General features: G+C 35.9%; 3 protein-coding genes and 2 non-coding genes across 8 annotated transcripts; 2 read left to right on the top strand and 3 right to left on the bottom strand.

Annotated features, from left to right (window-relative positions):
* Positions 1 to 6,298: 6,298 nt before the first annotated feature.
* LOC112786852 (uncharacterized) lies at positions 6,299 to 10,373 on the top strand. 3 transcript variants are annotated; one of them, XR_011878891.1, is made up of 3 exons: positions 6,299 to 6,490; positions 6,574 to 6,636; positions 8,865 to 9,137. XR_011878891.1 is itself a non-coding variant. In XM_072230155.1 (3 exons), the coding sequence occupies exon 3, from the start codon at positions 9,607 to 9,609 to the stop codon at positions 10,306 to 10,308; it is 702 nt and encodes a 233-aa protein (XP_072086256.1). In that variant the 5' UTR covers positions 6,299 to 6,490; positions 6,574 to 6,636; positions 9,600 to 9,606; the 3' UTR covers positions 10,309 to 10,373. The 3 variants fall into 3 exon arrangements, 1 of the variants encoding a protein (XP_072086256.1); XR_003194352.3 differs by lacking the exon at positions 8,865 to 9,137 and adding an exon at positions 6,713 to 7,148; XM_072230155.1 differs by lacking the exon at positions 8,865 to 9,137 and adding an exon at positions 9,600 to 10,373.
* A 7,219-nt stretch (positions 10,374 to 17,592) lies between these two features.
* Positions 17,593 to 17,700, bottom strand: LOC112787738 (small nucleolar RNA R71). The gene has a single exon (XR_003195133.1). It is a non-coding gene; the product is annotated as a small nucleolar RNA R71 (small nucleolar RNA).
* Positions 17,701 to 37,661: 19,961 nt separating this feature from the next.
* On the bottom strand, positions 37,662 to 37,765 carry LOC112787532 (small nucleolar RNA R71). The gene has a single exon (XR_003194940.1). It is a non-coding gene; the product is annotated as a small nucleolar RNA R71 (small nucleolar RNA).
* Positions 37,766 to 53,606: 15,841 nt separating this feature from the next.
* LOC112785435 (protein FAR1-RELATED SEQUENCE 5-like) lies at positions 53,607 to 54,500 on the bottom strand. Its single transcript, XM_025828902.1, has one exon. It carries the CDS (start codon positions 54,498 to 54,500, stop codon positions 53,607 to 53,609), a length of 894 nt encoding a protein of 297 aa, XP_025684687.1.
* A 4,770-nt stretch (positions 54,501 to 59,270) lies between these two features.
* On the top strand, positions 59,271 to 65,969 carry LOC112784407 (3-hydroxyisobutyryl-CoA hydrolase-like protein 5). 2 transcript variants are annotated; one of them, XM_025827591.3, is made up of 16 exons: positions 59,271 to 59,529; positions 59,644 to 59,706; positions 60,218 to 60,301; positions 60,398 to 60,466; positions 61,586 to 61,649; positions 61,899 to 61,972; positions 62,071 to 62,154; positions 62,347 to 62,431; positions 62,568 to 62,653; positions 63,299 to 63,420; positions 63,511 to 63,571; positions 63,666 to 63,764; positions 64,101 to 64,202; positions 64,330 to 64,371; positions 65,003 to 65,109; positions 65,709 to 65,969. In XM_025827591.3, exons 2-16 carry the CDS (start codon positions 59,674 to 59,676, stop codon positions 65,752 to 65,754), a joined length of 1,158 nt encoding a protein of 385 aa, XP_025683376.1. In that variant the 5' UTR covers positions 59,271 to 59,529; positions 59,644 to 59,673; the 3' UTR covers positions 65,755 to 65,969. The 2 variants fall into 2 exon arrangements, with proteins under 2 accessions (XP_025683376.1, XP_025683374.1); XM_025827589.3 differs by having other exon boundaries at positions 59,343 to 59,529; positions 59,631 to 59,706.
* Positions 65,970 to 72,089: the final 6,120 nt, after the last annotated feature.

Here is a 72,089-nt window from a genome sequence, read left to right as displayed (position 1 = left end):
CTTGTAGTCACATTGTCTGTCTTGACGATGAAGTGTGAACCAAGCAAGTAGTGACGCCAAGTTCTCAGACAATGCACCACCGCGGTCATCTCCTTCTCTTGGACAGTGTATCGCCTCTCTGTATCATTCAACTTGCGACTCTCAAAGGCAATAGGATGTCCTTCTTGCATCAGAACTCCTCTAATAGCGTAGTCAGAAGCATCAGTGTGGACTTCAAACACCTTTAAGTAGTCGGGTAGTGCTAGTACTGGTCCTTCTGTGATAGCAGCCTTTAACTCATCAAAAGCCTTTTGACACTCCTTTGACCATTCCCAAGAGTGGTTCTTCTTGAGAAGATCAGTTAATGGTGCAGCCTTGGCGGATTATCCCTTGATAAACCTCCAATAGTAATTAGCCAACCCAAGGAATGACCTCAATTCAGATACCTTGTTTGGAGGTTCCCACTCTTTGATAGCCTTCACTTTTCCTTGATCCATGCAGAGAGTTCCATCTTTAATGATGTGTCCCAAGAAGTGGACTTCTCCCTTGCAAAGGAACACTTTTCCTTCTTCACATATAGGTTATTCTCTCGCAAGATCTTGAACACGGTTCGTAAGTGTTCTACATGTTCCTCCAAAGTATTGCTATAGACAACAATGTCATCCAAGTAGACCACTACAAACCGATCAAGGTAAGGTCGAAAAATCTCGTTCATCAAGGTACAGAAGGTCGCAGGAGCATTGGTCAAGCCAAAAGGCATCACCAACCACTCATACGATCCATACCTTGTGACACACGTGGTCTTAGGTTCATCACCATCGGCAATTCTCACTTGGTGATATCCTGACCTCAAATCTAGCTTTGAGAACCACTTATATCTACCAAGTTGATCAAACAAATCGGCTATCAAAGGAATGGGGTATTTGTTCTTGATGGTTACCTTGTTAAGTGCTCGATAGTCGATGCATAGTCTCAATGAACCATCATGCTTCTCTTGGAACAAGACTGGTGCGCCATAAGGTGCCTTCGATGGACGGATGAACCCAGCATCTAGCAAATCCTTGAGTTGCTTCTTCAACTCATCGAGTTCTGGCGGTGCCATCCTATAAGGTGTTGAGGCGGGCAGCTTTGCTCCTAACTCCAATTCAATCTTGTGGTCCACCTTCCTCCTAGGTGGTAGTTGTTTTGGCAACTCGGGAGGCATCACATCCTTATTTTCTTCAAGGAATTCCTTAATTTTGGGAGGAACGTCTTCTCTTTCGGAAGTTGACTCCTCTTGTAATAGAGCCAAATATGTAGTCTATCCCTTCTTGAACCCTTTCTTGAGTTGCATGGCAGACAGTATCGGTGGTCCGCCAACTTTAGAGACTGTAGGGACCATGCATGGAGACCCTTTCTCCATGACGCATACTACGTCGTAGTATGGCATAGGTATTATATTTGCTTTCCTTTGCAAATCGAGTCCGATGACTATTTTAAAATCGTCCATGGGTGCTACTGAGAAATCCACAAGGCCCTTCCAAGAACCAAGAGTCATCTCAACCCCTTTTGCTACTCCCTTAAGGGGTTCACCCTTGGTATTCACGGGTTTGAACCAGCCATTCTTTTTGGTAATCTTCAACCCAAGCCTCTTTGCTTCATCAGGCGTGATGAAGTTGTGTGTAGCACCAGTGTCGATCATAGCCATGACGGTTTTTTCATTGATAAAGGCTTTGACATACATCAAGCCTTTCTTTTCTGTAGTGCTTGCCTCTTTGCCCTTCATAGCATTCATGTGTTGGATAGATCCAACACACTTAGTTACTTGAGTTTGAGCTTCTTGTTCCTCGGCGATAGATGCCAAAGTCCCTAGCTTGGGACAATCCTTCATTTGGTATGGTCCCTTGCACACGAAGCATCCTCCTTTGGGCACGAAAGCCTTTTTCTTTTCTTCGTACTCTTTCTTTGAAGAGTATTTTCCTTCCTTCTTGGTTGAGAAACTCTTTCTCTTGTCTCCCCCACCTTTAGTAGAACTAGGCTTGGAGAATGACTTGAGTTTAGAGTCTCCCCTATGATACTCACTGAGTGATTTGGCCACCACGATGGCCTCATCGACATCCTTAACATTCCTTCTTTGTAGTTCTTGCTTTGCCCAAGGTTGGAGTCCATCAATGAAGAAGAACAATGCATCCTCTGATGCTAAGTTGGGGATTTGAAGCGTGAGAGTAGTGAACTCCTTTACGTAGTCGCTAATCGTACTCTTGTGCTTCAACTCCCTCAACTTCTTCCTTGCTTCATAAACCACATTCTCAGGGAAGAATTGTCTTTTCAACTCCCTTTTGAAATCTTCCCATGTGGCTATGTTGCAAGTACCCTTTTCCATATCTACGCACTTTCTCCTCCACCACAAAGTAGCATTATCAGAAAGGTAGAGAGCTGTAGTGCATACCTTTATTGCTTCTTTGACCACCCCTTGACCTTCGAAGTACCTCTCCATTTGCCATAGGAAGTTCTCCACCTCGCGAGCGTCCCTTACGCCCTTGAACTCCTTTGGCTTGGGGAGATCAATCTTTGTCATCTCCCTTATAATAGTTGGTCGAGATTTTGCCTCCTCAAACTTCCTCAAATAGCTTTAAGGAATTCTCAAGCTTCTCTTCGATTTGGAGCATGCTTTCTTTGAAAGCATCTAGTTCTCCTAACACGTGAGCCTCGAGGGTCTCCTTATCATGTTCTATCCTTTGGAAACGCTCATCCATAGAGGACAGAACATTCTCCAACACAGAAACTCTCTCTTCTAGGAATTTAGAATCCTTACCTCTAGGTTCACTTGAAGAACGGACCTTCTTGTCTCCCCATTGAGAAGGAATAGCATTCCTTCCCCTTTGAGACTCAATATGCTCCATAGTGATACTAGAAGCCATACCCACAAATCACTTGTGCTCCCTCTCGAACCTTGCTCGGATACCAAATTGTCACGGCCTTGGACACACTCCAACGCTACCGTTCCGGCACTCGGACTTACTCAACCTCTTGAGCTAAGACCAAGTCAGCCTAACCCTCAATACTTAGCAAGAAAGCTAAGAATACAAGAGAACACAAGAGAAAGGAAGCTTTGGTGGAAGAACACTTTATTGCTCAAGTGTGGTTACAAATGATTCACACACACCCAAACTCTAACTCTCACCCCTATTTATAGCCATCCACCTCCTCAATGGATGGTTAGGATTAAATCTAATCAACGGTCCAGATTAATCATTCAGAACCTTTTTTACAAATATCTATCCTACCACAACTCTCTAAATGTTTCTAGATTATTCCATATCACTCTTTATACTTCTATATACATCTACACTCTTCTAGAATACTCTATGATCTTCCAGAGTCTTCTAGAACCTTCTAGGGTATTCCGGGATCTTCTAGGACATTCTAGAACGTTCCGAAACCATATAGAGTATTCTCAAATACTTCAGAAAACTATACAAACATTGTTAAATCTAACCTTCTAAAATTTACCGTGACAGGGAGCAATACGTCCCTATTAAATAAATGGATAGAGAATTTAGGTGTTAAAAAACACACTTTTTGTTAACAAGGCAAGGAACAATCTATACCTATCAAATTATTATCTGACATGAGGGCAACTAACAACCATATGAGATTGTTTCGTTAAGAGATAATAAATATATTCATAAGAGTCTGGATGTACAATGAAATGAATTGTTATGGGTCGAAATATCATTTTGCATCATTAGGAGGTGGGGTTTTGTTCAAATAACTATTGAAAACAGGATATGCTAAATATTAAAATGTAAACAAAGTTATTCTGATTTAAGTAAATATGTTTAATTAATGATTTTATAATAGGTTAAATTACATTATCAGTTTTTATAAGTTATGGATTCTGTAATAGATAATTCTGTCTCTATGGAGGTTGACGGTAAAAATTTAACACAAATCCAAAAAATGAAAAGAGATATGAAGCTATAGAAGATATTATTTTGGAATGTAAAAAAAAAAAAAGCGGGCAGTCTCGGCCCATTTTATAGCGAGTTTTGGCGAGACGGGCCTGGCCGAGCCGCTTTGTCACCCCTAGAGATATATAATAAGATTATATTTGTTTTCTCTTAGAATTAAGGGGATTATAACCTTGTTTACAATCTTACATGCCAAATCCATTTAAGGTCTTATGGTATAACTCTTTTTTGATAATCCAAAAGTACTTTGAAAATTATCTCAATATATTCGAATTCCTAATACAAAAGAGAAATGTTACTAATACACAATACTAACAAAATATATTTACTCCCACTCAACTGGTATGTAGTCATCAACCACGTTTATCTCAAAAGACTATATGAGATAATAATTTAATAAAATATAAATTACTGATAGAATTTTTTTAGTCTAAAGATAAAATTATTTAATTATCTCAAATTTTTTTGGATATCAATAGTCTCATCAACGTTGCTATTGAAAAACAATTTCTTATATCCATCTACTATAACTCAAGATCTAATATATTATTAATATCGTTATATTCCTAAATGAATCTTTTCATAAAACTGAAAGAAAAGTCTCCTTTCAATTCTACATTTTTTAGTAGAACGCTTTACAATAAAACATACTTTATATTTCCATATTACTTGTTTAGTTTATTTGGTTTTAAATACCAATTGCTTAATACATTCACATAATTAATGAAAAAAGTCCCAAATGTTATTATTTTTGATGAACTTAAACTTTTCACTCATACCATCAATACATATATCTCACCTAAAATGAGATAATTTTCTTTAGTAAAATACTAAATGACATTTGTTCTTGAGGTATTAAATTTATCTTTAAGATAATATATTGATTATCTTTCCCTCACAAATTCAATATCCTCAAATAACTATCAACTTTTTTTCGCTAAAAAATATTTTAATAGTGGAATAAAAAAATAAGTACTCTCCATGGTGCAAGATTAAGCAAAAAATTTAAAACTTTATCAAAAATTTAAATTGTAATTCTCAATGTTCTTTTTTAGAGTGATTTTGTAACAAATTAAAGTATAAGTAGTCATACTTCACTTAAATGAAATAGAACTAAGATATTATTAAAATAATTAGTAGTTAAAGTAAATTCTATGGTGTAAAAAAAAAAATTTGTACACCTATAGATTTGTGTTGTTTCAATAAATAATTGACAAGTGTCCGTGAAAGAAGAAGAGTAAGATACAATTTTACAGGACCTTCTCTTTATTACACGTGAAAATTTTAATAGTTAGGCTGATTAATTATATTTAAGATGATTAATTATTTTAATATGATAGTGGGCTTTGTATACTGATTTTTTTCGTATTTGGATTATTTTACAAAGAAAAATACAAAATAAAGATTTGAGTTTATGAGTTTATAAGTTTATAATACTATGCATACTATTTATTCATTTAATACGTAATATTCATTATTATTGCAGTGAAAAATAAAAGTGAATCTTTATTTTTTTATTGATATTGTTAATTGTTAAGTGTATTTTTTATTACATAATATATATTTTTATATTTTTTTGTTTATTTAAAATTGCATAATAAAAAATTACACTTTATCATATTTATTAAAAAAATGACAAATTTATTTCCTAAGTACAATTATTATTCTTACTAGTGATCTTTCTATGATAATTAACTCCCATATTTTTTAATTTTCATAAAAATTATTTAGAGTGGGTTGATTTTATTAATTATTCTCTTAAAAAGAGTAATTTTTATTATCTTGGATTTTATAAATTTGGAAAGAAAAAGATGAAAACTAATTTTGATTAACTACAATTCGTTTAACTTTATTGTAAAATAAATTTAAAGAATCAATTTCCCTCTCAAACAAATTATAGAAAAAAAATGATTGTACTACTATTATATTCAAAAAACATAAAATTTATCTTTATTATTAAAAAAATAAAATTATTCTTTTATAAAATACTTGTATATATATATATTTTTAAGATATTATTTTGTTCTTATATATTTTTTAGTTAAGAATAAAATTAAAATTAACTCATATAAATATGTACTAATGGATATATGTTTCATTAAATTAAAATTTTGATAAAAAAATTGAAAAAATGTGCTTTATGTAAACCCCGCTAAAATCGGTAAATAATTAGTCAATTATTTGAACTTTAATTAGGAAAATTAAAAATGAAAAACTAATATCAAAATAGGATAGAGCTCGGCAAAACAAAAATTTTGACACCAATTTTAAAGAATTTGGCCCAAAATTAGGCCGAACCGGTCGAACAGGACCCGTATTGGGCCCAAACCCAACTTAATTCCCCTTAATCAAATGAATACAGCTCATTCTTCTCCTCCATTTGGCCTGAAAAACACGCTGGGAAGCAGCATGAAGGGTGAGAGCATGTAGCACTTCCAAAACCCTCACTCAAATTTGATTTCTCAATAACTTTTGATCCGGAGCTCCGATTGACGAACCGTTTACGACCACGCGTTCACCACGACGAGCTCTACGAAAGCCATGGAACAACTTAGTAGGTATCTCATTAATTTCTTCTCAACCAGCTTCCCCCAATTTCGAAAATTCATGAACAATTATGTTGAAAATTGTTCAATTTTAGTGTTATAGGTTCGATTTAGCTTGCGAAGCTTATCGGGCTTGAGTTGCTACGCGTATGGGTATGGTAAGGACATCCTAACCCTAGCTCAATCTTGTATTTATAATGGAAAAACTGAAATTGGAACATATATATGTATTAGGTGTAGATTAAGTGGGTATATATGCATTGGAATTGAATTGGAAGTACTTGGAGGCTTATTGGTGGTCAAGACTTGTTTTGGGCTGTTTTGATTGAGCTTGGAGGGGCTGTGTTTTGCTTGTGAGGCTGCCTTGGGTGGAATAACGTGATCGGCCAATGTATGGTTTAGGTTTCGTGCGTTTAACATGTAAGGTTTTGTGAAAACTTAGGCTAGAGTACTATAGGATAAGTTGAAATGGATAAATGAGTTAAATGTTTAGTATTTGTGATGTTGATGAATAAATTGATATGGTGCATGTGTTGAGTAATTGATATTGGGAGTTAAATGTATGTATGTATACATGCTAGTATGATGGTGTTGAATGAAGGGTTTATGATTGTGGTAAAGTAATGGTATGGTTAAGATAGTGAATGATGTTTATTTGGATTGGTTGGTATTATTATGATGAATAATGTTGTGCTAATGGTTGAGGATTTCCATAATGATGATAAAATGTGGAATTGGATTAATGGGTTGGTTGTGAACAAAATGTGTAAAGTTAGGGAAATATAATAGGATTGAGCTAAGAATGCAAAATGGTTGTATAATGGTGAAGGGTAAATTATGTTGATGATTTTGAGATATTGAGCATGAATGTGACTGGTCTTTAAAAGGGGAATGTGAGTTTTGGTAAAAATGGGGTTTGGTATATTTTTGCAAAAAGTGAATTTTTATGAACTTTGGTCGTCCATAACTTGCTCCACAAATTTTGGATGAAGAGGAGATTTGTTCTAAATTGAAGAAGGTTTTAAAAGCTTGAAAACGATATAAAGTTTGCGGAAAACTGAGTTTTGTAGAGGAAATTATGGACGCCAGAAAATTGGTGCGAAAAACTGAATTTTTGTAAGTTGCAACAGAACCAGGTTTTCTGGTGTGCCTACGCAAAAAGCCGTGCGCACGCACCCAATAGAAGTGAAAATCCACCTGTGCGCACACACGCACGTACACATGGTGTTTTCTATAAAGTGTGCATACGCACGCCCCCGTGTGCACGCACACACCAAAATGGGCCTTCTGTTGGTGGTGCTAGCACAGGCGAGGCGCTTGCACACCCAGTGATGTGTGCGCACGCACGTACTCGTGTGCACGCACACGTTCTGCTTTCTTGTTGAGCTGTGCGCATGTACAGGTGTGTGCGTACGCACACGCCCTGTTTTCCAGCACCTTTGTTTTTCTATTTTAAACATGATTTTAAACTCTAAAACCCCTAATTTTGCCCTGTTAATCCTAGAATCTACTAGTAAGCTTAGTAAATAGCAGAAATTAGGATTTTAAGGTAACTTAGGAATGAAGAAAGAGGTAAATGTGATGAGTTATGTGAAAAGGAAGTGGTTATTGAATGAAGTAATGATGCCATGGCTTGATAAATGACTAAACAATGATTATGAACATTAAATGGTTTATGAATGATGATATCTGAGATACGAGTTTTCCTGGGTAACAGAACCGTGGCTCATCACCACGTGTTCCAGGTTGAATCTCGATACTCTGTTGACCCTACGTCGTAAGGGTGACCGGGCACGTATAAATTTCCGGGTATGGATAGCCCCCATTGAGTGATTTATGAATGAATGTTTGAATGATGAATGATTATGTAATCTATGCATAGACTCATGGGGATGCGCGACGGGAGACAGTCTAAGGTTTTTGGACTTGTCGGGTTGGCTAGATAACTGACAGATGGGCCCCACCAACCATAGGACAGGCATGCATCATGTGCATTTGTTTGTTTTGATTGCTATGCATTACCTGGGTTAGCCTAACTGTATGTATACAACTTGCTACCTGCTATACTTACTACTTGCACTATCTGCCTATTACTTGTGCGTGAATTTGTCTGGTTGCTTGTCTTTGCTAAAGTATGGATGATAGGGGAACGGAGGAAGGGTGAGATGATTTGATGTTAGGTTAGGTTTAAGATTGAAAGAGTTTAGGCAGGTTTAGTATAACTACCCCTATTTATGCCTTCTGTTTAGAAACTAAGTTTTACAATTGTATGACGGAGTTCTAGGATTGCCTCTAGCATTGCCAAGACCTTACTTATTATACGCATGGCACCTTTACCATGCTGAGAACCTCCAGTTCTCATTCCATACTGTGTTGTTGTTTTCAGATGCAAGTCGAGAGGCTCCTCGCTAGGCATCTGGATTTCCTGAAGCCGAGTAATCTGGGATATTTTGGGTTTTCTGTTTACTTATATATATGTATATATGTACTTAGCTTGCTCTTCAAGATACTTGATTTTTTTGTTCCACCTAGAGGTTGCAGGAGAGTTATGGATTTGTTTCTGTATTTTGGGATATTCGGGATACTTATGTATATATATATGTAAATATTTTTCGGCCAGTCTTGGCTTCGCAGGTTGGGTCAGGAGCTAGTTTCACTGTATTTTTGGCACTCTTGTTACTCTTTTACTTTTCCTACCCTCAACTCTTAAGTTTCTTAGCACTTAAGTAATTCCATTTTCTCGAGCATTGCGCTTTTTATCTTGCGATTTTGTTTTACCCACTTTTCAAGGCTCCTAGTTTATTATCTTCTTTCTACTATTATAAGTATGTATTTTATTTTAGAGGTCGTAGCGCCTCGCCAACTCTGTTTTACATCCTAGATGTAAAGCTCTGCGTGGTAGGGTATTACATTATGGTATCAGAGCAGTTCGTTCCTATAGAGCCTGAGGGATGGACTAGCTATGCTTCTGGGCATACTCTAAGTGTCTATACATACTATTTAAGGTATCTAACTGATATAAGTGGCATGAATGCTAATGAGCATGCATTTAGAATTGTGAAACACTAGACTCGCGATATTGAGACTGATCACCTTGATATCACTTATTTGGTGCGAACAGGAACCAAATGGCGTCTCGTGAGCACGGTCGTGGGAGTAATCGAGGTCGAGGATGGAGAGCTAATGAGGTGACCATACCGGTAGGTAGTTTGACCGAGATCGTAACCACAATGATGAGTGTTGTTGCTGCCATTGGTGTTGTTGCTGCTGCGACCATCCGAGTGATGGATGGGGTGGAACCACAAGCTGGAACCGGCAACGAAGGTGATAATGAATATGAAGGTGGACATAATATTCCGAATATTGGGGTACCAGTGGGTTATCCGGAGCAAGTTAACACAGATCAGGCAACAGGAGAAAGTTCAAGGAGGAATGAGGTAGCAAGGAGTAATCGCCGGGAACCCTTCACAAAGAAAAAGGGAAATATTACACTTAGGAGCCAAAATTTCAAAAAGAATCGTTTTGTCGCTTCACATTCTCAACACCGGAACAATGACCAAAGGAACGACAACCGTTCGGACCCAAATTCAGAAGGGCAAACTAGTGCTCAACCGGGTGACTTAAGGTGCTCAAGATGCAAGAGGTACCATCTGAACAGAACATGCATGGCCGGATTAGGTGTATGTTACAAGTGCGGGAGGCCAGGGCATATGTCTTGGAATTGTTCATACAGAGAAAGCCGGGATGCAACCAAACCCGATTTTCAAACCCGATGTAATTATGAACCAACAGTTAAATTTTTAACTTCCTTGCTTACCATTGATATGTAATATTCCTTCATGACGCATGACGAGTTTCAGTAATCATGAGGTCCAAGTCGATGATTAGTCGAAAACTATTGGTTGTTGAGACGGAGTGATACTTAGCTAACTTAGAGGAGTGGTTAGGCTTTGGAAGGTTAAGGATTAAGTGACGTAGTGGAAGCAAGTTGGACCATATAGTGGAAGCAGGTTAGACCATATCTAAGGAATCAGGAGTGTTAAAGGCTACGCAGAGTTATTGTTCGGAATCCTGTGACGGTGAAACTTTGAGGAAGAGGAATAGAGCGAATTCAATGTTTAGCTATTAATTGTTAAAAGGTAAGTGAAGATGAAACCAGATCCCTATACAAGAGAGTTTCTAAGACAATTCTTGAAGGTGTGTCAGAACTTCCATTTTAGAGAGAAAGCGAGTTTGCGATGGGCTCAGTACCGGAAGCCGGATTAACTTCAATCGCACCACAAGCAAAGATATGGTTATAATCGGTAGAATTTAGGGTTTGGGTGGAAGGGAGTACTAGAAGAAGGAATCATCTGACCAACTATTTCTCGGTGAGAAGCACCGGACATGCTAGTGAAGAAAGAAGAGAACGACAGGAGGCTGTATGCAAGAGGGAAGGTGCTAACGAATCCTCGCGACTCGATCTAATCCTTCTTTGAAACTTACATTGAAATTCTATCTGGAGCTCTTCCTAATTGGCTTGATTACCTTTCTAACTTTACTCCTTATGCACATGAATTTTGTTTCGTCCAGGATGAGTATGAGCGTGTCTTGGTATAAATGCGTAATCCTTGAATCTTGTATGCTCGCTATGACTAAAATTGCCCTTATTCGCAAACCATGTTCTTCAAAATCAGCTGATACTTCTTTGACTCTGTACGCTCTGTTCTTTCTACCAAAGGTCTTTAATTTGAACTCTTTTCTTGAGATACACCTAGGTTCTTTTCCTTGTGCATTCCATCATTTCGGTATAATCTTGATTAACCGTATACAAGATTTTCTTTCTGACTTATTACGAATACCGTTTGTAGTGCTCATTCATTTTTCGAGCTTAATGTCCTTTTGAAAATTAACTCGAGCCCATATTAGTATCACGTATGAATTATAGCTGCAACTGTTGAGATGTTGATTCCTTAAGAGCAAGACTTTTGGACATGGAAGATGAAGTATGTAAGCGTGCGTCATCAAGAAGAGTTTTGGAGCTTTAAATTCTTGCCGACCACAAAGCCTATGATTAGTTTACCGCACTACAAATACACCGGTTACATGGAAACTCGAATATGAAGAGAGCTTTCGAACTCCAAGAGAAGGATTAACCCCAAATCCAATAATCAGGATACCCGAACTTATTTAACAACTCGGTATTAGTGCGATACATTACCAGAGAGGTCTAGGATACGTGTAAATACAAAATCGTGAAGTGGTAACTGACGCCCTGAGTAAGAAGTTTCTGGGGAAAAAGCTTGGATATAAATTTCGGAGGAAGGAAGGCTAGGTAAGTTGAAACTTTAAATTGGATACCAAGGGTATAGCTAAAGGAGTCAAACTAAATCTATTGCAATTTTAAAACATGGCAAAGACGAAATGCAAGAAGCGTAAGGAGACGATAAAGACCTACCGAGGATGTCGAAGTTTGGTAAACAAAAGGGAACTAAGAAAAGATTTATATGCCTAATGCCGAAATAGAGATCGTAGAGTCAAGGGCTTAAGGAGTGCAATAACGGTCATAAGAAGCTACCAAGAGAACCGAAGCCGGTTGAATTAAGAAGACACCATGAGCGGGTTATGTATCGAGATCAGAAGTTAGCGTGAGAAACTGTTGTCCGAAGCTACAAGAGAGGATTTTTGAAGTTACCTTAAGGTTTCTAAGACGTATCGCGAATCCAAGAAGATATTTTGAGCCACCAGAAGTGAAGGACGAAGTGACGATCTATGTGATTACATGTTCGACGCATGAGAAAGAAAAGAGAGACCACCAGAAGCCATGCGAAATGCTACAACCATCGAAAGTTTTGCATTAAAGGTAAAAGAGAATAACCATCGATTTCATAATGGATTGCCGACGACTAGGACAAAAGGTGATACTGTTAGGGAATCGTGGATCAAATGATCAAGTCCGTTTTGCCCATCAGAGCAAATTTCTTATTGGAGATATCAACGAGACTATACATCAGGGAGACGGTGAGACTCCACAGTATGTTAAACACCTTTGAATTAATCAAAAATTAGAATATGGAACATCTCAGTTCCTAAATTTGACAGCCAAGACAACGGCGAAAAAGTTACATAAATTTGAGTTAGGATTTTCACCAAGTAAGCCGACAAAAGAATTAGGCAGATTTAGGAAGAGGACTTCTCAAGTTAGAAGGAAGAAGATACCTATTTCTGAATATTACTTCAACGAACTAGAATTGGATGAGCAATCAAAAACTAAAAAGTAAAACCCCCGTTACATTGGGCTGTTGGAAATCCTTAAGGAAATGGAACCAGTGGTGTATAGGATCGCTTTACCACCACATCTATCAAACTTGCGTGACGTATTTCACATATCACAACTTCGTAAATACACTTTGATCCTAGTCATGACCTAGAGCTGGAATTAGTTCAAGTGAGAGAAGATCTAACGCTTCCAATAACTCCGGTTAGAATTGATGATACCAGCATTAAGCGTTTATGCGAGAAGAGGTTTCTTTGGTAAAAGTAACTTGGAGTCGGGTTGGTATTGAAGAACATACCTGGGAGCTTAAGTCAGAAATGCGGAAGAACACAGCTTAATTCCCCTTGATCAAATGAACACAGCTCATTATTCTCCCCCATTTGGCATGAAAAACACGCTGGGAAGCAGCATGAAGGGTGAGAGCATGTAGCACTTCCAAAACCCTCACTCAAATTTGATTTCTCAATAACTTTTGATCCGGAGCTCTGATTGACGAACCGTTTATGACCACGCGTTCACCACGACGAGCTCTACGAAACCCATTGAACAACTTAGTAGGTAACTGATGAGCGGATAATTTATACGCTTTTTGGCATTATTTTTAGTATGTTTTTAGTAGGATCTAGTCACTTTTAGGGATGTTTTCATTAATTTTTATGTTAAATTCACATTTTTGGACTTTACTATGAGTTTGTGTGTTTTTCTGTGATTTCAGGTATTTTCTGGCTGAAATTGAGGGACTTGAGCAAAAATCTGATTCAGAGGTTGAAGAAGGACTGCTGATGCTGTTGGATTCTGACCTCCTTGCACTCAAAGTGGATTTTCTGGAGCTACAGAACTCAAAATGGCGCGCTTCCAATTGAGTTGGAAAGTAGACATCCAGGGCTTTCCAGAAATATATAATAGTCCATACTTTGGCCAAGAATTGATGACGTAAACTGGCGTTCAACGCCAGCTCTCTACCCAAATCTGGCGTCCAGCGCCAGAAAAGGAGCCAAAACCAGAGTTGAACGCCCAAACTGGCACAAAAGCTGGTGTTCAACTCCAAGAGGGACCTCTACACGTGCAACACTCAGGCTCAGCCCAAGCACACACCAAGTGGGCCCAGGAAGTGGATTTATGCATCAATTACTTACCCATGTAAACCCTAGTAGCTAGTTTATTATAAATAGGACCTTTTACTATTGTATTAGGCATCTTTGATCAGTTGTATGCTATCTTAGATCACAATAGGGGGCTGGCCATCTCGGCCATGCCTGGACCTCTCACTTATGTATTTTCAACGGTAGAGTTTCTACACTCCATAGATTAAGGTGTGAAGCTCTGCTGTTCCTCAAAGATTAATGCAAAGTACTTCTGTTTTCTATTCAATTCATCTTATTTCGCTTCTAAGATATCCATTCGCACCCAAGAACGTGATGAAGGTGATGATTATGTGTGACGCTCATCATCCTTCTCCCTTATGAACGCGTGCCTGACAAACACTTCTGTTCTACATGAATTAAGCTAGAATGAGTATCTCTTAGATCTCCTAACCAGAATCTTCGTGGCATAAGCTAGAATGATGGCGGCATTCAAGAGAATCCGGAAAGTCTAAACCTTGTCTGTGGTATTCCGAGTAGGATTCAATGATTGAATGACTGTGACGAGCTCCTAACTCGCGATTGCAGGGCGTTAGTGACAGACGCAAAAGGATAGTAAATCCTATTCCAGCATGATCGAGAACCGACAGATGAATAGCCGTGCCGTGACAGGGTGCGTGAGCATATTATTCACTGAGAGGATAAGATGAAGCCATTGACAAGGGTGATGCCTCCAGACGATTAGCCGTGCCGTGACAGGGCATTGGATCATTTTCCCGAGAGATGACCGAAAGTAGCCATTGACAGTGGTGATGTATCACATAAAGCCAGCCATGGAAAGGAGTGAGACTGATTGGATGAAGATAGCAGGAAAGCAGAGGTTCAGAGGAATGAAAAGCATCTCCATTCGCTTATCTGAAATTCCTACCAATGATTTACATAAGTATCTCTATCCCTATTTTACTATATAATATTCGAAAACACCATTATCACTTTATATCTACCTGACTGAGATTTACAAGGTGACCATAGCTTGCTTCATACCAACAATCTCCGTGGGATTCGACCCTTACTCACGTAAGGTATTACTTGGACGACCCAGTGCACTTGCTGGTTAGCTGTATCGAAGTTGTGACGATTATGAATTAAGATCAGAGCACCAAGCTTTGAAGCCATTACCAGGATTTGTTCGAGCCTGGAGATCACAATTTCGTGCACCAAGTTTTTGGCGCCGTTGCCGGGGATTGTTTGAGTTTTCGGCAAGCTTTTGGTCCGGTAACATCAGTGCCAAGTTTGATCCGGCAACAACACCAAGTTTTTGGCGCCGTTGCCGGGGATTGTTTGAGTTTGGACAACTGACGGCTCATCTTGTTGCTCAGATTAGGTAATTTTCTTTTCGTTTTGTTTCAAAAAAAAACTTTCAAAAATATTTTCAAAAATCTCTCATCTGTTTTCGAAAAAAATAAAAATGTTTTCAAAAATTTTATTCAAGATTTTTAAGAATGAATTCTAGTGTTTCATGAAGCATGTGAAGCCTGGCTGGCTGTAAAGCCATGTCTAAATTCTTTTGGACTGAGGCTTCCAAACCATCAGAGGTAAGTTACATACTTGATAAATGATGAGCAGCAATTTGTTATCAAGAGCAATATACTCTGGTGTTACATGCTAAAGCTTGGCTGGCCATTGGTCATGTCTAGTGTTTTGGACCGGAGCTTTCATTGAAAGCTTGGCTGGCTAGTGAGCCATGTCTAATTCCTGGACTGAAGCTTTAGACTAAGAATGCAAGATTCCTGGAATTCATATTAAAAATTTTGGAATCCTTATTTTTCTTTTTCATATAATTTTCGAAAAAATCCAAAAAAAAATTAGAAAATCATAAAAATCAAAAATATTTTTGTGTTTCTTGTTTGAGTCTTGAGTCATATCATAAGTTTGGTGTCATTTGCATGTGCATCTTGCATTTTTCGAAAATTTCATGCATTCATAGTGTTCTTCATGATCTTCAAGTTGTTCTTGGTAAGTCTTCTTGTTTGATCTTGATGAATTTTTGTTTTGTGTCTTTTCATGTTTTTCATGTGCATTCTTGAATTCTTAGTGCGTAAGCATTAAAGAATTCTAAGTTTGGTGTCTTGCATGTTTTCTTTGCATTAAAAATTTTTTAAAATTGTGTCTTTGATGTTCATCTTGACATTCATAATGTTCTTGGTGTTCATCTTGATATTCATAGCATTCTTGCATTCATCACATGTTTTGATATAAAAATTTCATGCATTGCATCATTTTAGTGTTTTTCATAAAAATTCAAAAAATCAAAAAAATATCTTTCCCTTTTTCTCTCATCAAATTCGAAAATTTGAGTTGATTTTTTCAAAAATTTTTAAAATCAAGTTGTTTCTTATGAGTCAAATCAAATTTTCAATTTGAAAATCTTATCTTTCTCAAAATCTTTTTCAAAAAACCAAATCTTTTTCAAAATTCTTAGTTATTTTCGAAAATTCCAAAAATATTTTTCAAAAATCTTTTTCTTAGTTTTATATCAAGTTTTCGAAAATAACATAATCAATTAATGTTTTGATTCAAAAATTTGAAGTTTGTTACTTGCTTGTTAAGAAAGATTCAAACTTTAAGTTCTAGAATCATATCTTGTGATTTCTTATGAATCAAGTCATTAATTGTGATTTTAAAAATCAAATCTTTTTCAAAACTAATTTTATCATATCTTTTCAAAAATATCTTCTTATCTTATCTTTTTCAAAAATATCTTTTCAAAATATCTTTTCTAACTTCCTATCTTTTCAAAATTTGTTTCAACTAACTAACTAACTTTTTGTTTGTTTCTTAACTTTTTCAAAACCACCTAACTAACTCTCTCTCTCTCATTTTCGAAAATATCTCCCCTCTTTTTCAAAAATTTCTTTTTAATTAACTAATTATTTTTATTTTTTATTTTTGATTTAAAAAATTTTCGAAAATTACTAACATTTTTCAAAAACCATTTTCGAAAATCACTAACTCTTTTTCAAAATAATTTTCGAAAATTATCCCTCCCCCATCTCATTCTATTTATTCATTCATATCCTAACATCTCATCTCACCTCTCTTCCATCCTCACAATTGTGTTTCTTCCATTATATTACATTCTTTGTCTCCCCCTCTTCTTCCACTCACACAGGGATCCCTATACTGTGGTATAAAGGATCTCCATTATTATTATTATTTTTCTGTACCTTCTTCTTTGTCATATGAGCAGGAGAAAGGATAAGAACATTCTTGTGGAAGCAGATCCAGAACCTGAAAGGACTCTGAAGAGAAAATTAAGAGAAGCTAAATTACAACAATCCAGAGAAAACCTTTCAGAAATTTTCGAACAGGAAAAGGAGATGGCAGGCGAAAATAATAATAATGTAAGGAAGATGCTTGGTGACTTTACTGCACCTAATTCCAATTTACATGGAAGAAGCATCTCCATTCCTACCATTGGAGCAAACAACTTTGAGCTGAAACCTCAATTAGTTTCTCTGATGCAGCAGAACTGCAAGTTTCATGGACTTCCATCTGAAGATCCTTTTCAGTTCTTAACTGAATTCTTGCAGATATGTGATACTGTTAAGACTAATGGAGTAGATCCTGAAGTCTACAGGCTCATGCTTTTCCCTTTTGCTGTAAGAGACAGAGCTAGATTATGGTTGGATTCTCAACCCAAAGACAGCCTGAACTCTTGGGATAAGCTGGTCACGGCTTTCTTAGCCAAGTACTTTCCTCCTCAAAAGCTGAGCAAGCTTAGAGCTGATGTTCAAACCTTCAGACAAAAAGAAGGTGAATCCCTCTATGAAGCTTGGGAAAGATACAAACAGTTGACCAAAAAGTGTCCTTCTGACATGCTTTCAGAATGGACCATCCTAGATATATTCTATGATGGTTTATCTGAGCTATCAAAGATGTCACTGGACACTTCTGCAGGTGGATCCATTCACCTAAAGAAAACGCCTGCAGAAGCTCAAGAACTCATTGACATGGTTGCTAACAACCAGTTCATGTACACTTCTGAAAGAAATCCTGTGAATAATGGGACGCCTATGAAGAAGGGAGTTCTTGAAGTTGATACTCTGAATGCCATATTGGCTCAGAATAAAAGATTGACTCAGCAAGTCAATATGATCTCTCAGAGTCTGCATGGAATGCAAGCTGCATCCAACAGTACTCAAGAGGCTTCTTATGAAGAAGAAGCTTATGATCCTGAGAACCCTGCAATAGCAGAGGTAAATTACTTAGGTGAACCTTATGGAAACACCTATAACTCAACATGGAGAAATCATCCAAATTTCTCATGGAAGGATCAAAAGCCCCAACAAGGCTTTAATAATGGTGGAAGAAACAGGTTTAGCAATAGCAAGCCTTTCCCATCATTAACTCAGCAACAGACAGAGAACTCTGAACAAAATGCTTCTAATTTAGCAAATCTAGTCTCTGATCTATCTAAGGCCACTGTAAGTTTCATGAATGAAACAAGGTCTTCCATTAGAAATCTGGAAGCACAAGTGGGCCAGCTGAGTAAAAGGATCACTGAAATCCCTCCTAGTACTCTCCCAAGCAATACAGAAGAGAATCCAAAAGGAGAGTGCAAGGCCATTGACATAAGCGCCATGGCCGAACCTGTGAGGAGAGGAGAGGACGTGAATCCCAAGGAGGAAGACCTCCTGGGACATCCAGTGATCAATAAGGAGCTTCCCTCTGAGGAACCAAAGGACTCTGAGGCTCATCTAGAGACCATAGAGATTCCATTGAACCTCCTTATGCCCTTCATGAGCTCTGATGAGTATTCCTCTTCTGAAGAGAATGAGGATGTTACTGAAGAGCAAACTGCCAAGTTTCTTGGTGCAATCATGAAGCTGAATGCCAAACTATTTGGCATTGATACTTGGGAAGTTGAACCTCCCTTGTTCATCAATGAACTAAGTGATCTGGATCAACTGACATTGCCTCAGAAGAGACAGGATCCTGGAAAGTTCATAATACCTTGTACTATAGGCACCATGATCTTTAAGGCTCTGTGTGACCTTGGTTCAGGAATAAACCTCATGCCCCTCTCTGTAATAGAGAAACTGGAAATCTATGGGGTGCAAGCTGCTAAAATCTCACTAGAGATGGCAGACAGCTCAAGAAAACAGGCTTATGGACAAGTAGAAGATGTATTAGTAAAGGTTGAGGGCCTTTACATACCTACTGATTTCATAGTCCTGGATACTGGAAAGGAAGAGGATGAATCCATCATCCTAGGAAGACCTTTCCTGGCCACAGCAAGAGCTGTGATTGATGTTGACAGAGGTGAAATATTCCTTCAATGGAATGAGAACTCCCTTGTGTTTAAAACTCAAGGATCCCCTCTGCAACCATGGAGAGAAAGCAGGAAAAGCTTCTCTCAAAGCAGAGTCAACCAGAGCCCCCACAGTCAAACTCTAAGTTTGGTGTTGGGAGGCCACAACCAAACTCTAAGTTTGGTGTTGAACTCCCATATCCAAACTCTAAGTTTGGTGTTGGAGAGTCTCAACAAAGCTCTGCACATCTGTGAGGCTCCATGAGAGCCCACTGTCAAGCTATTGACATTAAAGAAGCGCTTGTTGGGAGGCAACCCAATGTTTATCTAATTCTTATTTTTATTGTTTTTCATGTTTTCTTAGGTTCATGATCATGTGGAGTCACAAAATAAATATAAAAATTGAAAACGGAATCAAAAACAGCAGAAGAAAAATCACACCCTGGAAGAGCATCTGTCTGGCGTTCAGCGCCAGAACAGAGCATGGTTCTGGCGCTGAACGCCCAATATGGGCAGCTTCTGGGCGCTGAACGCCAGAATAGGCATGGTTCTGGCGTTCAACGCTAGAAATGGCACACAAATGGGCGTTGAACGCCCAAAATGGCCACCAACCTGGCGTTGAACGCCCAGAGTTGGGTACAAAGGCATTTTTACATGCCTAATGGGTGCAGGGATGTAAACCCTTGACACCTCAGGATCTGTGGACCCCACAGGATCCACTCAGGATCTGTGGACCCCACAGGATCCCCACCTACCTCCACTCACCTCTTCTCACCACTCTCTTTCACACAACCCCATAAACACTCTTACCCAAAAACCCTTCACCAATCACCTCAAACTCTCTTCCCCATCACCTCTTCACCACTCACATCCATCCACTCTTCCCCATAAACCTACCTCATAAACTCCACCTACCTTCAAAATTCAAAACCAACAACACACCCCTCTACACCCTTCTTGGCTGAAACACATCTCCCTCTCCCTCTCCATATTTCTTCTTCTTCTCCTTCTATTCTTTTGTTTATTGCTCGAGGGCGAGCAATATTCTAAGTTTGGTGTGGTAAAAGCATAGCTTTTTTTGTTTTTCCATTACCATTGATGGCACCCAAGACCGGAGAATCCTCTAGAAGAGGGAAAGGGAAGACAAAAGCTTCCACATCCGAGTCATGGGAGATGGAAAGATTCATCTCCAAAGCCCATCAAGACCACTTCTATGATGTTGTGGCCAAGAAGAAGGTGATCCCTGAGGTCCCTTTCAAACTCAAAAGAAATGAGTATCCGGAGATCCGACATGAAATTCAAAGAAGAGGTTGGGAAGTTCTAACAAATCCCATCCAACAAGTCGGCATCTTAATGGTTCAAGAGTTCTATGCCAATGCATGGATCACCAAAAACCATGATCAAAGTAAGAACCCGGATCCAAAGAACTATGTTACAATGGTTCGGGGGAAATACTTAGATTTTAGTCCGGAAAATGTGAGGTTGGCGTTCAACTTGCCATACATGGAAGAGAACGCACGCCCCTACACAAGGAGAGTCAACTTTGATCAAAGGTTGGACCAAGTCCTTATGGACATATGTGTAGAAGGAGCTCAATGGAAGATTGACTCCAAAGGCAAGCCGGTTCAACTAAGAAGATTGGACCTCAAGCCTGTAGCTAGAGGATGGTTGGAGTTCATTCAATGCTCAATCATTCCCACTAGCAACCGGTCTGAAGTTACTATAGACCGGGCCATCATGATCCATAGCATCATGATTGGAGAAGAGGTGGAAGTTCATGAGATTATACCTCAAGAACTCTACAAGGTGGCTGACAAGTCCTCCACCATGGCAAGGTTAGCCTTTCCTCACCTCATTTGCCACCTATGCAATTCGGCTGGGATTGACATAGAGGGAGATATCCTCATTAAAGAGGAAAAGGCCATCACTAAGAAAAAGATGGAGCAAGCAAGAGAGCCCACTCATGGAGCTCAAGAGGCGCATGAAGCTCATCACCATGAGATTCCGGAAATGCCTCAAATGCACTTTCCTCCACAAAACTATTGGGAGCAAATCAACACCTCCCTAGGAGAATTGAGTTCCAATATGGGACAACTAAGGGTGGAACATCAAGAGCACTCCATCATGCTTCATGAAATAAGAGAAGATCAAAAAGCAATGAGGGAGGAGCAACAAAGACAAGGAAGAGACATAGAAGAGCTCAAGGACATCATTGGTTCCTCAAGAAGGAAACGCCACCATCACTAAGGTGGATTCATTCCTTGTTCTTCTTTCTTCTGTTTTTCGTTTTCTATGTTATGTGCTTATCTATGTTTGTGTCTTCATTACATGATCATTAGTAGTAGTGACTTTGTCTTAAAGTTATAAATGTCCTATGAATCCATCACCTCTCTTAAATGAAAAATGTGTTAATTCAAAAGAACAAGAAGTACATGAGTTTCAAATTTATCCTTGAACTTAGCTCAATTATATTGATGTGGTGACAATGCTTCTTATTTTCTGAATGTATGCTTGAACAGTGCATATATCTTTTGAAGTTGTTGTTTAAGAATGTTAAATATGTTGGCTCTTGAAAGAATGATGACTAGGAGACATGTTATTTGATAATCTGAAAAATCATAAAAATGATTCTTGAAGCAAGAAAAAGCAGCAAAGAACAAAGCTTGCAGAAAAAAAAAGGGGCGAAAAAAAAAATAGAAAAAAAAATAATATAGAAAGAAAAGAAAAAGCAAGCAGAAAAAGCCAATAACCCTTAAAACCAAAAGGCAAGGGCAAATAAAAAGGATCCCAAGGCTTTGAGCATCAGTGGATAGGAGGGCCTAAAGGAATAAAATCCTGGTCTAAGCGGCTAAACCAAGTTGTCCCTAACCATGTGCTTGTGGCGTGTAGGTGTCAAGTGAAAACTTGAGACTGAGCGGTTAAAGTCAAGGTCCAAAGTAAAAAAAGAGTGTGCTTAAGAACCCTGGACACCTCTAGTTGGGGACTTTAGCAAAGCTGAGTCACAATCTGAAAAGGTTCACCCAATTATGTGTCTGTGGCATTTATGTATCCGGTGGTAATACTGGAAAACAAAGTGCTTAGGGCCACGACCAAGACTCATAAAGAAGCTGTGTTCAAGAATCATCATACTAAACTAGGAGAGTCAATAACACTATTCGAAATCTGAAGTTCCTATAGATGCCAATCATTCTGAACTTCAATGGATAAAGTGAGATGCCAAAACTATTCAAGAGGCAAAAAGCTATAAGTCCCGCTCATATGATTGAAGCTCTGTTTCATTGATAGTTTGGAATTTATAGTATATTCTCTTCTTTTCATCCTATTTGATTTTCAGTTGCTTGGGGACAAGCAACAATTTAAGTTTGGTGTTGTGATGAGCGGATAATTTATACGCTTTTTGGCATTGTTTTTAGTATGTTTTTAGTAGGATCTAGTCACTTTTAGGGATGTTTTCATTAGTTTTTATGTTAAATTCACATTTTTGGACTTTACTATGAGTTTGTGTGTTTTTCTGTGATTTCAGGTATTTTCTGGCTGAAATTGAGGGACTTGAGCAAAAATCTGATTCAGAGGTTGAAGAAGGACTGCTGATGCTGTTGGATTCTGACCTCCCTGCACTCAAAGTGGATTTTCTGGAGCTACAGAACTCGAAATGGCGCGCTTCCAATTGCGTTGGAAAGTATACATCCAGGGCTTTCTAGAAATATATAAAAGTCCATACTTTGGCCAATAATTGACGACGTAAACTGGCGTTCAACGCCAGCTCTCTACCCAAATCTGGCGTCCAGCGCCAGAAAAGGAGCCAAAACCAGAGTTGAACGCCCAAACTGGCACAAAAGCTGGTGTTCAACTCCAAGAGGGACCTCTACACGTGCAACACTCAGGCTCAGCCCAAGCACACACTAAGTGGGCCCAGGAAGTGGATTTATGCATCAATTACTTACCCATGTAAACCCTAGTAGCTAGTTTATTATAAATAGGACCTTTTACTATTGTATTAGGCATCTTTGATCAGTTGTATGCTATCTTAGATCACAATAGGGGGCTGGCCATCTCGGCCATGCCTGGACCTCTCACTTATGTATTTTCAACGGTAGAGTTTCTACACTCCATAGATTAAGGTGTGAAGCTCTGCTGTTCCTCAAAGATTAATGCAAAGTACTTCTGTTTTCTATTCAATTCATCTTATTTCGCTTCTAAGATATCCATTCGCACCCAAGAACGTGATAAAGGTGATGATTATGTGTGACGCTCATCATCCTTCTCCCTTATGAACGCGTGCCTGACAAACACTTCTGTTCTACATGAATTAAGCTAGAATGAGTATCTCTTAGATCTCCTAACCAGAATCTTCGTGGCATAAGCTAGAATGACGGCGGCATTCAAGAGAATCCGGAAAGTCTAAACCTTGTCTGTGGTATTCCGAGTAGGATTCAATGATTGAATGACTGTGACGAGCTCCTAACTCGCGATTGCAGGGCGTTAGTGACAGACGCAAAAGGATAGTAAATCCTATTCCAGCATGATCGAGAACCGACAGATGAATAGCCGTGCCGTGACAGGGTGCGTGAGCATATTATTCACTGAGAGGATAAGATGAAGCCATTGACAAGGGTGATGCCTCCAGACGATTAGCCGTGCCGTGATAGGGCATTGGATCATTTTCCCGAGAGATGACCGAAAGTAGCCATTGACAGTGGTGATGTATCACATAAAGCCAGCCATGGAAAGGAGTGAGACTGATTGGATGAAGATAGCAGGAAAGCAGAGGTTCAGAGGAACGAAAAGCATCTCCATTCGCTTATCTGAAATTCCTACCAATGATTTACATAAGTATCTCTATCCCTATTTTACTATATAATATTCGAAAACACCATTATCACTTTATATCTACCTGACTGAGATTTACAAGGTGACCATAGCTTGCTTCATACCAACAATCTCCGTGGGATTCGACCCTTACTCACGTAAGGTATTACTTGGACGACCCAGTGCACTTGCTGGTTAGCTGTATCGAAGTTGTGACGATTATGAATTAAGATCAGAGCACCAAGCTTTGAAGCCATTACCAGGATTTGTTCGAGCCTGGAGATCACAATTTCGTGCACCAGTAACTCATTACTTTCTTCTCAACCAGCTTCCCCCAATTTCGAAAATTCATGAACAATTATGTTGAAAATTGTTCAATTTTAGTGTTCTAGGTTCAATTTAGCTTGTGGAGCTTATCGAGCTTGAGTTGCTACGCGTATGGGTATGGTAAGAACATCCTAACCCTAGCTCAATCTTGTATTTATAATGGAAAAACTAAAATTGGAACATGTATATGTATTAGGTGTAGATTAAGTGGGTATATATGCATTGGAATTGAATTGGAAGTACTTGGAGGCTTATTGGTGGTCAAGGCTTGTTTTGGGCTGTTTTGATTGAGCTTGGAGGGGTTGTGTTTTTCTTGTGAGGCTGCCTTGGGTGGAATAACGTGATCGGCCAATGTATGGTTTAGGTTTTGTGCGTTTAACATGTAAGATTTTGTGAAAACTTAGGCTAGAGTACTATAGGATAAGTTGAAATGGATAAATGAGTTAAATGTTTAGTATTTGTGATGTTGATGAATAAATTGATATGGTGCATGTGTTGAGTAATTGATATTGGGAGTTAAAATATATGTATGTATACATGCTAGTATGATGGTGTTGAATGAAGGGTTTATGATTGTGGTAAAGTAATGGTATGGTTAAGATAGTGAATGATGTTTATTTGGATTGGTTGGTATTATTATGATGAATAATATTGTGATAATGGTTGAGGATTTCCATGATGATGATAAAATGTGAAATTGGATTAGTGGGTTGGTTGTGAACAAAATGTGTAAAGTTGGGAAAATATAATAGGATTGAGCTAAGGATGTAAAATGGTTGTATGATGGTGAAGGGTAAATTATGTTGATGATTTTGAGATGTTGAGCATGAATGTGACTGGTCTTTAAATGGGGAATGTCAGTTTTGGTAAAAATGGGGTTTGGTATATTTTGGCAAAAAGTGAATTTTTATGAACTTTGGTCGTCCATAACTTGCTCCACAAATTTTGGATGAAGAGGAGATTTGTTCTAAATTGAAGAAGGTTTTAAAAGCTTGAAAACGATATAAATTTTGCAGAAAACCGAGTTTTGTAGAGGAAGTTATGGACGTCGGAAAATTGGTGCGAAAAACTGAATTTTTGTAAGTTGCACAAGAACCAGGTTTTCTGATGTGTGCCTACGCACAAAGCCGTGCGCACGCACCCAATAGAAGTGAAAATCCACCTGTGCTTACGCACGCCCCGTGCGCACGCACACGCCAAGATGGGCCTTCTGTTGATGGTGCTAGCACAGGCGAGGCGCTTGCACACCCGGTGATGTGTGCGCACGCACGTACTCGTGCGCACGCACACGTTCTACTTTCTTGTTAAGCTGTGCCCATGCACAGGTGTGTGCGTACGCACACGTCCTGTTTTTCAGCACCTTTGTTTTTCTGTTTTAAACATGATTTTAAACTCTAAAACCCCTAATTTTGCCCTGTTAATCCTAGAATCTACTAGTAAGCTTAGTAAATAGCAGATGTTAGGATTTTAAGGTAACTTAGGAATGAAGAGGTAAATGTGATGAGTTATGTGAAAGGAAAGTGGTTATTGAATGAAGTAATGATGTCATGGCTTGATAAATGACTAAACAATGATTATGAACATTAAATGGTTTATGAATGATAATATCTGAGATACGAGTTTTCCTGGATAACAGAACCGTGGCTCATCACCACGTGTTCCAGGTTGAATCTCGATACTCTGTTGACCCTACGTCGTAAGGGTGACCGGGCACGTATAAATTCCCGGGTATGGATAGCCCCCATTGAGTGATTTATGAATGAATGTTTGAATGATGAATGATTATGTAATCTATGCATAGACTCATGGGGATGCGCAACGGGGGACAGTCTAAGATTTTTGGACTTGTCGGGTTGGCTGGATAGCCGACAGATGGGCCCCATCAGCCATAGGACAGGCATGCATCATGTGCATTTGTTTGTTTTGATTGCTATGCATTACTTGGGTTAACCTAACTGTATGTATACAACTTGCTACCTGCTATACTTACTACATGCACTATCTGCCTATTACTTGTGCATGAATTTGTCTGGTTGCTTGTCTTTGCTAAAGTATGGATGACAGGGGAACGGAGGAAGGGTGAGATGGTTTGATGTTAGGTTAGGTTTAAGATTGAGTGAGTATAGGCAGGTTCTGTATACCTACCCCTATTTATGCCTTCTGTTTAGAAACTAAGTTTTACAATTGTATGACGGGGTTCTAGGATTGCCTCTAGCATTCCCAGGACCTTAGTTATTATACGCATGGCACCTTTACCATGCTGAGAACCTCCGGTTCTCATTCCTTACTGTGTTGTTGTTTTCAGATGCAGGTCGAGAGGCTCCTCGCTAGGCGTCTGGATTTCCTGAAGCGGAGTAATCTGGGATATTTTGGGTTTTCTATTTACTTATATATATGTATATAGTACTTAGCTTGCTCTCCAATATACTTGATTACTTTGTTCCTCCTAGAGGTTGTAGGAGAGTTAGGGATTTGTTTCTGTATTTTGGAATATTCGGGATACTTATGTATATATATATATATGTAAATATTCTCCGGCCAGTCTTGGCTTCGCAGGTTGGGTCAGGAGCTAGTTTCACTGTATTTTTGGCACTCTTGTTACTCTTTTACTTTTCCTATCCTCAACTCTTAAGTTTCTTAGCACTTAAGTAATTCCATTTTCTCGAGCGTTGCGCTTTTTATCTTGCGATTTTGTTTTACCCACTTTTCAAAACTCCTAGTTTATTATCTTCTTTCTACTATTATAAGTATGTATTTTATTTTAGAGGTCATAGCGTCTCGCCACCTCTGTTTTACATCCTAGGTGTAAAGCTCTGCGTGGTAGGATATTACATTTTAAGATTTATGGAACAATAACAAAAAAATCTGGCCTCAACCCAAAATGCTTTCTTTTGTGCAAAATCGAAAAAACACGCATTATAATTAATCATGATAAATTATAATTATTTAAGTTCAACATTAAAACTCTCATGTAAAAGAGAAAGAAGGTCATTGCACTTCACTTTTAAGGTTATATCTCACTTTCAAAATAACAGATCTTGTCTTCTTCTTTTAGAAACACTTGTAAACTATTTTTGTGTGACAACACAAATCTACATGTGTAGAATTAAAGAATTACTATACCATATACACAAATCTTCTTCTATACCATATACTTCATCGTTAAAGAATTACTATTTCACCCTCCACTAAGTTATCATTACCCAAAAAGATGAGCAACATCCTTTGACAAAATATAACTTTATAAAATTTTTTATAGACAATTTATATGAATAAAAGAGTCAAAATCTACTCACTAAATATGTCTTAGTATTGAAACTAAAAAAATTTCTCAATCAAAACAAATTAGAAATATATCCATCTTTATACACTAAAAATAATATTTAACACAATCTCTCTTCTTGTGTTTTTAGTACTTGTAAAAGAAATAACTTAATCCTTTATTTATTTATGTGTTGTTTCTTTGGAGACATCTCATATGCAGTTTTTTTATCCTTATTATTTTAAAATTCATATACTTAAAGGATACTTGTCAAGTAAGTATTTTTAGTCTTTTCTTATTTTGACCTTTTATTTATTGTACACATTGAGAATTTTTTGACAGTTACAGTTTGATAACTGATGTTAAATTAATTTACTTATACTAAAAGAAAAATAAAAACTAAATACAGCTATAGCCTTAGTGCATTTAATTTCAAAATAAGTCAGAATATTTACAGGATGTATTCACTTATATTTTCAAATATGTCTCATTAAAATAAGTTTGACAAAAATGTCATACTTGTTTCAATCTTATGACATTTAATAAAGTACTTTTGTATTTTTTAAAAAAATTCCTTTACAATAATAACCCTTATTTTGAATAGAATATCTGTGAGTCTTTTGGAATCTCATATTTTATAATCATAAGACTTATACAATTTGAATAATCCCACTTCTCAAGGTTTAATTTTGCCATTTGAGACTTTATCTATAGAGAGGAGGACTTATTTGATCCTTATTGCAAAATCTAGATACATACATTAGCAAACTTAACCTTAAAACAAAACAATATGTTCATCTAAGTTACATATCATATGAATTTAAGGTCCATCACAAATACCTAGCATAATAATAATATTTTGTCTTTAAACAGAAATATTGATTTATACATAGTATTTTCAATGCAGTAATCAATCATTGATAATAAATTCTATAAACAATAAGTTTATCTTTGAACAAACTTATTTTTCACATGGAACTAAATAATGATTATATTTATTACCACAAATACGCATGTAATTCGACCAAGTATAGAACTTTCTTTGGGTCGATCCATATTCGCATAAATTACATACACATGAAATCATTTAGTGTAACTTGTCAAATATTCTCAACAAAATTCTATCAAACAAGTCTATCTTTGAATCGACTCATTATTCACATGAAAATTTGAGAATTATACCTATTTATTATCGCATATATTTTTTTTATCAATTGGTTAAATACTAACTTTTTTTGGACTAATTAGTGGTTGTATAATTAAATAAAAAATAATTATAAAGTTCAATGTTTATTATTTAGCCAAACAATAAACTTCCTTTAGGCCGATTATTGTAGTGTGGCCAAACACTTACTCCTGGATCAGCTAGCCTCCGATGAAAAGGTGATAGGACACTCTTCCCGCTATAACAGACTTTTGAAAAGTTTTGTATTATGTTTTTCTTGCGGATGCACGATAAAGAGATTGTGTCTGAGATAATTACTAAATGTATCATATTCTGGCATTATAACCGATAAATGAATGTACAGTCAGTAAGATAGGCATCAATTATCAAATGTATTTGTCTGAATTTTGTGGGTGTGCAAAATTATTTGAATTTACCTACTTGTTCACGTATATACTATTTGTATTATTTGAATTACTTGTGTCTTGATATGATTGATCTTGAAAGTTTTTTGTTTTTTGTGTGTCGAGTATGGGAAGGTGTTAGAGCTCAGTGAGACGTCAAGGTTTTAATTTGAATTGTGATAAGAAAGAAAAAGAATCAATTTTAGGGTTAGGACTCGTATCTCGTTACGTAGTTGTATTCAATTTTAAAATCTTACTAGAATTTGTGGTTGTTTACATTTCTTTTTTCAGATCTCAGCATATCTTAGCCTTGACAATTTATATTTGGTGAGTTAATTCTATTTTTTGTACTTATTCTAGTTTTAGTAGTCTTTTTTTTTTTTACTTTGTTCTTGTTGTTTGTTGCGTGAGTCTTGTCTTGAGAAACAAATTTTTTATTTATTTTATTTTATTGAATTTTTCTAGTTTGAGAACTAGTTTAGGTGGTCTTTCTGCAGGTCAGACCTTGGGATTTCTTTTCTTTCATATACTTTTTTATTTTATAAATAATATTATTTGAAAGTAAACTTTTCATTTAAAATTTTTTATTATTCATTTAGTCATGTCATTTCTTTTCTATTTTATATATATATATATATATATATATATATATATATATATATATATATATACAAAAGAAAATGGTCCACATGCTCATATTTATGTATTACTATTATTACTGCTTAAAGTTTTAGAAGTCACAGGTCAAATATCGTAATAATATCCTTACCAATAACCTATTATTGAGTTTTTCTAGTCTAAGAATCGGTTTAGGTAGCTTTTCTGTGGGCCAGGTCTTGTGATTTCTTTTCTTTGGTATTCTTATATTTATTCTTATGCGATGATTTTTTTATTTATATTTTTTTTTGTTAGATAATTTTTTTATTTGATTTAATTTTATCTTTTAATTTTGATGTGTTGTGAAAATCAACAAAGATCTACTCAATTCAGTCCAAATTTAACATATTTTTAATGTTTAAAACTAAAATTTATTTTACAATAAAAATAAGAGATAAAAATCAAAACTAAATGTTTTAAGTTATAATAAAATATTTAAATTAACTGAATTATTTTTTTATTTTTTTTAAAAAATACTACTAATTTTTTTATAAAAAATTCGAGAGACTATGATTTTCATTGTCTTAACTAAACTCTATTCCTTTATATATTAACAAAAAATAGTTCACAGGCTTTTATTTATGTATTATTATTAGTACTGCTTAAAGTATTAATGGTCATAGATAAAAAATCATAGTAATCTCTTTACTAATAGCCTATTATATCGACAGCATAACATTCTCATTAGTTAGGGTGTTGCCCAATAGCCCAAAAAAGGATTGTCATTTGCTAGAAAAGTTAATATGCTCTAGATAGATTTGGCTGGAATTTTAGACGCCTATTACTGTATTTGAAAATTTGACTGAAGTGCTAGGCTGAAGTATCCAAACATGCTTATTCGTTACTAACTTACTAATATGTAGATGCAAATTGTTGAACATGTTTTCTTGCTTGCTTAGGGTAGGAGTGTTCATCGTTTGGATTTTTCATTAACTGAACTAGACATGCATCAAACCATTTTAAATGGCTTATAAAACGCACCAAACTATTTTCCTCCACAATAAATTGGTTTTAAATCAGTTTTTAATATAGTACACCAATTTAAATCAATTCACAAAAATAAAATTATTTCTAATTTTAAAAATCAATTAAAGTGATTTATATATATAAAATAAAAAAACAGTTTTTATCATACAAGAAATTAGGGGTAGCAAGTGGAAAAACCCGTCCCGTCCCGTCCCACCAAAAGCCTATCTTTTGACGGGTTGGCCCGTCCCGTCCCACCTAATGAGACGGTCTCGAAACTTCATCCAACTCCGCCTAATAGTGGACTGGCGAGCCAAGCCCGCCAAATTTTTTTTTTACTATTAAATATTAAATAATATATATAATTTTCACAACCATTTTAATAAATTTATAATTTCTAAAGAAATAAAAAATTATAATTTCTAAATTTACAAACATTAAAGTCTTTAAAATTATAAATATGTAATAAACATAATTATAAACCAAGTTTTTTGAAACAAAATAATAAAACTAACATTGTCCAAAGTAAAATATATATTGTCCAAAATATATAATTAAACTTCTACAAATTTAGAACATAATCAATCAAACGTAAAACATAATTCAAAACACTAAATTAGAGCATCTTCAAAAAAATTCTAAGTCCGGCGGAAAAGCCCGCCCCACCAAAACCCGCAGTTTAAGCGGTGCGGATTAAGCGGACTTTGATGTGTGGCAGTCTCAATTTTTCAACCCAATCCGCCTTTTTTGATGGGTTATGTGAGCCAACCTAGCAAATTTAGGCCCGTTTACCACTCCTACAAGAAATTGATTCTAACGGATTGATATACAAATAATCCATTTTAATTGACAGTTGCCCCTGGGCCAATAGGGTCACTCGAGGTCAATTGGTTGGTTTGGCTTGATGGATTGGACCTGGCAAAGTAGGCTGGTAACTAAATAATGACTGAATTTAAAAAAAAATAATTCAAGAGCTAATGAGCCTTAACTCATATGGCATATCTCCTCTTTTCCACCTCAAAGGTCTCAAACTCAAATTTAGTAACTATGTGAGAAGTGTGTGGGTGTGTTGTGTATTTTTTTTTTTTTGGTGACTCGGTGTGTTGTGTATCTAGGATTTGGGATTGGGATACCTAAAATTGAGGGTGTGTAATCTATTGACCGAAAAAAAAATCAGAATTCATCAAATTAATAAATAAAAAGTACATATTTTTTTTAATATATTCATTCTCTCTTCACAACAAGTACTCTCTTTTCTATGCTCAAACCATATGCACTCATTTCACCTCCCAAATATGCTTTGTTTATTACTATTTTTAGTGTAATAGGTAGTGCAAGAAATTTTTTTTAAGAATTGTATTCCAATATAAGTTAATTTTCTTTTAGTCGGATTTAGATAAAGAAAACATTTCGGTCGGCCCGTATCTTAAACGATTCGGGTCGACAGACATGATTCCTGGACAGTTTTAGAAGAAGAAAGACATTATTTGATAAAACTAATTTTATTTGCTTTTAATAAGAGAAAAGGACAAATTGGTCTTTGACCTTTTGGTCGTATAGAAATCCAAGAGGGCAATACCATGTCAAATATACAGAGGACATAATTTGGAGTTAAGTTTTAAAGTAGTCTCTGAAGTTGCACTCGAGTCTTAAAGTAATCCCTGAAGTTAATAATTATCCAAATTTATCCTCAAAGTTGCACTCCGGGACTCATAGTAGTCCCTGAGACACTTTCCGTTCATCAGAACCATGAAACGACGTTGTTTTGCAAAAAAAGAAAAAAAAAAAGAAAAAAGAGGCGTAGAAAAACGTCCCCTCCCAGTTCCTAATCCGTTCCCTTCCCCTTCCCCATCCTCAACCCATCCCCTTTCTCTCCCCCAACGCTTCCCCTTCCCTTTCTGTTTTTCCAACCTGACGCCCTTCTCATTCCCCTTCCTCTTCTGCTTCCCCAACTTGAGGTCTTTTCCCTTCTCCTTCTCCTTCCCAACCTGATGCCCTCCCCCTCCCCAACCATACTCTCACACTCACAAGATCTCTCGTCAACCCTCGCTGTTGCCACCTCTTGTCGGCCTCCGTTTCAGTGCCGCGCCGCTCATCTCCCATCTCAACCGAGTCTCTCACACTCAAACACAGTAGAGGCAGAGGTACAAAGCATCAACCTTCTCTGTCATCGTTGCGCCGCTCGCCATCCTTCGTCTTGTTGCCGTGCCGCTCGCCAGCCTCCATCTCTGCTCTGTCTCCCTCTGCCTCCCTCTTCTCTTCTCTGGCACGGTTCTCTCTCTCAGCCATGATGATTTTTTTTATTTTTTTAGTTATTCAATTATTATTCTTTAATGTTCTAGGTGGTTGTTGCTCCTGATACTGTTTTAATATAACAATGGTTAATTTTAGTTGTTTTCTATTCTGTAATTATTATTGATTTTTTTATTGTTGCTATTTTTTGTACTTGTTGCTGTTTAGGTTGATTGATACTTGCTATTTAAGTTGATTGATCTTTTCTTATTAATGCTGATTTTTTTTGTGATATTTTGTATTGTTGGTTTTTATTTTTGTGATCTGTTAAAGAAGAAGAAGAAAAAGAATAGAGTTGAAGAGTTGAAGAAGAAGGTGATTGTTGTTTTTTTTTTTAAATATAAAATGACGACGTTTTTCTACGCTTCTTTTTTTTTTCGAAACGACGTCGTTTCAAGGTTTTGATGAATGGAAAATGTCTCAAAGACTACTATAAGTCCCGGAGTACAACTTTGAGTCTGAATAAGGAGACATGAATAAGGAGACAGGAATCTTGATAGGAGGAATGCAGGGGGTTTTGGCTGAGGCTGAAGACCCAAAGGTGAATGGTGTTCTTAGGAGATATTTTTTAAGGATTAGAGTCAGTATCAATATAACCAAGGCCTTGCCTACTGGCTTCTGGTTAGAAAGAGAAGAGATGCCACCATTATGGGTTTTCTTCAAATATGAGAGGCTGCCAGATAGTTACTGCTTTAATTGTAGAATATTAGGGCATGAGAAAAAAATATGCAAGAATCCAACAGTTATGGCATGCTGGGACCCAACAAAGAGGAAGTACTCACCAGGACTAGGAGTCAGCCAAGTTCGACTAGTTTCAGCCATGGGAGGAGAAAGTTCAAAACAACAGGGATGGAGGGAAGAGAAGGAAGATCAGGCGCGTGTTCCACAAAGTCTTGGAAGAGAGAGTGATGAGGAATGAAACACAGAAGAAAGCCAGATTAGGGCTGAACAAGGTCTGCAGCAGAAATTCAGGGAAGAAAGCGTCTGGAAAAACCAACCAAGGAGAGAATAAGAGATGACCGAAGCAGGGGAGCAGGTGGGAGAAGTACGAAAAATCCTTGATTTTCAGGGATATGAGGATATGCAGCGTGATTTAAGGGCAGCTCACAAGTTTAAAAATCTTATTAGGGAGATAAGAGAGTGGAATAATGAATGGGCTTACATCAAACAGGCCCAAAAGGGAGAAAATGGGAAGGAAGCTCAGGAAGTGGGTATCCATGGGTAGAAAAAGGATGTTGGGCCCAATATTTTGGCAGATCAAACACAAGTGTGGAATAGAAGAGAAAACAGTTTCGAGATAGATGGGAGGGCTGGAAAAAACACAAATAAACTAAAAGAAGGTAGGCTGACTCTTTATGCAATAGAAGAGGGGGAAGTCAACAGCTACAAAAAAGAAGATTGGAAGTATGCCCATAAAAAAGAAGGAGAAAAGGAAACTATAGGCCAGCAACTAAAAAGACTCATGACAGCCAAGGAGAAGAAAAAACAGGAAAATATTGATAGGGAATGGATAAACGAGGATCAAGGAAGGATAAAAAGAGATGATGGAGAAGAAATATTCAAGAAGATTTCCATGGAAGTACATAGGAGAGAAAAGACATTTGTGGAGCAGCAGAAAAATAGGGGTGATAACGCCTACTATGTAGAACTAGCAAGTAATGAAGATGAAGATGAAGACAATGGAAAGAAAGCTCCTACCGAATGGGAGACACAACTAGCAAAAAAGATGGAATTGGAGCTGAGTTTGAAAAGGAAAAGAGAGAATAAACAGGTGCTAATGCTTACAAATGAGGAATGGAAGGAGGATCAAGAGGCCAGAATGCCTAAGAAGATAAAGAACAACAACAATACACTGGAAAGAGGGGAGTATGACTTATCTCTGAATGCTTCTGGTCAGTTTAGGGGATTACAAATGGCTGAGGAGGCGGGCCTTAGCATGCCCCACCCTCAGCCATGAGTATCATTAGCTGGAATTGTCGGGGAATTGCGGCTGCCCCGACAATATCCGAATTATATAATCTATGTAAAAAAGTTAAGCCGTTCATAGTGTTTCTTATGGAAACTAGGGCTAGGTGATGCGTGAGCATCTTGTCTATCTTTTCCTAGTGAATTTGCATCTAAATTGTTGAATTTAATTAAGAATTAATTATATTTTAGCCACTATGGATGCTATTTCGAGTTTTGTACAATACTGTTTATTTTAGGTAGCATTTGGCGGAATTTGATGGAGTTTCTGCAGAGAAAGAGAAGAAGCCAAGGAGATGACCAGCGAATACCGACGCGGACGCATGGCTCACGCGACCGCGCGGAATGGAGGAAATCACAATGACGCGATCGCGTGCATGACGCGATTGCGTGAACTGGAATCTGCACAAATGACGCGAACGCGTGGACGACGCGGACGCGTCACATCCGCCACGTGCAAAAAATGCAGAAAAACGCTGGGGGCGATTTCTGGGCTGTTTTAACTCAATTTTCATCCCAGAAAACACAGATTAGAAGCTGCAGAATGGACAGAACAAGTGGTCCCCACCCATCAACTGAAGATCTGTTAATTAATTCAAATTTAAATTCAAATCTTAAATTAGGAAAAGATATTATTTTAAGTTTAATTTTAAATATTAGATTTTAAATTTATTAGGATTAGTTATAAAAAGGAATCTGATGCCATCAGATTGCAAGGGGGTACATTCTTACCTGAATCCTTATTTTCTCTTTTCCATGAGCAACTAAACCTCCACTGTTAAGGTTAGGAGCTCTGTCTATTATATGGATTGATAGTATTATTTTTTTTTATTTTAATTCATGTTTTGATTTATATTTCAATAATTATTTTCGTTCTTTATTTTATGAATTTGGGTGGAACGGAAGTATGACCCATGTTCTATTTGAGTTCTTGTAAAACTTGGAAAAGCTCTTTACTTGAACAATAGCTTGAAAACACATTATCCTGAATTTCTAATTGTTTGTATTTAACGGGATACGTGACATATAATCCCTTTATCTTTGAATAATTAGGATTCTTGTGGCATATAAACTAGGATTTGATCATCACCCTCTAATTGGAATTAATTGACCAAGGAATTGGCAGTTGATGAATTTTAGAGGAGACTAGGAAGGTTTAAGGAATTAGGGTCTAGTCATAAATAGTTTGCCATGAATTAAATCTTGCATAATTAAAATAGTTAATAAGAAAAGTCAATCCAGAAAATAGATAACTCTGAACCCTTAACTATTTTCTTCATATATTATTCCCATCTTAATTACTTGCCCTTCTTTAATATTTTTGATATTGTTTAATGTCTTTTATATTGCATCTCAACACCAATTTTTGTTTGTCTAACTAAGTCTATTAAACACTATTGTTGCTTAGTCCATCAATCCTCGTGGGATCGACCCTTACTCACGTAAGGTATTACTTGGTACGACCCGGTGCACTTGCCGGTTAGTAAGTGTGGTTGTAAAAATACCGCACCAAGTTTTTGGCGCCGTTGCCGGGGATTGACTGTGATTAACAACTATTAGTTATTTGATTGCTTAGATTAGGCGTTTTAATTTTAATTAGTTCTATTTTATTATTATTAATTTTTATTTTTATTTTTTTATTTATTTTATTTCCCGTACAGTTTCGTTCGTTTCTCCCCCCCCCCCTCTTGTTTCCTTTACGTCCTTTTGCTTTGATCTTTCTTTCTTTTTTTTAGTTCGTTTTTAAATTTTTTTATATTTTATTATTTCATTTTTATTTTAATTTCCTTCTATTTTTACTTTCTTTTATTTTTGTTTTTGTTTACTTTCATTATTTTATTTTCTCTTTCTATATTTTATTAGTTTTGTTTTTATCTTTAAATTTAATAAAAAAAATAAGTAAAAAAAATTAAATAAATAAATAAATAAATATTTTAGCATTAATATTTTTTTCTTAATTTCTGAAATTAAGTTTGGTGTTACCCAGTTGCTTTTATTTTAATTTTTCTGTTTATTTTTTCTTTTAAATTTTTGAATTTTTTTTATCTATTTAGTATTTTTATTTTATTTTACACAGGTTACCTCACAGGAACTTCTCTGCACTCTGACGTAGAGAATCCCATTTTTTTCTTGTTTTCTGCTTGTGTATGCGCAGGAATAGAGACAAAGAACATCTCTTAGACTTTGATCCTGAACCTGAAAGAACTTTCAGGCAACGTTTACAACAAGCAAGACTTTGCAAGGCTGCAGAATCCACTATGGCAAATAATAATGCTAATGCCAATGTGGTAAATCCGAATGGGGATGATCAACAGAGGAGAGTGCTTGGCTCTTATTCTGCCCCTACTGTGGATCTTTATGAAAAAAGTATTGTGATGCCTCCTATAACTGCAAACAACTTTGAGTTGAAGCCACAACTGGTCACCCTGGTGCAGCAAAACTGCCAGTATCATGGACTTCCTCATGAAGATCCAAATCAGTTCATATATGATTTTCTGCAGATATGTGATACTGTGAAGACAAATGGAGTGAATCCAGAGGTGTACAGACTCATGCTTTTCCCGTTTGCTCTGAGGGATAAAGCAAAGCTATGGCTAGATTCCCAACCAAAGGAGAGTCTGAATACTTGGGAAAAGGTTGTTACTGAATTTCTCACTAATTTTTTTCCACCAAAGAAGCTGACTAAGCTTAGGTTGGAGGTTCAGACTTTCAGACAAAAGGAGGGTGAAACTCTTTATGAAGCTTGGGAGAGATACAAGCTACTGACTAGGCAATGCCCTCCTGACATGTTCTCCAAGTGGACCCAACTGGATATCTTTTATGAAGGCTTAGGAGAGATGTCAAAGATGAGCTTAAATACCTCTGCAGGCGGTTCATTGCACAATAAGAAGACACCAGAGGAGACTATTGAGCTGATTGAATTAGTTGCAAGCAACCAATATCTCTACTCATCTAACAGGAATCCTGTGAACTCTGAAACCTCTCAAAAGAGAGGTGTGTTGGAAGTAGAAACTGTTAATGCTCTTCTTGCTTAGAACAAGCTGATGTCTCAGCAAATAAATCTACTTACTCAACAGATGGGTGGCATGCAAGTCTCAGCTATCAACACCCAAAATCCACTACAGGAAGTCTCCTATGACATGGCAGGTAACTTTATGCAAAATGATAATTATGATTATGCTCAACCTTCTTCTGAACAGGTGAGTTACATGGGGAGTGGTCCTAGAAATCCCAACAATGATCCATATTCTAAGACATACAACCAGGGATGGAGGAATCACCCAAATTTTGGATGGAGGGACCAACCTCAGAGACCTCAGAACGTCAACAATAGTTCTCAAGGCGGTTTCCAGTAAAACAATGATTTGGAAGCAATATTGACAGGTTTTAGACAAGAAACCAGAGCATCCATCAAGAACCTGGAAATTCAAATGGGTCAATTAGCCACAAAGGTCAATGAAATTGATCAGAGGATCACTAATAGCCTTCCTAGTAACACAATTCCAAATCCAAGAGAGGAATGCAAGGCTATCACCATAATAAGTGAACAAGTAGCAAGTGCGAAAGCACAATTTATGCAGGAAACCAAGGCCTCCATTAGAAACTTAGAGGTGCTAGTGGGCCAACTGAGCAAGCAAATACTTGAGAGGTCTGCAAGTACAATTCAAGGTGATACAGTGGTGAACCCAGGAGAAGATTGCAAGGGTATTCAATTAAGAAGTGGTAAAGTAGCTGGCTCTGAGACCAAGGCCAATGAAGAGCTAGTTGAAAAGGAAGCTCCAGAGGAGAGGAAAGAAGAAGTAGAACACGCCCCTCCAAAGCGTGCGGACAACCCATTCCCAGACTCTCTTGACACTTATCCTACTTTGCCAAAGGCTCCTGAATACAAGCCTAAAATGCCATATCCTCAGAGACTTCAAAAGGAGACCAAGGACAAACAGTTCTCAAAGTTCTTGGAAATCTTCAGAAAGTTACAAATCAATATTCCTTTTGCTAAGGTTTTAGAGCAAATGCCTATCTATGTCAAGTTCATGAAGGAGCTGTTGTCAAAGAAAAAGCGTTTAAAAGGAGATGAAACAGTAGTCCTGACTAAGGAATGTAGTGCTGTAATTCAAAATAACTTGCCAAGAAAGATGCCAGATCCAGGGAGCTTTCAAATTCCATGCACTATTAGGAGCACAACCTTTGAGAAAGCTTTATGTGATCTGGGAGCAAGCATCAATTTAATGCCCTTGTCTGTGATGAAGAAGCTGCAGATCCAAGAGGCACAACCCACAAAGATAGCATTACAGATGGCGGACAAATCTATGAAGCCGGCATAGGGATTAGTGGAGAATATCTTGGTCAAAGTGGGTAAGTTCTTCCTCCCAGCAGATTTTGTGATTCTTGATACAGGGGAGGATGAGAATGCCTCTATAATTCTAGGAAGACCATTCCTAGCCACTGGAAGAGCTCTGATTGATGTAGAAGTGGGTGAATTAGTGCTTAGAGTGCATAATGAGCAACTGGTCTTTCATGTCTTCAAATATGTACATTCAACAGGTGAAGAAGAGAGGTGCATGCAGGCTGAGCTTATTGATCCAAACCTTCAAGAACCCCCTGATGATGCACAGCAGAATTTGCAACTCAAACCTCTTGTGGTGACAACCGATAAAATTCCGCCTGACATCAAACCTAAGTTTGGTGTTGAAACTGCATCATCCACCAAAGAGGAGGTCCCCAAAAAGAAAAAAAATACCCAGAGGATGGAGAAACAAAAAGATCCCCACTGAAGGTTTCTCCCCAGGAATGAAGGTGGTGTTGACCAGCAATCCAGCATGGGTTTATACAGTAATCAAAATCCTCTCTCTGGAGCATATTGAGCTACGTTATGGAGACACATGAAAGAAGTTCAAAGTAAGGGGTGAAGAGCTGAGCCCCTATGATCCTCCTCCTTAGAGGAGCTGACCGTCAAGCTAGTGATGATAAAGAAGCGCTTGTTGGGAGGCAACCCGATAAATTCATATCCTTAGCTATTTTTCGTAGTAGTAGTTTTCTTAGTTATTTTATTTTTTTTTTTAGTTCTTACTAATTTTCTGATCATGCAGCTATGTTCTTCCAGGAACTGAACACCTCAAGCTATAAAATAAAAAAAAAAAGCACCCAACGCGCCAGCGTCGCTGACGCGAACGCGTCATCTAGGTGTGCAAGAAAAAAATAAAAAGTTACAGAGAGTTGCGCGGGAGTGGTGCCAGAATGGAGCCTTTCGCACAAACGATCCCACGCGTTCGCGTCGTTTGTGATTTTTGTCATTCACGCGGTCGCGTCACCGACGCGATCGCGTGACCGACGCGATCGCGTGACCTGCAAATTCGACGTAAAAGAGCGTTTGGGTAGAGAGTTGTGCCAGCTTGGGGCAAGAAGTGTGCTAAAAGCACAAATTTGGTCACGCGGACGCGTGACTGACGCGTTCGCGTCAGTAGAATATATGGCTATCCACGCGAACGCGTGCCTGACGCTATCGCGTCATTATGAAGAATGCGCGACGTACGCGATCGCGTGCTGCACGCGAATGCGTCGCTTGCGCCGCCCAGTTTTCTTTCTCTCTCTCTCCCAATCCTAATTCTCTCTTTTTTTTTCTTATCCTTTTATTTTTTTCCTTTCATTTTAATATTTGTCTCCTCTATTTTCAGTTCTTATTTGCTTGAGGACAAGCAAACCTTTAAGTTTGGTGTTGACGCTGCGCTTATAGGTTTTCTAGTACAAAAGGGAGGTGAATCATCTTCGCGAAGAATAAAGTGACCGCTAGCATAATTAAGGTGGTTGAGTTCCTTTCATTTTTTATTCCTCCCCTCTTTATCTATGTTATGTTCCGGTTTCCTATTATTTTGCTTTGTTTGTTGCATGATCCTTTATTAGTTAGAATCCTAGGACTAGTTTAGTTTTCTTTTAATTGCTTTAATGACTGAAAAGATGTTTCATGTACCACTCACTGAACTTGAATCTAAAAAGAAAAGAAAAAGAAGTGATGTGTTGCATGAGAAATTGAGTTAATTTTAAGAATAGTCTGATTTACTGAGATGTGGTGGTATTTTTTTTCTGTGATTCTGAACGCATGCTTGAACAGTGCATAATTTTGATGGTGAAGCTTATGAATGTTAAAATTGTTGGCTCTTGAAAAAATGATGAAAAAGAAAAATGTTATTGATAATCTGAAAAATCATAAAATTGATTCTTGAAGCAAGAAAAAGCAGTGAAGAACACAAAGCTTGCGGAAAAAAAAAAAGGATCCAAGACTTTGAGCATTAATGGATAGGAGGGCCTTAAGGAATAAAATCCTGGCCTAAGCGGCTAAATCAAGCTGTCCCTAACCATGTGCTTGTGGCGTGAAGGTGTCAAGTGAAAAGCTTAAGACTGAGCGGTTAAAGTCGTGATCCAAAGCAAAAAAAGAGTGTGCTTAAGAATTCTGGGCACTAGGCAAGATAAAATGATTAGGATAAAAAGAAGGCTTCATTTTGATAATATGTTTTGTGTAGAACTCCGGGGCTTGTCCGGTGGGCTATGTTTGTTATGTAAAGCTAATGCTAATATTAATGTTTTTGAGTTGGCAGGGTATCTTTGTGTATGGAAATCCAGTTTTTCAAAGAAGAAGAAAACTATGGAAGGAACTCACGGAAAGCAATATGAATAGAGAAGAACCCCAGGCCTTTTTGGGCGATTTCAATGATGTTCTAAGTCAAGACGAAAAGGTGGGCATTCATCCGCAACCTAGGATCTATTTGGAAACCTTTAGAAGATTTGTGGATGATAATGGCTTAATAGATGTGGACCTCAAAGGGAGTAAGTTTAAATGGTTTAGTAATCCAAAAAATAACTTCATCACTAAGGAAAAGTTGGATAGGGTAATAGTGAATTGGAAATGGATTCAAATATACCAGAATGCTATTTTGAAAGCTTCACCGGCTGTAAGTTCAGATCATTGCGCTTTAATTTCGGTAACACAGCCGCTGGTCGGGATAAAGAAGGAATTCAGGTTTGAGGCCTTTTGGGCAGAGCATGAGGAGTGTAAGGAGGTAATCAAGCGGAGCTGGCATTTGGACGACGGGAATAGAAGCTGTTGGAATTAGTTTATAAGAAAGAGAAATAGATGCAAGAGGGAGTTAACAGAATGGAGTAGGAGGAAGTTTAGGAGAGCAAATAAAGAAATTAAAATAAAGAAAACAGAATTACAACACATTCAGAAATCTGATATGTCAGAAAGTGAACAGAGGAGAGCAAATGAGCTGAAAAGTCAAATCTCAGAGCTATGGAAGCAGGAAGAGAAGTATTGGGGACAAAGATCAAGGCTGAAATGGTTAAAATGAGGAGATAGAAATATAGCTTTCTTCCATGCTATAACGATCCATAGAAGAAATAGGAATAGAATTGATAAATTGAGAAATGAATCAGGACAGTGGATTCAAGGAGAGGACAATATAATAAGACTAGTGGAAGGGCACTTCACCAAGCTGTACACATCTATTGGGGTCAAAAACATGGAGGAGTGCATAAGAGAGATACCTAGGAGAGTCACTAGAGAGATGAATGAAGAATTAATGGCAAAGATCAAGGATGGGGAAATTAAGGAGGCAACCTTCAGTATGGGGGGCTTAAAGGCGCCGGGCCCAGATGGTTTAAATGGGTTATTTTTTCAGAAACACTGGGATATATTGAGTAAAGAAGTATGTGGAATAGTCAAACAATTTTTTGAAGAAGGTATCATACCGGAAGATTTAAGTGAGACAACAGTTGTTTTTATTCCCAAAATTAGTCAACCAGAAAGCTTAAATCACCTTAGACCCATAAGTTGTTGCAATTTTGTGTACAAGATTATAACTAGGGTCTTGGTGGGAAGGTTAAGGAAAGTGCTAGATGACATCATTTCTCCGGTTCAAAGTGCTTTTGTGAAAGGTAGACTTATACAGGATAATATAATTATAGTTTAAGAAGCTTTTCACAAATTGAGCAAAAAAGGAAGTCTTGGAAGCAAAGATTTAGCCATCAAATTAGACATAAATAAGGCATATGACAGATTGGAATGGAATTTTTTGGAAAGGGTCCTGGAAGCTTTCGGTTTTTGTAACGAGTGGGTTAAGCTGATGATGAACTGCGTGAAGAGTGCTAGTTATAGGTTCAAGATAAATGGAAGGTTGTCCAAAAGAATCGGTCCTTAAAGAGGGCTTAGACAAGGAGATCCTCTATCACCCTATCTCTTTATTTTGGCTGCTGAAAGCTTTACTATACTCATGGAAAAGGCTGCGAGAGATAATCTAATTTCAGGAATTAGATTAGCTCCTACAGCGCCGCCTATTACTCATCTTCTATTTGCTGATGATTGTATCATTTTTACAAGGGTGCAAGAAGATGAGATCTATCAACTCATTCAGATTATAAACAAATATACGGAGACATCAGGACAAAGAATCAACACTGAGAAATCCGGGCTGATTTTTGGAAGGCATGTACCTATTCAGAGTAAGGTGAACACAGAAGAGATCACAGGCATGGCGTCGTGGGAAGATCCCGAAAGATATCTAGGACTACCAGCGAGATGGGGAAGATCAAAAAATAAAGCATTGGAATGGATAGAGGAGAAAATACTAGATAAAATGCAAGGATGGAAAGAAAAATTATTAAATCAAGCTGGTAAGGAGGTCTTGATAAAAGCGGTAATACAGGCAATTCCAATCTATGCTATGAATGTCATTAAATTTCCAATATCCTTCTGCAAAAGAATCGAAGCAGCAACAGCCAGATTTTGGTGGTCGAATAATGAAAAGGAAAGAAGCATTCATTGGAAGAGTTGGACAAAAATGACAAAGAGTAAAAAGAATGGAGGCTTGGGATTTAAAGGCTTAGAATGTCAAAATATAGCACACTTGGCTAAACAAGCATGGAGGCTGCTAAAAGAGGAGGATGCTATATGGGCTCGAATTTTGAAGCCCATTTATTATCCTAATTGCAATCTATGGGAGGCAGAAGAAGGAAGAAACGCATCATGGATATGGAAGAGCATGTTGGAAGGAAGAGATTTTCTCAAAAGAAAGGGCTAGTGGAGTGTAGGAAATGGAGCTGAAATAGATATTTGGGAAGACAACTGGGTGCAGAAAAAGGAAAACTGGGAAGGTGTGTGGATTGTCAACTTCGAAAAGTGAGTGAGTTGATAAAAGAAGGAGAGGGATGGGATGCAAATAATATTCGAGATTTATTTCCTGACAACATAGCTGAGTTAATAATCAAAACACCAATTAGTCTAATCAATAGAAGGGATCATTTTGTCTGGCCGTATAGGAGCGATGGAGAGTACTCAGTTAGAACAGGCTACCACAACGCGAAGGAGGAAAAAGATGCCATAGTGGAGAACAGACTAAGCAAAGCACAAGTCAGAATTTGCAGAAGGTTTGGGAGACAATTTGGAGGCTACCTGTACCACAAAAGGTAAGAATGTTCTTATGGAAAGCAATGCACGGAATTCTGCCAGTGAATGCTAGCTTGTATCATAGGGAAATAGCAAAAATATCGTTTTGCAGTATATGCCAGCAAGCGGATGAAACTGTTGAACATGCATTATTGTTATGCCCATGGACTAGAGCTGTGTGGTTCAGATCGAGCTTACAATTTTTGCCTACGGTTCATAATGTGACATCTTTTGGGAGTTGGGTGATAAACACAATTGCAAAGATCAAGAGGGAGACTGCGAAGGACCAAGAAAAAATTTTATGCAAATTGGGATGTGTGTGTTGGTGCATATGGAAAGAGAGAAACCAGCACATATTTCAGCAATCACAAGTCAAACCAGAAAAAGTAATATTTGCTTCAGAACATCTAGCAGTAGAGTTTTATAATGCAATTGAGAAAATTAACAATGAAAATAGATCAGGAGGAGGCAGGAGCACAGAGAAGAAGAGAGTTACCTGGAGGCCTCCGCCCAAGGATTGGTTAAAGGTGAACACTGATGCGGCTTTTCACAGGGAAACAGGCATGGCAGCTTCAGCAGTGGTAGCTAGGGACTGGCGAGGAAAAATTGTCTCAGGGTTAACAACAACTTTCAAATCAACATCATGTTTAGCAGTAGAAGCTCAAGCATACAGAGAAGCACTCATTCTTATTAAAAATCTTCAGCTAGGAAAATGCATAATAGAAACAGATTGCTTACCTCTGGTTCAAGCAATTAAGGCAAAAATTTCTTTGGCAGAGACAGATGCAATCATCAGAGACACTCTCCATCTGTTGAATGAGGCTCCAGCTGTGGGAGTTACCTGGACTCCAAGAGACGGAAACAAATTAGCTCACCAACTAGCATCGATGGCAGCGGGGAATGGATTACAGAGGCAGTGGATAGTCAATCCACATGCTCAAATCAAGAATACAATCAGAACAGAAGTAGGGTTCGCAACACTTCAGCAGGAGCAAAATTTACCAAATCATACCAATTTGGTTCCATTTTCAACAAGCCATCAAAGACAACACAGAGAAGAGATTTTACCTGTGAGGGTGGGTGTTGAACCAGGGGAGAGTGAAGAAGCTGGAGTGGATGATCAGACTCGAGCATTTGGAATGCTTAGGTCAGAAACCGGGAACTACAACGAACCAACATAGATAGGGAGAAGGGCCCTTGGTAGAAGTCGCTGGCAGCCTCAATGCAACATGGGAGGTGCCACGGGAGGGGACGACAGGAGTCACCACAGGGCAGGAGTAGGACTTTTCTTAGAGAAATGGGCATAGCACCCTTGGGAGAATGGAACCACTTGCGCTTTGGAGCGAGGAAGCAACAAGCCAGGCGAAGCACAAATGGCCACCATTAAAGACGAAGAGCAGCCTTCTCAAAGCAGAGGAGACGCAGTTTCCACGACATTGAGAAATCAGCACCTGCAGAATCCAACTGAAGCCACTGATGAGGATCCGGGAGCTCGTTTTCATCCACATGCAACAATAGGCTGAAAGCTTTGGAAGATCTCTGGCTGAAGGTGAAGGAGAAGAAGAAAGGATAAGGGTCGGGTTGGGGGTGGGTCTCTGTGTGTAGTTCTTCGGGTCGGGTTGAGTTCTGATTGTATGGGCCGGGTCGGTTCTTTTGGCCTTAGGCCATGTCCAAAAAAAAAAAAACTTGCCTTTTATTAAATTTGGCTTCATGATAGCATGAAAATCTAACCTAGCACTAATTTGTCAGACTTAAATTTATCTAAGCGCAGGAATATTTGATGTAGAGAACGAGTATATTCATAGTGTAATGTCCCGCTCTCTATTAGAGTAGGATCGAAAAGGGAAAAGTTTGGTTGATAAGATTTATGTTTCTGCACATTCCATTGTTGCTTAGTTTGGTTCAGGATTTTGTAAAATGAGTAATTTCAAATTGCATATTCTGCATACGTCCTATCTCCCTATCCTCTTCTCTTAGTCCTGTTTTATTGTCTTATTTTTGTTTATGTAACTTAATTGTATATTGATCAAAGATTATGATGCATTTGCTTTTTTTTTTTTGGAGTTCTAATTAAAGTTGTTTCTATGTAATGAAGTTGGAAATTATTGCAATTAGCTTCTTGATCTCTTTAAAATATAATTTTAATATATGTATAAAGAACTGAAACCAACCAGGGAACACAATTTTTTTTCACCCGATAATTAGCCAGAGAAGAGAAAAAATTGTTTAAATATTGGTTGAAAAAAGTTGGCCTTAATTAAACCATTGTTAACATAGTTTTCATATGGAGCCCACTAAGAATTTATTAGGTACATAATAAAACGTTTTCCTATTATTCTTTTTCTATCATTATCGAATAACAAGAAGATAGACAGAGCTTCACTTTTAAATTAATGTACAATTTCATGATATTATATGTTGGTCTTTACCATTTTTAATATCTAGCAAGTTTCGTAAACTCAATGATGTTAGACAGTATTCTGGGACTATATTTAAGATGATTTTTTACAGATCTCATGAAATAATATTCTGATATTCCTTTTTATTCTTGAATTAGTTAGCTTATCAAAACAAAATATGATTTCACCTTTTAATGTTCCTTATTTTGACATTGGCCATTTTTTTTTACTTTTGATAAAAAAAAAAAACTGCTATGTTCCTTATTTCACCTTTTAATGTTCTTTTTTTTATCAATTTATTTTATTATTATTTATGATTATATTGATTTGGATGGGAGGTATTACTGCAAAAATGTTAGCATATCTTTTTTTTTTACTGTATTTTTTAACTCGGTAGGTCAAGGACTAATTCGTCACAAATCTGAGCTACATTTAAAGATTTATCGTTAGTCAATGAGTTACTGTATATACAAGACAGAATTCAAACTTTCGATACTTATTTAAGCAGACTAATAAACTAATTACTAGATCAATCCAAATTAGTTAAAGGAGATTCAGGAGAAAACACTACTATTTCTAGTCGTACGTGTAACAATACTTTTGAATTAGGCCGAAAGAATTTTCTATTCTCCTATTCATAAAATGTACCATATGTTTTTAACTATAATATTTTAATCATTTTAGAATTCAGCGGAGGTTGTTTAAATCTGAACTAAAAATCTCATCACTTGGTTAGCAGTTAGTGCAAAATCCAAGTTGAAACTATAATTTCCATTGAGCGAAAAGCACACTGCTTCCTAATTCAATAACATTTAGCTTCTTTGAGGTGATTTTTTTTCATCCCCTTTATATGGTTTCTAGAATTTTAATTTTGATTTGTTTTATTTTTGGAAAATTTCTTAGAAATAAAAGAAAAAGGCAACTTGGGTATATAAGAAATTTTTCCTCTTTTTAGCTATTTCTTTTCTTTTACTCTGTTCTTTTTTGTTACTATTTTTTGGTTGGTGGGTTGTTCAATGTGTTCGTATTTTCATGATTTATTGCCTAACTCAGTATATGGACATGTTTGTTCTTTGTTGTATTTAAATTCCTGACTGATGTATCACTTGGAATTTAGTGGGACTTATACACGTATGAAGATGTGGTTTGTGGCAATCAAAACTTAATACCCCTAACTAACGAGTGTATTATATTCGAGTTATAACCAACTATTAGTGAGGATGTTACCCTAAACTCTATAATAATTAATCTTAATAAATAAAAAATATTTTTGTATGTATTTATATATTTATTTATTTTAAAGTAAAAAATTACAATTGCCATTTTTAAAATATTAGTGCAAATTACATAAATAAACCATTAGAATTTTTAATTTACGTGAATGTCCTAAAAAAAGAAACATTACATACATGTCTTAATTGATGTTTTTATATAAATCGAATTTATTAATTCTAATTAGCCATTCTAGTATTAAATTAAATCGAATTGCATGTCCTCTTTGTATGACCAGGAACGCCACAACTTGTACAACGTCGTCGTTTCATTGGAACTTCACCTTGCTTGCCCGGTTCCGGTTCTGGTTTCTTGCCCTTCCTCAGAGCCCCCTTTGTTCTTGCAACTAGTGGGTCATTGAGCGCCGACAACGACGATAGCCCAAGTTGGCTTCCGACCCGGTCATACGCTCTTCGTTGAAGCGGCTCTGCGAGGTTGGCAATGTCATCCCTAGCCACAACAAACTCCGCGGCATCTTCAGAGCCAAGTTTAGCAACCAAACTCATCAACCCGGTAAGGGCACCATATCGAAGCAAGTGTCTTTGATGGCCATCTGTAACTTGGGATGGTTTCGACCTCCAGTCCTTTGCATCCTTGCACCACCTGCTCAGAATAAGGCCCTCCGGGATTTGTTCCAAACCCTCGTACTTCATCACACAGAAGATATGACTACATGGAATTCTCTCACTGTTTCACATTGAACACTCACACTCAATCTTTTCCTCGTTCGGATCATACAACACCTTGTGTGTTATATTAGGTTTTCCCATCTTCAAAAATTGGTATATGCTAGTGGTGGAAATGTTGTCCCTGCCCCTAAACAATAACATAGCATCACCCTTGATATGTTTCTTTACTTCTCTGAAAACTTCTCGTGTATACACCTTTGAGGCAAACAACTTGATCGAATCAAGGCCGGTCGTTAGCACCGGAGTATAATATATGGAATAGAATTGGGCTGTTACTTCATTATTACGATAATCTTTTACAACCCGATCTAAACTGTGTACGAGTTCCAAAATGCTATCAGTCGATTTAAGAAATCACTTAATAAAAGCTAAAAAAAATCTCATGCCCTAAACTGTTCAAGCTGTGATGTTGATGGTTTGATGAACCAGAAGGGATTAAGAGAGGGAGAGAAGTAAGTTCTTCTCATTGTTGAAGAGAATAAAAAATTCCTTTAGAAAATATTTGTTGAGTTATTACACCTTATATACTATGTATTCTTTATGTATTCTCACTAAAGAAATAATTACAATGGTAAGCCTATTATTGATAAAGAAATAATTTAGGTAACACTCTCCCGCAAGCTAGAATTGTGTAAATATAACAATCCTAGCTTGGAAACATTAGCAAGAAAAGGACCCGGTGGCAGAGCTTTGGTAAGAAAATCAGCAAGTTGATCCTTGGAACAAACTGGCATAAGATGAATGAGACCAGACAAATGCTTTTCACGAACAATATGGCAGTCCACTTCAATGTGTTTGGTTCTTTCATGAAAGATGGGATTATTGGCAATGTGAATGGCTGACTGGTTATCACAGAATAAAGTGATAGACTTTTGAAGCGGCAAACCAATGAAATCCATTAAGAAAGATAACCAACTAGCTTCACAAGTGACAAAAGCAAGAGACCTATATTTAACTTCTGCAGAGAACTTGGCAACTGTGGTTTGCTTCTTACTCTTCCCGCTAATGAGAGAGTTCCCAAGCATGAAGCAATAACCGGAAACGGAGCGACGGGTATCGGCACAGGTAGCCCAGTTAGCGTCGGCAAATCCAGTGAGATGTAGATTAGAAGTAGAGGAGAAGAAGAGCCAGTTGCAGGTCGGCCTTTTAAATATCGGAGTACGTGAAAAGCAGCCTGTAGGTGAGAAGTGGTTGCACAGTCCAAAAATTGGCTCAAACGTCCTACAGCATAAGAGATATCGGGTCTAGTGTTTGTGAGGTAAAGGAGTCGGCCAATAAGCTGTCTGTAAACAGTGTTATCTATTAAAATGGTACCTGATTCCTTTGAGAGTTTCTGAATATAATCAAATGGGGGTAGAGAGAGGCTTGCAATCTAGATAACCAAAATCCCTGAGAATGTCCATGGTGTACTCTGCTGATAAATGTGAATTCCAGAGTTAGAGCGTGCTACTTCCATTCCCAAGAAGTATTTGAGATCACAAAGATCCTTTATTTTGAATTTGTCATCCAAATTTTGCTTGATGGAATTGATTTCACCAATGTTATTCCCGGTTAAAACCAAGTCATCAACATATACTAGAATGGCAGTGAAGGTTTCAAATTATTTCTTGATGAAGAGTGAATGATCATAAAAAAACTACTTATAACCAGCATCCACAAGAGTCTGAGTGAGCTTAATGTTCCATTGCCTGCTTGCTTACTTAAGCCCATATAGAGATTTTTGCAGTTTACAAACCAAACCTGGTTGACATAGGCAAACTGGATGATATCTTCATATAAACTTCTTTGTCCAGATCTCTATGAAGGAAGGCAGTGTTGACGTCCAGCTGTTTCAAATGCCATTTCTTTACCGCTGCTAATGCTAACATTACTTGTAGGGTAGTTATTTTGACAACTAGACTAAAAGTATCACCATAATCTAGTTCTTGCACTTGAGTGAATCCTTTTGCAACTAGCCTCGCTTTGTGCCTATCTATGGTGCCATCGGAATTGAATTTTACCTGAAAAACCCATTTGCAACCCACAGCCTTCTTGTTTTTTGGGAGTTCAGTGAGACACCAAGTTCTGTTCTGATCTAGAGCTGTCAATTCATCTTGTATTGCCTTTCTCCAACATTCATGTGCAGCGCTTCCTCATAAGTGCTAGGTTCTTGATTTGAGGTGATGGCTAGAGAAAGTGACTTATATTTTGGGGTTAGTTTATCATATGACAAGTGTTGTGAGATAGGATATAAAGAGTTAGAGTTGGCAAAGTTGCTAGAGTGAGCTGTGTGGGTTGTCATACAATGATAGTTCTTCAAATAAGCAGGCAGTTTCTTGACTCTTTCAGACTTCCTAATAATGCAATCATGTGTGATGTCAGAGTGTTGTGATACAGGTGCATTGTTAGTGTGTGGTGTGGTAATGGGTGCAATGGTGTGTGAGAAAATTGGTGAATGCATTGAGCTTGAGAAATGTTCATTTGAATCTGTGAGTGTGGTATGTGTGGGTGATTGCAAATGATGTGTGGATGGTGTATCATATTGAAAAAGATCAATGCATTGTGGAGTACGAATTGGTACTACAGAAATGTCAGTGCTAGTGGAATGTAAAAATGGAAAATGAGTTTCATAAAAAGTTACATTTCTGGATATGAAAATTTCCTTTGATTTTAAATCAATAAGTCAAAAATCCTTTGTTCCTAATTTAAAACCAAGAAAAGCTATTTTTCTGGTTCTTGGGTTTAATTTTGTTCTTGAATTTGTTATTGTGGAGGCATATGCAAGAGAACCAAATACTCTTAAATATGAAAGGTCAGGTAAGTTACCATACAAAAGCTTGTAAGGACTAGCATTATCCAGGTTAGTGCTGGGCAGCCTATTAATTAGGTGAATGGCGTGAGCAACTGCGTATTGCCAAAAACAATGTGGAATTCCTTATTGAAATAGCAGTGCTCTAGCAACACCTAAAATATGCTGGTATTTTCTCTCTACAATCCCATTTTACTCTGGTGTTTCTACACAAGAAGTTTGGTGTAAAATTCCAGTTGATGCAAAAAAAGATTTTAGAGTGAACTCTAGCCCATTGTCAGTCCTTATACACTTAACTTGTTTTTCAAATTATATTCTGACAAAATTCACAAAATTAATAACCAATTATAATGCTTCAGATTTGGTTTTCATAAAAAAAATCCAAGTGAATTTGCTCTTGCCATCTACCACAGTCAAAAAATACATATGTCCTTCATTGGAAGGGACAGAAATAGGATCCCAAATATCCATATGAACTAAGTCAAAACAATCTTTTATTTTAGTGGTACTAAGATTAAAAGATAATTTCTTTTGTTTTGCAAAATGACATGAATCACAAGGAAGTTTTGAAGCAATACAATCTATAAAAGGATAATACTTCTTCAGAAAAATTAATTTATGCATGGGTATGTGTCCTAATCTAAGATGCCAAATGCTGTTGTGCTCACTGTGTGAAGGTGTGGTGGGATGAGTAGTAGTCGTAGTTGCTGCCAATGAAGCTTGCTTTGTTGGAAGAGGGAAAAAGTGAGAGAATTCTGGTTCTCTACTCATTGTATATAACCCTTTTATACACTCAGCAATGCCAATCATCTTTGATGTGGATCTATCTTGTATCTCACAACACTTATCATTGATTAACAGTTGACAATGTAAGTTTGAGGTTAAATTTGACACAGATATCAGTTTAAAATAAAAAAAGGAATGTATGAAACATTTTTGAGAAAAAAAATTTTAGAGAATGTGATTGTGCCAATGATGGTGCTAACAGTTTTGGTCCCATTTGGCAATATCACATTGATTAGAGCAATATTTTGAAAACTTGCAAAATCTTTTAAGTCAAAAGTCACATGATCTGTTGCACCAGAATCAATGACCGATAGTGCAGATTTTGGAGTGATAATACTCATAATTCTCGCATTAAAATGTAATGCAATGGTTTTACCTGGAGTGGAAGTCTGAATGGAATTAGTCAAAATTTGATTTGCATTATGAGGTTGTTGCTGCACACTTTTGTCTTTGATCAACTCTAACAAGGCAAATCTTTGCTATGAAGTGAACCCAGATCTTGATATTCCAGTGTTTTCTTGAAGACAATTGAGCTGAAATTGTTTGTCACTGAGTATATCATCATGCCCCTCAGTGATCACGTGATTGATGGTGGTGTTATGTTGCTGCCATTGATAGAAATGGGAGGAGTACCCATGCTTCTTATAGCATATATCTTCTGTGTGGCCTTGCTTGTTGCAATGAGAGCAAGCTAATATAGCTCCACGACCTCTACAATGGGAGGATCTGTTTACCATGTTCGCCATTTTGAGAAATCAATGAATCACAGAGTAATAGGGATTCAGATCTTCTTCCTTCCAACTCGTTGATCGGAACAGCTATGTTCACCAAGAAATAATATTGCGAAATAGCCTCTCATCAAACTCTATTGGATGAGTTTAAAGGAAGAGGTAAGAATGGGGGAAAGAAAATGTCGAAAGAAAAATTAGCGATAGAAAGAAAATGGCAAAATTGGATTGATCTCAATTCACAACTCTTTTTTTTTTAATTTGATTCATAGCTTGGTTGCTCTCCATGCTCACCGCACCATGAAGAAAATCTCATGCCCTAAGTTGTTCAAGCTGTGATATTGATGGTTTGATAAACCAGAAGAGATTAAGAGATGGAGAGAAATAAGTTCTTCTCATTGTTGAAGAGAATAAAAAATCCCCTTAGAAAATATTTGTTGAGTTATTACACCTTATATACTATGTACTCTTTATGTACTCTCACTAAAAAAATAATTACAATGGTAAGCCTATTATTGATAAAGAAATAATCTAGGTAACAAAAGCATTTATGCCTTCACATCTTGAAGTAGTCCTGTATCCCGCACAGAAGGTGCCCCTCAGGTAGGCCGTTGCCCAGCTATTATCAAGTAGGCCAAGCGACTCAACCAATGTCTTCCAATACTCTTCAAAGTCGCCAATTTCAAAATTTGCATACAGAGCTTTCTTAAAAACCTTGCGGAATTCTGTGTCCTTAACCCTTTGGACGCAGTTCTTCTCCAGGTGCCACCCGCACAGCCTATGCGTCGCGCTCGGCATCACCTCCGCAATTGCAGCACGCATCGTCTTATCCCCATCCGTCACCACTACACAGGGCTTCTTCTGTCCCATAACATCCAGCAGGTTCAACAACACCCACCGGTAAGTTCTAACCTCTTCATCCTCCAGTAGCGCGAACCCGAATATGCATGTCTGTCTGTGGCGGTTTGAACCAGAGAAAACCACCAGCGGCTTCCTATACTTGTTAGAACGATACGTTGAATCGAATGCTAAGACATCACCAAAGACCTGATAATCTGACATCATCTCACCATCCATCCAAAATAGGCTACCCAAATAATTATCTTCAGTCCGTGTGTAGCATGCGACCATCATCATGTCCGCATTCGCCTTGCCCTCCAAGTAACTGATAGTTGCTGCTGCATCACCATCACATATTCGCACAACCCTTTGCCCATGCACATAATTATACAAATCCTGCTTCGTAAATCGAAGCATGCCATATCCATCAGACTGCCCAGCCATGTAAGCCATTATTTTCGATGTTGCGATCCCAAACTGTTTGAAACTATCCACTTGTGCCTTGTCGCCATCACTCATCTTCCGGTGACTGGGAAGGAGATGTGTGAACATCGCCGGGGCAAGCTCGTGGTTGTGCTCGTCCATGATGGTTCTCACCTTCCAAACGCTGTGTTGCACATCGTAGTAAATCTTCAACTATGCCTTACAATCCGTCCGGCTCTCGAGCCTCTCCTCCCTTACTCGCTCAGGACGGTCGTAGTGCTTGGGATGTCTTGTCCCTTGTCGATAGCAGAAAAAGTCTCTTCTTACCAAAACCCCATTAACCCGAGCTACATCTCTCTTCCGAACTCCAAAACCCCCTGAATCTGGCAAACTCCTTGTACGCAGCATAAGCATCCTCCTCGGTTGCAAACTCTCTGCCCAGGAAGTCATCCACGAAGACTTGCCGGCTTGGCACGCCGCCTGCCTCCTCATTTGCACCGCCAGACCCCCTACAATTGACACCATCACCAAGACCTTTTTCCCTATCTTTGGGACCACCTTGGGGCTCAAAGCCCTCCTCGTCATCGTATTCGTCGTCAGTACCACGATAATGTCCGGAACAATCATCCGAACTGCCCCCATCGGAGTCTTGACCCTTACTGTCGAACATACAGTTGAACTCCATCGGCCACCGCTGTGCAACGTTCTACCCTGAATCCATACAAATCAAAGAAATGCAACTCATGACCGCAGTAGATATACACTAAAAACTTGAACCACAAATAAGGCATACAACCACTACATTGAATCTACTTTAAGATAGAATTCAGCAAGGACTATTTCAAATTGACGAACAGCAACTCATTATAATTCAATACAACGTTAATAACTGGTGAATCTATCGACACATTCATAACAAAAAAAATTAAGGGCATAACTAAACCATCAACAAATTAGCTACCATCAACTCTCTTTCTTAACTGAGTAAATTTAATTCAGTTGTTTCTGGGTTCAATGCAAAACATGGTTCATGGAGGTGTTACCAACCTAACCAAAGCTCATCAATTGTAACTTTTCTTAACTAATAACTTCAACAGAAAGACTAACAAGCTAAAGCCCATCTTCAGCACAAAATGGTTCTCATCACACCTATTAACAAAAGGGTGAAACACCCTCTCCACCTAATTATCACAGGAATTAAAATACTTTAACCAATAACATGTATTACAATATCACTTTCTTTTGAACATCTTACTCTACCTCCTATACAAGCTTCATTCTAAATCCCATACATGGCATGAAACAAAAAATCTAACCTTCCTTATCCTGCCTACCATCCGGTCAGTTCCCAGAGTAATAACCATTTTCAAAACCAAGAATCATCATGTATAAGACCAAACATAATACTCTATAGTTGTTTAGCTCCTAATTACAGTACTTGTTCCTTGTTTTCTTTGCCTCCTCCAACATATTTTTTTCCAAAGAATTACTCTTACAATTAGATTCTAAAATTAATTACCGCCGCATCAAAATATTACTTAACTAATTTTATATCCACTATATTTTCTCACTATACAATCACAGAACAAAAACAATACACCATTCACGTTCTGGATAATCCTATACCATTGCCTATTATTAAATTGCAATTATGGAAGATGAATGAGGATAGGGACCACGTAGCTCCTTACTTACTAGGATGACGAGTCGCTGGCGAAACTGGGGCTTTGCGCAGTGGGCCAGCACCTTCACCGCCTCAAACCACTTTGACCACAGGCTGATCCTACGCGCCACCGACAGGAGCGGCAGCAATAACACCAGCGACGGCGGTCCTCCTCACTGCACCTAGGGATTCCTTCGATGTTATGACATTGTCGAAGCCAAGACCCAAATGCTGGGTTCCAACCTTTTTTGTTTTTTGGCCCCAAACAAAGCCCATCTCGCGAGCCTTCCTCCAACGGAACGCGGGACGATCAAAACCCCGTTCGACTATACCCCACCAAGCCGGCTCCATCGCACCTTCCATGAGCTCACGTCACCTCCATTGCGCCAGCTGTATATTGCAATAAGGAGCCAACACGTGTCGACATGTGAAACTAAGTAAAAATAAATTTGTATATCTATATCAACTTTAATCTGTACACTAGCGCGACCCTAATAATAAATGATAATAGACATAAAAAAGTGAAGATAGTTTTTAAAATTTGAAGATGACAAAAAAGATAAGTAGGTAATTTAAAAATTTAGAATAATTTTTTAAAAATTAACAAAATTAAAAAAATTTAAATATTTTTATTAAATATATTTTATTTTTTATAAATGTAATATTAATTTTATTTTTTTGATGGATAATTTTATTGGCATTTTAAAGATTCGATAGTAATAGTAGGTTTTTCTATTTAAACTAATATTGCCATTCATTCAATCTGACGGACAGATTGTCGTTCTGTTTGCGTAGTGGACTGGTAGTTGACTAGTTGCTGTGAATTGTGAAGGTGCCACAAGTTGAAGGTAGGTGCAACTAACAATATTATATTATATTATATTATATTATATGTATATTAAAATCCGTTGCTATAATTAATTATCAGTATAAAATATAAATATATATATATATATATATATTAAAAATAAATTAAAAATATTAATAAATATTAAAAATAAATTAAAAATATATTTATATAAATATATTAATAATTAATTTTAATATATAAATAATATTTTTGTATTTATTTACATACACGTGAATTATAATGTGTTCTCAAAAGATTATGATATTATCAAATTTAATTCCGACAATTATTTTGAGATACTTTATCAAATGTTATTTATTTTGAGGAGTTGGGATGTTTTATATACGGTTTAACGGTTGTTTCTAATATTTTTGAAATCATAATCACTTAGATAGAGAGTAACGTACTTATTATGTTTATTAATATGATAATATCACAATTATTATCGTTATGCTAGACTATTTATACTATAATAGTTGATGACTATTATATTTTAAAAAAATTTGTTAAAAATAGAATATAATTAGATTTTTAGTTTGATCAATTACAAATCTAATTAAGTTTGTAAAATATTTTATGCATTTTTTATGAATAATTTTTTTTAATTGTTTTATGTATTTTTTATGTGTATTTAAGTGAGATAAGTGATTTATTTTACTTATTGTATGAAAAAAATTAAAAGATTCAACCTAAAATTATTATTAGTGTTATTTCTTTCAGTTTTATCTTTTTGATATAAATTATTAAGAACAAGTTTTTTGAAAGTCTAATAGAAAAAGTCTTTCGACGTCTTAAGTTATTAGGAATAAGTTTTCTAGAGGTTTAATAAGAAGAAATTATATTTTATTATTTTTGCTGTGTCTTTTGTTATTCTTTTTTCTTTTATAATTTGGTATTAGTTATAGATTGTAAGTAAAATTTTTATTTATCTACCATTCTAAAGTTTTTCCTTTAAAGTCAAATTCAAGGAAAAAAAATAAAAAATTTCAAAAAAAAAAAAAAAGAAAAAACACCAAAAAAAAGAAAAAAATTTCAAAAATTAATAGAAGAGACCGTGTTCTTGAAAAATATAATACCAAAAAAAAAAAGAAAATATACAATTAATAAGATTGTTAATTTTCATTTTCAAGTATCTAAAATTTTAGATATTTGTTTTAAATTACTTTAAAAATTATTTTAATGTCAAATTGAAAGTTTCTATCATTAAGATTATCTTAGTTTAGTATCTGTTTTTTCTTTTTTTTTTTTAAAGTACCACTTATTTAAAGCTATTCAATAGTGTAGTTGCTATATTTGATGAATAAGACTAATATTTAAAAAGGGTCCTAAAGTTTTTATGGGGTAATTTTGGATTTGATTAAATCAAGAAATTACAAATAAGGTCGAATTTAACTATTATGCAATAATAAAGTATGATTTGGTCATTAAGGTGGAAAACAGCCCCAACTTATAGCAATTTAGCTATTTTTTAAGTCACCAAACAAAAAATTTGACTCTCTTTAGAAGCTAATTCTATAAGGTTTAAAAATGATAAGACAAAATTCAAAGTTGCTAATTTCAAAAAGAATCAAATAGATTATTATCATTGATAACTGATTACTAATAGATTTTATGAATCCGACATTAATTACCGTCTGAAGCTTTTTGAGGGGCCGATTTTATTTGCTATTACCGTTAGAATAAATTCGATCGGCAAAATTTGCATGCCATTTTAAGTAACACTCTAATAATTTTAAACTAGGCTTACATTTTATTTGGATTATATTGGTTGTTGATACTCAAATTTTACTAAATTTTTAAAATAAAATTTTATGTAAAATAATTTATAAAAAAATAATGAATAAATAATTTTTATTTTTTAAAAGGCATTTAAAAATAGTGAGAACCGTAATCAAAAATAAAAAAAAATGTAACTTTTTTGTTAAAATATGCTTTGCTAAAATAAATTTAAACTCTACACATATGTTAATGTGCAAAGAAATATTACAAAACCCTAAATTTTAAGAAATTTGATTTCTTTCTATGTAAATTTTTTTTTGAATAAATGAGCTTCAACATAAAAAAAAATTATTAAAAAAATATCTATTTAATGTTCTTCACTCACACTAAGTAAAAACTTAGGATTTCAAATCTTAATTTACAAAAAAGGAATGAAGATAAAGAATTTTTTTTGGATTAAAATAAAGCATAAATGACAAAGGAGAATGAGAAATTTTATGAAAATTCAATCCCAAGCAATAGGACGTCATTTTTGAATTTAAAAGACGGAGGTGGAATCGATTTGTCCCAATTATTAACAATATCTACGGAGGTGGAATTCAATTGGTCAATTTCTATTCTTCAAAAAACGCTTTATCTTTCGGTTAAATTGTTGTGGTAAAAAATAAATATTTATTCTATAAATTATAAATTTAATCATAATTAATTTTTCAATTTATTATTTTATTCCTCTCTCCGGTGAATATGATAGGAGTACCGAGTTGGTTTACCCATATAACACCATAATTTAACAAAATCTTCAAAAGAATGGGTTGTTGAAAATTTGGCTCTAGATTCTGACACTTAGTTTGGTTGACTGTACGTTGACACCGAAAGTTTCCTACCCCAATTTCTATGGATCAAAAGTGGACACATCTTATTATCTTGGAGGTTCACTTCTCCATTTGCATTTTGTCCTGGTAAATAATCACAATTCTTGGCATATTATATTCGCATTCAAATCATTTTCACTTTCCTTTATGCTCTTAAATTAGTTCATCAGATAACCTCTTATCTGTAGTTTAATTGTACAGAATTTGCATCAACCTCGTTTCCCAGTGTAAATGGCACCTACAGCTTCATCACCAGATGAACAGGCAAGCCAGTCTAAAATAATGTCTCCAATTTGCCCATTTGTTTCTTCGTTATCTACAGTTTCCATTCTGTTTTCTCTCAAGAATTGATTGTAAAATTGGTTATCAAAATATCTTAGTTTGGGTGCACATTGGACTCTCTTAACTGTTGATTAAGGAAAGATTAACTTCTTCAATTCAGCCACACCCTCAGTTATCGAAATGAAAAATATTTGCGCATCAGCCATTTAATGAAAATTTAGTCAAATCATTTCACCACTGTCAGCTATCAACTTTATGACTTTACATAAAGTTGAGGGCACCTGAATTTTCATCTAAAATAAAATGTTTTTATTTGGCCAAATGTTGGCAAAAAAATAATAAATTTTGTTGGTTTCCTAGCATTTCTCGTATACTTTTTTAAGATTACAGATTAAAATTAGTGATGTGAATGCATGCGATTATTTGGCACTTGACACAGCATGTGGTGGTAACTGGTAAATAACGAAAGGGTTTTTCTGGTTTTGGTGTTAAGGTTGTTATTGGAGAAGAGATGGATCATGTAAGGTTGATCACTTTGAACCGACCTAAGCAATTGAATGCTATCTCACCTGAACTGGTAAGTCACTCCTGTTAACTGTTTTAGTATTTCATGCTTGCTGGCTAAGTTATTTTTCAGCATTTAATTAATTGCTACTGTCTCATTTCATCTCAGGTTTCTCTGCTGGCATCATATTTGGAAAAGTGGGAGATAGATGACAAAGCAGAACTAATCATCATAAAGGTTGTTATTTAGTTTATAATCTTCTGAATTTGTTGGCATAAAATCGTTATTTGTTATGAATCCGCTTTCAGATTGAGTCCTTTTATTATAGCGCGTAAAAAAAAGATGAGAAATGCTAGGGGGCCATCAGAATTTACTGTTTTTTGCCATCACTTAGTCATCAACTCAATTTCTTTAGTCTAGTTTCTTTAGTTTAGTAATCCAACAATTTACTTTATCTCATACTTTTAAACATTGAATTTTAACTGAGGCCAAAAATAATAAATTCTGATGGCTCTCTAGCATTGCTCAAAAAATATTTTAGGCTGCATTTGGATATAGTCTTTGATACAGAGGAAGTGACAAGATATACAAACTCATTTGGTTTGGTTATGGAGATAGGGAAAGAGACACAACTTTTCTGTCCTAGAGATAGAAAAACCATTAGGGTGTGTTTACTGTTTGGAATGCAATGGAATTAGAATTGATTTGATTGCAGAATCAAACTCTTTATTTGGAATCCATGAAAATATGAATTAAATTGATTTGTAAATTCCATGGATTTACATTATAACTAAATTCAAATCCCTTCCTATTTTTATATAATTTGGTTGGAATTGAAATGATTTAGTATGTTAAAAATATAAAAAAATCAATTTTACCCTTCGTATATTAATATAAAAGAGAAGGGTTTGGAGAAGAGAAAAGGTGGTAGAGGTCTAACAGTAGCAGGTGGTGGTTATTGGTAGTGATAAAAATTTGTATGGAAATAAAGGATGAAAATGTAAACTCAAATCATTATATAACTCTCAAATCAAATCAATTTCTATTTTATATAATCAATTCCAAACACAATAATTCATTTCTAATTCAATTTGTTGGAAATCAAATTAAAAAATCAGTTCCAGAAATATTTGGTTCCAAACACACCCTAAAAGTGGGGACAAAAAATATCTATGTTTATGTCTCTTCATCTTTGTATTTCTGCCTTAAGAAAGAAAAGAATAGATGTTATTAACTAAAAAGAGAACTAACATTTTTTATCTCATTTTTTTAGAATAATTAATATGACTAATAAGTAATTATGTTGGTTTAATTGGAACTTATGTATGCTTGGTTCTGCACACTTTTTTTTTCCAGGGTGCTGGTAGGGCTTTTTGTGCCGGAGGTGATTTGAGAGTATTCTATGATGGCAAGAAAAAGAGTATGTACATCATTTTCTATAAAGTTTTAGAGCAATATGATGAAACAAAGTAATAGCAATTGCACTCTTTTAGAAAGGGTAATTTATGTGTATCACCTGAATTGGTCTAAAATCAAGATGTTCCTAATCATTTCCTTAATTTATAATCAATGTGCTTAATTATAACTGGACAAGTATTTGGGACCAGAGGGGGTGAAAAATAAACAAGAGGGAGTGTTTTCCATGATTGTAAATTCTCATTTTGGACAGAGGATTCATGCCTTGAAGTGGTCTATAGATATTATTGGCTTTGCTATCACATTGAGACCTACAAGAAAACTCAGGTTCTGTTTAGGATCTTAATTAATTGCAGTTTCTTGTTTACCAATATGCTTCAGAAAGTGATATTACAATGTCTACAATGTTGTTATTCCTATAACAGGTTGCTCTTGTTCATGGAATTTCAATGGGTGGAGGTGCAGCTTTGATGGTCCCTATGAAGTTCTCAGTTGTTACTGAAAAAACTGTGGGTATTTAGCACTTGCTTGGTTTTGATTAATTCTTTCACAAACAAACGAAAAGTGTATATTATCATGTGTACAAAACTACTTAAACAATCTTATTAGAGATCAGTTTCTGCATAATTTCTGATTAAATTTGTATAGAAAGTGTTATTGGTTTTGATTTTGTGGTGTGTGAAAAACAAATGCTTTGACAGGTTTTTGCCACTCCTGAAGCAAGTTTTGGATTTCATACTGATTGTGGATTCTCTTACCGTCATTCTCGCTTACCGGGTCATTTAGGTAACCACATTTACCTAAGAATTCCTTCTCTTAATGTTTTTTTCCTGTTAAATGATATTAAAGAAAAGAAGAGTGAAACAAGTTAGTAGATCACAGACAAAATTGTAGAGATGATAATGCACAATAAAATTTGTAGGTGAATTCTTGGCACTCACTGGAGCACGGTTGAATGGGAAGGAATTAGTTGCAGCAGGATTGGCAACTCATTTTGTCTCCTCTGAGGTTCGATAATCTCCGACTAAAGTACCGAAACTGACTATAAAAGATTATAACAATCGGTTATATTTTGCTTCCGTTAGGCAATTTAACCAATCGTTAACCGTATATGCGGGATCATTCACTAACGACATATTACTGAGCAGTTAACAATTGGTTAGATTTGTCTAACGGAGGAAATCTTTCATAGTTACAAGTTAGTTTTAATTATTCATAATCAGATTTATGAGTGTGATAATCTTTCATGATCAATTGTACTACTTTAACTATCAATTGTACTAGTTTGTGTTGTAGTTGAACACATTCCAACACTATGCCAAAACTTCAGAAACTTGAATTATTTTATTTCCACTTTCCCTTACCTGATATAATATGTATCTCATTATTGAATATTTTTATACTAAATGAGAGAGAACAAAGTGGGGTAGGGTGAAATACAGCGGATGTTTTGCGAAAAAGTGCTTTATAAGGATCTGCATTCCTACAAATTAAGTATTTTTTTTTTTAATTTATAGTTTGCTACAGCTTAATTGAGGCCTGATTTGGCTATTCAAAGACGAACATTGTTAGATACTATTTTCTAATCAGTAGATATAAAATGGACTTCAAGGGTTAATTTGATAAATAATGATAACATTTTATATGTACCAGAAAATTGTGGAACTTGAGAAGCGCCTGATTAGCCTAAATTCCGGTGATGAGAATGCTGTAAGATCAGTGATTGAAGAATTTTCTTCAGAAGTCAAACCTGATGAAGACAGTATCTTAAACAAGTAATCACTATTTCATCAATGATATCCAAATTTCTTTTCTGATTAACCGAAAATTGCACTGTATTAATGACAGTATTTGGAGATTTTCAGGCAGTCAGTAATTGATGAATGCTTCTCTAAAAATTCCATTGAAGAAATTATAAAATCTTTGGTAAGTTTCTTACAAGTTCCTTGCATTATTTTCTTATTTCGCTCATGTCCTCTTTCGGCTACATATGATATGACTGTATGCTTTTCATCTAAAGGAAGCTGAAGCACAAAAAGAAGGAAATGAATGGATAGCTACAGTTTTGAAAGGAATGAAAAGAACATCACCGACCGCATTGAAAATAGTATTAAGATCGGTAAGGACTTCGTGATATATATTTCCCATGATCCAAGACTGGATTCTAGGACTCCATTCATTTCATTAATTTTTGGGCCTATAAAATTCATGCTTAATGAAGCAGAAGAATATTTTAAGTTTTTCTTTGTATTTAAAAGCTACAATGTTTTTTATGCTAGTTTTCCAAATTACTCCCTTTTGGAATTTAAATGAGATTAACGAGGACAAAACACAGAAATAATCCCAAGCCTTTGGACGTTATGTGAATGAATCAAGAAAATAAGTTCTACATGCTACTTCTAGAATTTCGTGTTGCTCGAATTGCAGTTAAGCAGCATCTTGAATATATGTGCAGGTTCGCGAAGGAAGGAATGAAACACTGTCCGAATGTCTAAAAAGGGAATTTAGATTAACAATGAATATACTAAGAAGTACAATATCTGAGGATATGTATGAGGTAATTGTAGTATGCTTATTGAATTTCAGAACAAGTTTTTTAGACACAAAAGAGGCTGCTCAGTTTTACTTTTTGATGTCATCTGTACTAAAATCTGAGGCAAAATTTTCTGTCTTTTGATGAGAAGGGTATTAGAGCTCTCACAGTAGATAAGGATAATGCTCCAAAGGTATTCTTTCTCTTTCTCTCTTTTGTTCTAAATATGCATGCCCCAAGATTAATGACTTCTTTTCCACATTTTATTAAATTCTTCTAATCTTAAATAGTCTTATCCTAAACTAGCTAGCTTAACTATTCAACCCACATCAAAGAACATTTCTTGTAACAAACAAAAATTGCTTCCAAAACACGAATTTGGATCCTCTAAAGTAAAAGGAGTTTTACCATTGGATGCTGCATAACATTAAAAATGGAAATTGTTTTGCATTTTATTGATCCTGGTGAAATCCTTTACTTTACTAGGAACTACTGTCCATGTTTGGATGGCAAATACACATTTACATATGCATCAAAATCAAGTTAAGAAATGGAAATTATGTCCAAGAAAACCATGGACATGGTATGATTTACATAACAAGTCTTGAATGTTGTGTAAATTACAAGACTTGCTTTTAAATCTGTCATTACAAGGGATCTGTTTTAAATGTGCTTTTTTCTCTTTTCTTTTCTCTTTTCTCTAATTATGAAAAAAAAAAAAAAGGATCTTGTCTATAAACTTGTTTTCAATTTAAAAGATGAGAAATAAAAGGCATTGTTCTTTTTCTCTTTCACTAATACTAATTACTAAGTAACATTATCAGTGGGATCCTCCGTCGCTAGACAAAGTAGATGATCGAAAGTTGGACTTGGTTTTCCAACCATTTGAAAAGAATTTGGAGTTGCAGATTCCAGAAAGTGAGGCGTGCAGGTATGGTTTCTACTTGAATTTTGATTGATTGATTAAGAACTACAGTACGAATGATTATGAATTTATGATGCTAATAAAGTTACCATGAAAGACAGAAATGAGAAATCTAAACTTGCCCATGAACAAATTAAGTCTTTTTTGTGGAGGGGCGGGATATTGGTTATAATTAAGTCACTACCCTTTAAAAGTTTTTAATTAGGTCTCTACACTACTTTTAAATTTATAATGATGTAATCATCATTATCGTTCTAAAAACATTTAACTTAACGGAATATGCTAAGGTATATTCGCTACTAAAGACAAACATGTTTTTGTAAGGTCTACTATTAAAAATGATATAATTACAATTTTAAAACTAGTGTAAGGACTTAATTGAAAATTTTTAAAATGTAGGGACTTTAATTATAAATTTGGAAATACTATAAAGACTACTGGAGTAATTTAACTGTTTTTTTATAAGTAATTTGGTTGAGAAAATTATCTAATCAAGTTTTGTTAAACCAATATTTTATTTATTTATTTATTTATTATTATTATTATTATTAAGTTAAACCAAATTCATTAGTAAAACCAAAATCTCTTGTGTGTATTCCAAACAGGTGGGCCGGTAAATATGAGAATTCAGCTTATGCGGTTCCAAATTGAGCAATATAAAAAGGCTTGGGTGTTGCTTGTCTCTGAGTTGGATGCTACTTCTTTAAATACTACTCCAAAAGATTGTCATGATTTTTTCTACCTGCTTAGCTTGGATACAAATAAACTACTGTTTGATGTGATGAATAGATTATTATTATTATTATTATTATTATTATTATTATTATTATTATTTCAAGAAAAAAGGATCAATGGAGTTTTATGAAGAACTTTTCTTTCTTGTTAATACAATTTTGGGAGAGTAGTGATGACAAAATATACAACATGAAATAAAATAAGAGGAAGAGTAGTGAGGTCAAATTTAATAATATAATAAGGGCAATTATACATAATTTTTATGTAGTGCTTAAATACTTTCAAATTTTAATAGGCCTTTGGCCTCACAACTATATGAGTGAATCCGTTCTTGCCGCATGACTAAAATGGAGTTCTAGCATCTTAAAAGTTTTGTATAATGGCAACTGTTGGCGAAAATGTTGATGTTTTTTTAGTATTAACTAGTTTTATTGATTTTTGCAGAGATTTAATTCTTGTGTCCATTCAGTAATTATGTTTATGCTCATACTCCAAACATCAAATAATCAGGTATTTTCCAAATGTGTTAAAGCAATATAGATGCGAGTAATTAATAAATCAACTCGCACAAGTTGATGTTGGTAACCGCCTTCATGTATTACACACAACAAAAATCTAGAAAGCAAGAAAAGAAACTTCAATAAAAGTCAAATTTGTTAGATTGAATACAGGTGCTAGGAGAGTCTTTGCACATAGTCAAATTGAATTAGAATAGCCAACTAATACAAGTTGAAAAGTGTAAGAAACTTACAAAGCAGATTTTTTTTTTTGCAGCCATTGCCAATATATCACTATATAATAAGAATATTTAAACACTAGTTTTAAGTTTTTCTTGTCAAGTAATATATGTTCAATGAATGAAAAATGCCTTGAATTAGTATTAGAAAGTCTCCTCTATTTTTTTCTTATGTGTATGGGTAAGTTTAAGAGAAAAAGAAGATAGTGTTATTTATGTTAGTGAGTTATCATGGGCTAATTAATTGTGGTTGTTAGACTCTCATTTGATATCATAATTAGTTTAATCTAGCGCCAATCATTTGAGTGTCTGTAAAGTGTGGGATAGTTATCATATAATTGTTTGTTCATATAAAGTTAGTATGTGAAACACTTTTAATATTGTGTAGTCTGATCTCAAATTACATGAAAAATGTGATTATAATTATTGAGAAATTTTGATATCTACCCATTTAAAAGTTCAAAATCTATGAAACTTTATTGAATCGGGTTTATCCTTATCTTCCCTCTCTTCAACGCTGATTTTTCTCACTTTTACTACTTTCATTTTTATCTCATCATCACAAATATTTACTAAGTTACTAAGAGTGAAGAAAGAAAAGAAACAGAAAGAGAAAGAGGTAGCCAAAGTTATAAGAGAGAAATAATAGAGAAGCAAACAAATTTTGAGTTTATCCAACTTCATCTCCAATCTTTACTAGAATAAGACCTCATCTTAAAAAACCAACCAAACCAAACAACTCGTCTCTATTAGGATTTGGTTGAATTAGTCCCACATTGCTTAGGATAGCAAATGGAGTGGGTGGCCTAGGCTATAAATATGAGGCTAAGTTCTCCATTTGTTTTTGCACCAGTCAGAAACACTTTAAGCTTGTATCTGATTGTTCTTTTTCTCTGTACTCTTTGATTAGAGAGTGTTGTGAGGTGTAGTTAGATATTTGCTTTGAGAGAGTGTGGGTGTACTGGGGTACCGGTGTTAGAGAGAAAGAAGTCTATGTGTTGTAACAATTTTCACACAGTGATATTCTCTGGTTGTCATTTGACAACGGCCGTGGTTTTTTCTCCAGTAATTGGAATTTCCACGTTAAATTCTTGTGTTGTGATTGTGTCTATTTTATTTCTCTGTCAAATATGTTTTCTCAAGAGGGAATGGTGTCTTATTCCCAACAAGTGGTATCAGAGCTTCGGTTCAGTGGGATTTATTCTTAGTATGCTTTGTGGTTGCAGCCTAGTTTGACCTTCCACATCAGAAAAGAATTTTGTCCTGTGGCTTGAGGTTGATCTTTGGTTGCTGTTGTTGTTGCTGGAAGGTAGTGTGATACTGTGAGAGTGTTGTCTGGAAAGGTTCTGGCTAAGGAAAGACTTGGTATTTAAGTGTGTCCATTGTGACCCACCTCTCTTTCCTGGGGACCCTTCCTAGTGCACGGTCTACAGTTGAGTTATACTATTCCAGTATACGGTTGCAACAATGTCAGGATATTCAAGTGCTGTGAAGCTTGAAATAGAGAAATTTGATGGAAGAATCAATTTTGGCTTATGGCAAATACAAGTCAAGGATGTGTTGATACAATCAGGTTTGCACAAGGCGTTGAAGGAGAAGATCTCTGGTATGAAGGATGAAGAATGGGAGGAACTAGATTTGAGAGCTGCAAGTGCTATTCGCCTGTGTTTGGCTAAGAATGTTCTTGCAAATGTGCAAGGAATGAAAACAGCCAAGGAACTTTGGGATAAACTCGAAGGGTTGTATCAGGCAAAGGGCATCTCAAATCGGTTGTTATTGAAGGAGCAGTTCCATAATCTACGCATGGATCACAATGTGAAAATCTCCGACCATCTTAGTGCTATCAATGGTATTGTCTCTGAATTAGAGGCAATTGGAGTAAAAATTGATGATGAAGATAAGACACTGAGGCTCATATTGTCTCTTCCCTCTTCCTATGAATATATCAAACCTGTTTTAATGTATGGGAAGGAAACTCTGAATTTTGAAGAAGTTGCCAATAAGCTCATTGCTGAAGAAAGAAGAATGAAAAATGAGGGTAACACTTCATCAGATTTGGCGCTTGTAGCTAGAAGTGACAATTATGGAAAAGAAAATCGTGGAAGGAGTGTAACATGCTGGAAATGTGGAAAGCCTGGGCATGTAAAGAGAAATTGTCCAGGTAATGCGGTTTCAGAAAAAGACTCTCAATCTGATACTTGCAATATTGCTCTCTCTATGAGAGAAGATGATGTTCTCTAGAAGACAAGAAGTATCCTCATGGTATTGCCGCACTGCCATGGATAAGGATAAGTTGTGGCAATCGGGTCCACAATTGCACACGGGCATTGGTTGGCGTTGAGATGCAAGGTGTGTGGCGGAGTTAGGTCGATGGCTGAAGAACTTCCAGGAAAAGCCAATTTGGAAGTTGCACCATGAATTTTCAGCAAGGTTTCGCTCTATACCAAGGCGAAATGCTTGGAGTGGTCTAATTCCAAGTGAGTATACTTTCATGGTGGAGTATGATAGTTCTTTGAACTATGATTGTCGGTATAGATAATGGCAGCAAAGAATTGTCGGTGTTGACAATGGAAGCTGAAGATGTGTGACTATTTCAATCAAGGTGGGGATTGTTAGGATTTGGTTGAATTAGTCCCACATTACTTAGGATAGCAAATGGAGTGGGTGGCTTAAGCTATAAATATGAGGCTAAGTTCTCCATTTGTTTTTGCACCAGTCAAAAACACTTTAAACTTGTATCTGATTGTTCTTTTTATCTGTACTCTTTGTTTAGAGAGTGTTGTGAGGTGTAGTTAGATATTTGCTTTGAGAGAGTGTGGGTGTACTGGGGTGCCGGTGTTAGAGAAAAAGAAGTCTATGTGCTGTAACAATTTTCACATAGTGATATTCTCTGGTTGTCATTTGACAACGGCCGTAGTTTTTTCTCCGGTGATTGGAGTTTCCATGTTAAATTCTTGTGTTGTGATTGTGTCTATTTTATTTCTCTGTCAAAGGTGTTTTCTCAAGGGGGAATGGTGTCTTATTCCCAACAGTCTCGTCTTCTCCATTCTCATATCAAAATTTTAAAGGTTGGTGAAGAAAATTTCTCTTTTCTTTTCTTCATAAATTCGATTATCCATGTCACTCTATGGAATTATGTTTGTTTTTTTTTCTTATATATAAAATCATCTCTAAGAGCTTCTAAAAGAGTAAAAAGAACATCAATCTTAAGCTCAAGGTGAGAAGAATTTCTTTTTCTCTTTCTTTCCTATTCAGTCACATTTTCCTAAGGAACAAGAAATTGTTGTTGATGTTGTTTGTTCATGATACAAATCTTAGGAACCTCAAAAAAATTTCACACCAAATTTCAATCTCTAAAGGGTGAGAAATCTTTCTCTTTTCCCTCCATGACCATTCGGCCATAAGGCTTTATAGTGATTAAAAGTCGTGTTGATTTTCATTTAAGAGGTTTTGGTGACCACAAGGATTAAAGTGATTTGGAAGAATTAACAAGGTGAGGGTTAGAATAGTTAGAATGACCCATATATGATTAATACACTCTTATTGATGTTTTCATGATGATTTGATGATTATTGATGACTATGAATATTTATATGGTGACTTCTGTGGTGGCTTGTTGTTTGGTGGCTAAGAGTGACTTTCTTTTGACTATCCAATGATATAGGGGCACATGTACAGTAGACAGTCAAACAAAAGAGTGCATCAACTTTTAGCCAAAACTAGCAATGAGTGCTAACTGCTAAGTGCGGGAACATTAAATATTTACTCCAGGGACATGAGCGGGATTTTGATATAGGTCAAAGTTTGGGTACAAAAAAATATAGTTGAAAAATTAGCTGGATATCCAAAAAATTCTTTATAGCCCAAAAGAAGAGGCAAATTATGAATTCCGTTGTAGACGAAATCAAAAAACGAGGATAAAAGTGATTCTTATATGTCTGATTTAAAAAGAAAAGGAAAAAGAAAAGAAAAAAAAATCATTCAATAAATTTTTGTTATGTTAAATTAGGATAAGCTTTAAGAATGATATCCCATTATTGACTTGCTGACTCAAATTAATTATAGATTCTGTGCAGCATGATTAAGGTATGAAATGAAAACCATAAAAAAAGTTTGAGAATAAAATTTAGTTATATTAATTTAAGTAATTAGATTCAATTGAAAAAAAATAATTCATTGTTGTAATTTTAAAATTTAAAGTATTTTTTTGAGAATAAGAATTTGTTTATTGTATTAGAAGCTAAAACTTGAGTGAGAAAAAATTTAAAAGAACCTTTCGTTGCTTTTAAAGAGACAAATTACGTAGCAGTATTAATTATATCAATAATATTTAGAAAACAATAAAAATTAGTTTAATATAAATAATTATAGATTATTTTATTTAATATTTATTAATTATTATTAAAATAATTATATAATTTAAATATAACAAATATGTAATTATAGATGTATAATAAAATAATTGATTAAATTAAAGTTTTCTAATATTAAAGATTTTTTGTTATCATAAAGTATAAGTAATCTTAAATTTTAATTTAATTGGTTTGAAAATTTTGTTTTTGTAAATTTCAATAATCAAGACTTTTCAGACAATACGCACGCTTTTGGTTTTAGCCAATATTTCATTATTGCAAAAGCGTGCGCATTGTCCGAAGTGTCTTGATTATTATTGAATTTTACAAATATAAATTTTTTAAACCAATTAAATTAAAATTTAAGATTATTTATGGTTTATGATAACAAAAAATTTTAATATTAAAAAATTTTAATTTAATCAATTATTTTATTATACATCTATAAATATATATTTATTACATTTAAAATTATATCATTATTTTAATAATTATTATTAAATATTAAATAAAATAATTTATAAATTAGACTACATCCAACAAGTTTTTCAATTATATGTTTTTGTCCGACTCAAACTTTGGCCCATGTCAAATTTTTGGAACCCAAAGTCTCACCTATGCCCCTGCAGTAAACTATTAATGTTACTCTACTTAGCACTAACTGCTAGTTTTGACCGAAAGTTAGTGCACTCTTTCATTTGATTGCTTGCTGCACGTGTCTCTATACCATTGGATGGTCAAAAGAAAGCCACCCTTAGTCATTGAACAACAAGTCACCGCAGAACTCACCTATTTATATTTATGTTGATAATTGAATGATGAATGAGTCATTGATATCCTTTATAAGTACTTAGTATGAATTTTGGATGTGTATATATATATATATATATATATATATATATATATATATATATATATGGTAATGAAGCTCTTGGGGCTAAATTATAATTTTATAAAAATTAGAAATCAAGTAAAAAAAACTGAAAAAGTGATGTTCATTAAAGTTAAGTGTGTAAAAGTTTGAAAGAATTCAAGAAAAGTGAGTAAAAGAGGCTAAAAGTGTCATAAACAAAAGATTTTGAGAAATATAAAATTTGTATGATGCACCAAATATGATCATTAGGTAATTTAGAGTAAAGAGTGGGTTAAAAGTGTAAATAATA

Source organism: Arachis hypogaea, chromosome 20 (genome assembly GCF_003086295.3).
Source record: "Arachis hypogaea cultivar Tifrunner chromosome 20, arahy.Tifrunner.gnm2.J5K5, whole genome shotgun sequence".
In the NCBI taxonomy this organism is placed as follows: domain Eukaryota; kingdom Viridiplantae; phylum Streptophyta; class Magnoliopsida; order Fabales; family Fabaceae; genus Arachis; species Arachis hypogaea.
The sequence above is the reverse complement of the archived record's forward strand: the minus strand, read 5'-3'. Positions and strand labels throughout refer to the sequence as shown.

Bases quoted from the DNA above. Each gene is read 5' to 3' on its own strand.
- LOC112786852 (XM_072230155.1), top strand. From the start codon at position 9,607: ATGGCGTCTCGTGAGCACGGTCGTGGGAGTAATCGAGGTCGAGGATGG.
- LOC112785435 (XM_025828902.1), bottom strand. From the start codon at position 54,500: ATGGACGAGCACAACCACGAGCTTGCCCCGGCGATGTTCACACATCTC.
- LOC112784407 (XM_025827591.3), top strand. From the start codon at position 59,674: ATGGCACCTACAGCTTCATCACCAGATGAACAG. The intron at 60,302-60,397 runs GTAAGTCACTCC...ATTTCATCTCAG, and splicing joins ATGCTATCTCACCTGAACTG to GTTTCTCTGCTGGCATCATA. The intron at 62,432-62,567 runs GTAACCACATTT...TAAAATTTGTAG, and splicing joins TCGCTTACCGGGTCATTTAG to GTGAATTCTTGGCACTCACT.